This window comes from Rana temporaria, chromosome 11 (genome assembly GCF_905171775.1).
Source record: "Rana temporaria chromosome 11, aRanTem1.1, whole genome shotgun sequence".
NCBI lineage: Eukaryota > Metazoa > Chordata > Amphibia > Anura > Ranidae > Rana > Rana temporaria.
This window is the reverse complement of record NC_053499.1, coordinates 129,071,882-129,132,829: the sequence shown is the minus strand read 5'-3', so window position 1 is coordinate 129,132,829 and position 60,948 is coordinate 129,071,882. Positions and strand designations below refer to the sequence as shown.

Here is a 60,948-nt window from a genome sequence, read left to right as displayed (position 1 = left end):
TGAAAAATAAATACAGTAAAACCTTGGTTTGAGAGTAACTTGGTTTAAGAGCGTTTTGCAAGACAAGCACAATTTTTTAATACATTTTGCCTTGATATACAAGCGATGTCTTGATATAAGAGTAGCATCATGTTACAACTGAGTATAAAAGAGAAGCGAGGAACCTCTAAGTGTAGCAATATGGTTACATTTATCTGCTTCCTCAGGAGGTCAAGGCATAATAAAATGTAAAACCCAAATAGAATGTGATGTAGCCAAGTGGGACCCAAGTGCCAAAAGTTGCAAACATCCCCCCTTGCGGGGACTGCTGAGGGGGACAATAGCAGCAACAGAAAACAGCCCTTAAAGCGGAGTTCCACCCAAAAATGGAACATTGGAAAAACAGTTGAACCTCGGATTACGAGCATAATCCGTTCCAAGAGAATGCTTGGAATCCAAAGAACTTGCATATCAAAGCGAGTTTCCCCATTGAATTCAATGGAAACGAAAATAATTAGTTCTGCATTGACTTCAATGGGATGCAATACCGCATGTGGCCAGAGAACCTTGGAAATGTCCGGAAAGGCTCAAGGAAACGTCAGCTGACCTCGGCAAGGCTCGGAAACTGAGTATTTCCTTGTCTTTCCAAACATTGCCGAACGGCGCCGGTCGGCTGCGATCGTCACTGTTCGGCTCTGGTGCCCCGGCACCTCAGGCCAAATGCGGTACTGCAGGCCCTATTAGGTTGAATTCCGCTCGTCTTGCGAGTCAGAATTAAAAAAAAATTAATTAAAAAAAAGTTGCTCGCAAATTTAAAACGCTCGATAAGCGCGTTACTCTTAAGACACACAGGTCCCAGAAGACAGCAGGAACCACTCGCGCATGTGCAGTAGGGAACCAGCTTGTGCAGCTTTAAGGCTTCACTTCCTGATTCCCTTACTGAAGATTCCGGCGCCGTCACCCAGGAGCCAAGGGACAGGTCAGCTTCAGGTGAGGACATCACGGGCGCCCTGGACAGGTAAGTATGCTTATTTTAAAAGTCAGCAGCTGCAGTATTTGTAGCTGCTGACTTTAAAAAATTGTTACAAATTTGGCGGAACTCTGCTTTAAAGTGGAATCCAGTGTAGAAGACACCTACTTGAGGTTACATAAGAAAATGTATCTTTAATGGCACATTTCACACAGAATTAAGCATTCCTAAAAGTCATTTATGTACACTATGAAGTCTCAAGACTGATAATGAGGTTTAGCTACCAGGTGACATGTGGACCATTTTGAGGTGAATACATGAACATTGTTTCATTTGAAAGCATTTTCCACTGTGTTATCCCTACGTGTAAAAATGTTAGGTATTGGATGAAGAAATAAAGGATGCTTGGTGTTCGTTATGGAGTAAATAATATGAGCTCCAGCAGTCAGAATGAGCGATAAAGCACACTGATTTTAGTTACAACTCACAGAAAGTTTGTATGATAGGAGGTAGGAAACCTAAAAGTATAGCCATCGCAGATGAAAGTTTAGCCATGTATTGGGCTACAGCAATCTGGAGAAGGAGTCATTGGGGGTTATTTACGAAAGGCAAATCCACTTTGCACTAGAAGTGCAAACTACTAGGTAGATTCACACACAATAGCCTAAACTTGCGGCGGCGTAGCTTAGCGTGTTTAGGCTACGCCGCCGTAAGTTAGCTAGGCAAGTACATGATTCACAATCTACTTACCTGCTAAGTTACGGCGGCGTAGCCTAAATCGGCGGGCGTAAGGGCGCCTAATTCAAATGTGTGTTAGGGGGGCATGTCGTATGCTAATTGTGCTTGACCTTATGTTTTTTACGTTTTTTCTTAACTGCGCATGCGCCGGGCGCCTACATTTCCCAGTGTGCATTGCGGCTAAGTACGCCGCACGGACCTATTGATTTTGACATGGACGTAAACTACGTAAATCCCGATTCACGGACGACTTCCGCAAACGACGTACAAAATTTGAATTTCAACGCGGGAACGGCGGCCATACTTGACATTACTATTCCAATAGGGCCTTGCTCTAACTTTACGCGGCCTATCTCTTATGTAAATGGCGTAAAAGTACTGCGTCGGCCGGGCGTACGTTCGTGAATCGGCGTATCTCCTCATTTACATATTCTACGCTGACCGCAATGGAAGCGCCACCTAGCGGCCATCCAAAATATTGCAATCTAAGATTAGACGGCGCAAGCCATCGTATCTTAGATATGTTTAAGCGTATCTCTGTTTGAGCATACGCTTAAACATAAGTCGGCGTAGTTAGGTCAGCTTATCTACTGATAAGTCGGCCTAACTCTTACTGAATCTACCTATACAAGTGCAAAGTGCACTTGAAATTGCACTGAAAGTGCACTTGGAAGTGCAGTCGCTGTAAATCTGAGGGGTAGATATGAAATGAGGGGAAGCTCTGCTGATTTTATCATCCAATAATGTGCAAGCTAAAATTCAGTTTTTTCAATATGTCCCCCTCAGATATACAGCGACTGCACTTACAAGTGCACTTTCAGTGCAATTTCAAGTGTACTTTGCACTTGTAGGGGCAGATCCACAATTGCGTGGGCGCAGCATATGTGAGATACGCTACGCCGCTGTAACTTACTTTGCAAATCTTTGAATCCTGAAAGAATTTGCGCCGTAAGTTACGGCGGCGTAGTGTATCTCTCGCGGCGTAAGGGCGCGGAATTCAAATGCGGCGAGTAGGGGGCATGTTTCATTTAAATAAAGCGCGTCCCCGCGCCGAACGAACTGCGCATGCCCCGTCCGTCAAAACTCCCAGGGTGCATTGCTCCAAATGACGTCACAAGGACGTCATTGTTTTCGACGTGAACGTTAATGGCGTCCAGCCCCATTCACGGACACTTACGCAAACAACGTAAAATTTTCAAAATTATATGCGGGAACAACGGCCATACTTAACATTGAGTACGCCACCAGATAGCAGCTTTAACTATATGCCGGAAAAAGCTGAATGGAAACGACGTAAAAGAATGCGACGGCCGCTCGTACGTTCGTCGGAAATAGCTCATTTGCATACTCGACGCGGATTACAACGTGAACGCCACCCAGCGGCCGCCGGAAAATTGCATCTAAGATCCGACGGTGTACTAAGGTGTACGCCTGTCGGATCTAACACAGATGCCGTCGTATCTTGTTTGGTGGATACCAAAACAAAGATACGACGCGCAAAATTTGAAATTACGCGGCGTATCAACAGATACGCCGGCGTAATTTCTTTGAGGATCTGCCCCGTAGTTTGCACTTTAGAACTAAAGCCAAGCAAGCCCATAGACTTCTCTACAGAGCACTATAAAAGACACCATGAAAAAGATATAGGGTGCGACAGATCACTGAGGTCCAAGGTGTCTTACACCCAATTAAACATATAAACAAATCACATCCAAAACATAATGTAGTTGGTACACATGGTTTCAAATTTAATAATACAATAAATGGACATAATGGAGTCCTGAATACACATGATAGCAAATTTCATACACAAATAATTGACACATTAACATTCCAATAAGCTGATTCATAATAGATTGACATGAAAACATTATAAATTCATATATGATCCTTGTAGTTGTATACATGATATTATTTTGCACATAGAGATACATGATTAAATAGCCTATACAGCATCCAAATTTTCTTAATATCTTAAAACTCTACAAGTTTTTTGGATCCTTGTCCACTTCATCAGGAGTTGATGCAAAAAAAAATATCTGTGGGAGTAAATAGCGGAATGATAGTGTCATAAAAACAGATAAAAAATAAAGGGTTCCAGTAATCCATGTCCTTAGTTTGTTTGTCTTCAGCAAACTGTTTGCAGGCTTTCTTGTGCATCATCTTTAGAAGAGGCTTCCTTCTGGGACGACAGCCATGCAGATCAATTTGATGCAGTGTGCGGTGTATGGTCTGAGCACTGACAGGCTGACTTCCCACTCCTTCAACCTCTACAGCAATGCTGGCAGCACTCATATACGTCCATTTCCCAAAGACAACCTCTGGATATGACGCTGAGTACGTGCACTCAACTTCTTTGGTCGACCATGGCGAGGCCTGTTCTGAGTTAAACCGCTGTATAGTCTTGGCCACCGTTCTGCAGCTCAGTTTATAGGGTCCTGGCAATCTTTTTATAGCCTAGGCCATCTGTATGTAGAGCAACATTTCTTTTATTCAGATCCTCAGAGAGTTCTTTGCCATGAGGTGCCATGTTGAACTCCCAGTGACCAGTATGAGAGAGTGAGGCCCCGTACACACGAGAGGATCGATCCGCTGGAATTGATCCGCGGACCGGTTTCAGCGGATAGATCCCCTGGTGTGTACGATCCAGCGGATTTTTTTCCCCGGGGATGGATTTCCAGCGGATCAAAATTTCTTGACATGCTAAGAAATCGATCCGCTGGAATCCAGTCCAACGGATTGATCCGCTGGTCTGTACAGACTCACCGGATCAATCCGTCCGAATCCATCCCCCGCATGTGTCGTAATGATTCGACGCATGCGTGGAAGTCCTTATATCACAGCGTCGCGCACGTCGCCGCGGCGACGGCGCGACGCGTCACCGCGGACGGAATTTCGCTGGGATTTTGATCTCATGGTTAGTACAACCATGAGATCAAAATCCGCCAGAGGATTTATCCGCGGAAACGGACCTCCGGACCGTTTCCGCGGAAAAATCCTCTCGTGTGTACTAGGCCTGAGAGCGATAAAACCAAAATTAAAGCACCTGTTCCCCATTCACACCTGAGACCTTGTAACACCAACAAGTTACATGACACGGGCAGGAAAATGGCTAATTGGGCCCAATTTGGATATTTTCACTTAGGGGTGTACTCACTTCTGTTGCCAGTGGTTTAGACATCAATGGCTGTGTGTTGAGTTTTTTTGAGGGGACAGCAAATTCACACTGTTATACAAGCTGTACACTCACTACTTTACATTGTAGCAAAGTGTCATTTCTTCAGTGTTGTCACATGAAAAGATATAATAAAATATTTACAAAAATGTAAGGGGTGTACTCACTTTTGTGAGATACTGTATATACACAATAAAATTTACATGGTCATGTGACTTTATATGAAGCAAATCACATCCAAAACTTAATATAATTGATACACATGATTTTAAATGTAATAATAAAATAAATGGATATAATGGAGTCCTGAATACACGTGATAGCAAATTTCATATACAATAAATACATCAACATTCCAATGAGCTGATTCACAATAGATTGACATGATAACAGTATTAATTTCTATATGATCCTGGTTTTCGTATCAATGATGTTATTTTGCAGATAGAGAGACAGAGAAGGCGACCAGAACCCACCCAGGTGTGTTACAACAGCGAAAATTTGCTGTTGAAACACTGATCCTCAATCTGACCAATCAGAAGTGGGTGTAAGACCCTTTTTCCGATTGGTCGAAAAGAGAAGACTCCCAAATGACTGCCGAGACATTGCCCTGATGACCCGTGGAGAACAGGGGTAGCAGCCGATAATGGGGTAAGTGCTACTGACCGAACAAAAAAAAACTCCACCGGTCGGCACTAACACATGGCCAACACTGGTCTATAAAAAATACTAAAATGTGTATATTATATCATTAAAAAATGTCAGTGTTGATGTCCATATGATGTGACAAAGACTTCCAAAGTAGTAAAAAAAGGAAAACAGGAAAGCAGTGATCCCGGTTTCCGAAGAGAGGGGAACTAGTGGGTCCATAGAAAAAGCAAAAACAAAACTAAAATAGGAACAGTGCGGGGCTAAGGCAAATAATAAAGTGTATGGGTGAATACAAAATAGTAATGATAACAACATTTCTTCTCTCCCTTTACTGAGATACTGATGTTATGCTGGAGGGGGAAGCCAAGCAAGCCCACAGACTTATATGTAGAACGCTGAGAATCCTGGGAGTTGTAGTTTGAGACAGTAGCCATATGATGGGACACATTGACTCCTTACACTACAGATCCCAATAGACACTATGCAGTAGGAGAAGTGGAGCAAGGATTTTTATTAAACTGTCTGGAAAAGTGACACTGAGGAAATAAGAGAGAGAGATATTTTCCTGCCACCAGGAGACGATACCAGTGGAGATCCTAGCCTGAAACTTGTTAGTGAGGACACCCGGGGACAGCGTAGCACTGTCCAGATCACAGCATCTGCACCCAGGGCCGCCATCAGGGGGATACAGGCATTACACCTGTAAGGGGCCCATTGTTTGACCCCCCACCTTTATAAACTGGCAGCAGGGGCCCGCCCCCGTTTTGTTTTTTGTGTCTGACCCCCCACCTTTAACTCGCGGCAGGAGAGAGAAGAGAAGACTTGACTTTGTTTTGTTCGTCAGCACAAACCCCTCCCCCCCCCCGTCCCCATATCATCTTGCAGCAGAAGAGAGAGAAGAGATGACACGTTCGTCACCACAAGCCCCCCTGCTTATCATCTCGTGGCAGGAGAGAGGAGGGCCCCCCCGGGCCTCTGCTCCAGGGGGCCCTGCCTAAAGCTGTGTAAGGGGCCCCAAAATTTGTGATGGCTGCCCTGTCTGCACCGCTGCCGCAGGAAGAATGGAGTGTTCACTCATCCTCTGCTTCCACTGCTGATCACCAGGAGTCAGTGGTTATGGCAAGCCGCACTGTGGCTTTGGTGTGTACTCTGTCTCTGTAGATTGAAAGGTAAACACGTCCGCGTATTCAAAGTGAGACTAGAGGAGCATCACAGCATGGCGCCTGGCAATGACATCACACACATGCGACATGTTTCGAAGCTAGCAAGCCATTGATGGAAAAAAGGCCGCACCTCTTTTTCAAGCATCTGATGCGGCAGTGCGGCTTGCCATAACCACTGACTCTTGTCACTCTCCACTACACTTTTTACCTGGAACCCATATTCTTATCAGATGGATTTTTCCTGATAGACTAGGATATGCCCAAGTCTGGATCACTGAAGAAAACCACGCTGTGCTCAGCCATCCCACTCCATCCTGCACGGATCTGATGTGGTGCCAGCTTTACAGGACTTGCTGTGACTTGCAGTCCCACTTCCATCTCTTCAGCCCAGCAACCGGATTTGAATGCAACTTACCTGTTCTCCATGTAAGTGGATGTAGTTGTTTATTAAATTATTCTTGCGATACATACTCAGAGGTGCCCCTCTTCTTGTTTATTTATTTTTTTATAAATATTAAGGGGAACCCGAACCAAAATTAAAAAAAAATTGCGTGGGGATCCCCCCAGAATCCATACCAGCCCCCTAGGCCATTATAACGGTTCGGCCTGAACTTATGCTCAGGCCGAACCATTCGCCCATCCCTACGTCTGAACCACATCTACCTTGCACCCATGCCGAGACTATACCGTACCTATACTGCATGTAGGTTAACTTGTTAAGTGCACTTATGCTCTTAAAGGACCCCAACAAGCAAGCCTCCTTTGTTCCCCTGCCCTTATCCTCCTTTTCTTTTGGACAATGCATAGCCAGTCAGTCTAGGACTAGCATCACCACCATAAATGTGCTCTGGCAGTATAGTCCCAGCACTCAGTAGTTTAAACTTAACTACTGCTTGCTGCTGCACTTGAGGTGGCTTTGCCCTCTGCAAGCACTCACACTGCCAAGCTGCATGAGGAGGAAAGCCGCTTCGGCGGATAAAAGAGGAAATTCCTCAGAAATGCATCCTGACCCTTGGCACCACTTCATCAGCATTTGTTCTTGGTTGGCAGACTTCCACTGACAAGCAGTTTTCTTCCTTGTGCAGCTCGACAGCCTGAGCTTTTTTGCCATCCCTGTGAGGTTTCCTGATCTCTGGTATCTGCAACGCTTGTGTGGTCTATTCTGCCCTAGTGGTTATGTGCCTTGACTGCATTTGTGAGTGCATATTTGTTTTTTTTTTACAATAAATTCTCTGTTTTTAAACATACTTCATTATTAGCCTTTTTGCTGGTTTCTCTCTGTTTCTTTTGCATGTCCTGGATCTCCCTCTCTGGCCACCCAGCAGCATTGGACCTTGTCTGTGTAGCTCAGCTATCAATTGTTTAGTGCCTGGGTATATTGTTTTTTATTCAATTTGTCCTCCTGGGTCCTCTGGTTTCCACCTTTTTTCTGTGTTTGACATGTGCACTCTGGAGTGTTTCTTACTTTAAGTCCCTGCTGTTAATCACTTTGTATGCTAAATTGTTGAGCCATGTTATGCTTGCCTAGTTACCAACCATATTGGGTGACAATAAATTATGTTTGCCTTTACCACCTGGTTTGGTGCCTGTTTACTTTAATATAGCTACTATTGGGTACTAAATATTACTTTCAGTGAATTCCTGTAAAACTGTATGGCCTAGATTCACGTACCCTGGCGTAAGTGTGGGCGGGCGTAGCATATCGTATTTACGCTACACCGCCGCAACTTAGAGAGGCAAGTGCTGTATTCACAAAGCACTTGCGTCCTAAGTTACGGCGGCGTAGCGTAAATGTGCCGGCGTAAGCGCGCCTAATTCAAATTGGGAAGAGGTGGGCGTGAAGCATGACCCCACGTAAATGACGTTTTGAACGTACGGCGCATGCGCCATCCGTGGACGTATCCCAGTGCGCATGCGTCGGATAGAATGCCCAAGATACTTCGAACACTGCCTACGACGTGAACGTAACTTACGCACAGCCCTATTTGCATACGACTTACGCAAACGACATAAAAATATATGCTTGTTCCGACGTCCATACTTTGCATGGGCTATGCCACCTAGAGACCTGCTTTATCTTTACGCTGGCGTATGTCTTACGTAAACGGCGTAACTAATTGCGACGGGCGTACGTACGTTCGTGAATCGGCGTATCTTGCTCATTTGCATATTCAACGCGGAAAACAGCGGAAGCGCCACCTAGTGGCCAGCATAAATATTCACCCTAAAATACGACGGCATAGGAGACTTACGCCGCTCGTATCTTAGCCAAATTTAAGCGTATCTGGTTTCCAGAATACGCTTAAATATACGACGGCGCAGATTCGAACTTACGACAGCGTATCTACTGATACGCCAATGTAAGTCTCTGAGAATCTGGCCCTATGTTTGTACACAACATGGTGTGTCAGAAGTTCTTGAGAAGGTTGATGTAAAGAACAGAAGACCCATCCTATTCAGCAGCTCCAACATGGGTAGCTAACATAAGCCTAGCCAAAATTTGCTGTCGCTTTAATTGTGCTTAGTATGCATCCTATGTTGACGAAACAATGGTTTTTACCTGCATGTACAGGTTCTAAACAATTTGCCATATAAAATAATATAAGGAAATTTAGTTTTTACATTCACAATTTTACTTGCTTGTTGAAATGTTAAATTGTATCAGAAATAGACCCACTAGCCCACATAACCCAACCCATCCTTGTCTATTACGACCTTCCAGCCCAGGTTTCCAGGCTAGGCAAACACAATTTCTCTATGTTCAAGGCTAGACAAACACAATTTTATAACATTTTACTTGACCGCACCTTTCACTTTTTTTCTGTCCAGCCTTTCCTCCTTTAAAACGCCACTCCCAGGCAAGGGCAGGTAAAATATTTAGATGGTATGTAGGCTTTGGTAAGCAAATGATCAATAATTCCCACTTGAAACCCTGAGTCTAGCACCAGCTGTTGAAAAATACTGCATGTGAATCCAGAGGAGTTGCCCGTCAAGTTAAACTGCTTGTACTTGCATTACCTGGAATAACTATGAGTTCAGAACAAAGAACGTACCTCCAGCTTTGACTGCTCGTCACTCTTCTGAAATGCTGTGGACTCTTATGCTTCTTTTATATGGTAAGTTTCATCTAAATTATCCTTCTTCTAACTTTCTACTTTTATTAATAGAAAACAAAGTTAACTGCAGTAGGTTGATGATGAAATACCGGGTAAATCTAACAAAACATACACTGGATGTGCTACTATCATAGAAAACTACTGTCAATCCAAGCCTTTATTCATAGCTTCTGTGTATATCTTTAGGGCACTTTAAGGCAAATGCTTTAAGGTGCATTGCTTTAAGACTGCCCATTCAATTTGAATGGGTTGACAACCCACCAGAACGTAGATTTTAATGGACTGGCATCTTTTTTTCAACACTGCACACCACAATGTACAGGTGGTTCCCATCTACTGTATGTATTACAATATCTTAGGAATAGTTCACTAAAGATTTTGCATCCTGAACACTTTTTGGTGTATATTGTTTATTTTTGGCTGCTAATCACAAAAAGACCTGGGCCCAGATTCACGTAGGGCGGCGTAACTTTGTGTGGGCGTAGCGTATCTTATTTACGCTATGCCGCCGCAACTTAGAGAGGCAAGTGCAGTATTCACAAAGCAGTTGCGTCCTAAGTTACGGCAGGGTATCGTAAATGGGCCGGCGTAAGCGCGCGTATTTCAAAGTAGGCAGGTCGTTGGTGTGTTGTATTTAAATTAAGCGTGACCCCATGTAGATGCATGGCCGAACGAACAGCGCATGCGCAGTATCGCGACGAATTTACACCCTAAGTTACGTCGGCTCAATGCCTGTGACGTGAACGTAACCTACGCACAGCCCCATTCACGTATGACTTTCGAAAATGACGTAAAAAGATACGCTTGTTCCGACGTCCATACCTTGCATGGGCTGCGCCACCTAGAGAGTAGCTTTATCTTTACGCCGGCGTATGTCTTACGTAAATGGCGTAACTAATTGCGACGGGCGTACGTACGTTCGTGAATCGGCGTATCTACGGCATTTGCATATTCCAGGCGTAAATCAACGTACACGCCCCTAGCGGCCAGCGTAAATATCCAGCTAAGATACGATGGCGTAGGAGACTTACGCCGGTTGTATCTTAGCAACAGATAAGCGTATCTCAGATTGAGAATACGCTTATAGATACGACGGCGCCGCATTCGGACTTACGACGGTGTATCTACTGATACGCCGTCGTAAGTCTTTGTGAATCCGGGCCCTGTAATTTAACCGATCAAATACCGTTTTATCGAAATCTTATTTTTTTGCAATTTGCAATGCCTGGTGGCTATTCAACACACATTAAAGGACTATATACAAACAGTTTTTGAAGCATATTCAGTACACCAAGAACAACTGGAATATCTGTGGAAAACAAAATGCAATGGCTCTCTTGCTTGGAATACAGCTCAGATATACCAAGTATTGTGGTTACATATGCATATGGAACAGTCTTACAAGAGAGTTAAAATACATTTAAAAAAATAGCCACTGTGAAAGTATTTGGTTTCAGGGCAGAAAAGCGTGCCTTATGAACCACTTGATGACCTCCCAAAGATATTTTTTCCTCTGCTTACCATAAGAATTTAGAAAAATCTTGTGAAATTGTTGAACAGTGAAGGTGTTTGCTATTTAAACACTTGAAGACCACACACTTCATATGGGAGACGTGCAGACATCCTTGACAGAGGTAATGAAAATAATATAAATATATGGGACATTCTCAGGGCTTAAAATGAACAAATTGGCAAAAATCTGCGTTGATGTTGCTTTGGCGAAGCACGGGGAATGGGCACCAGACCTCATTAAAAATAGTATAAGTATTTAAATATCTAGGAATAAATATCACCTTAGATTCAGCTGAAGCCTTGGAAGCCAATGTACACCCCCTGCTGGATTTTGTTAAGAGTTACATAGTTACATAGTTACATAGTTAGTCAGGTTGAAAAAAGACACAAGTCCATCCAGTTCAACCACAAAAAAACAAACAAACAAAATAAAAAAACACAATACAATCCCATACACCCAACTCCATACCCACAGTTGATCCAGAGGAAGGCAAAAAACCCCAGCAGAGCATGATCCAATTTGCTACAGCAGGGGAAAAAATTCCCTCCTGATCCCCCGAGAGGCAATCGGATTTACCCTGGATCAACTTTACCTACAAATCTTAGTACTCAGTTATTTTATGTACATTTAGGAAATAATCCAGGCCTTTCTTAAAGCAATCTACTGAGCTGGCCAGAACCACCTCTGGAGGGAGTCTGTTCCACATTTTCACAGCTCTTACTGTGAAAAAACCTTTCCGTATTTGGAGGTGAAATCTCTTTTCCTCTAGACGTAAAGAGTGCCCCCTTGTCCTCAGTGTTGACCGTAAAGTGAATAACTCAACACCAAGTACACTGTATGGACCTCTTATATATTTGTACATGTTGATCATATCCCCCCTAATTCTCGTCTTCTCAAGAGTGAATAGATTTAGTTCTTCTAATCTTTCCTCATAGCTGAGCTCCTCCATGCCTCTTATCAGTTTGGTTGCCCTTCTCTGCACTTTCTCCAGTTCTCCGATATCCTTTTTGAGAACTGGTGCCCAAAACTGAACTGCATATTCCAGATGAGGTCTTACTAATGATTTGTACAGGGGCAAAATTATATCTCTGTCTCTGGAGTCCATACCTCTCTTAATACAAGAAAGGACTTTGCTTGCTTTGGAAACCGCAGCTTGGCATTGCATGTTATTATTGAGCTCATGATCTACCAAAACCCCCAGATCCTTCTCCACTACAGAGTAAGCTGGGGATATGGATAAAATTACCCCTATCGATGTCAAGAAGGATACAGCTGATTAAATCAATTATACTTCCTAAGTTTTTATGTGTTCTCACATTCCCCAGTAAGGATACCAAAACAGATATATAAAAAACGAAATTCCCAGATGACTACATTTATATAATGATATTCAGACTAAAAAACATTAAAAATCGATAACTAAAAAATAGAAGTAGCAGCAGTGTCAACAACATGTCAGCAATATCTTTCAATTCTGTTATAGTGTAGGGAAATGAAAACTCTCAGGTTCACTCGTCCACACCTTGGAAGCTATCTTTACCATAAAATGCACAGAGCAAAGCTCATCTCTGTGAATAAAGTTGCCTCTTACCAGAAACAAAGACCCTTTTCCAGGTCTGACCGCACCTTAGTAATACCCTGTTTTGGATGGATGAATTGATGTAATACAGCTTTACTTCAACCCAGACACATCAGAGCAAGCTCAGCAGCCATATACAGTCTTCTGTTATACTTCTTAGATCACCTCCAGTTTTATACACTTGCAGCCATAAGTGAATTCAAACATTGATATGCAGAGAAAAGAGGAGCACTTCATTGTGCAGTATCTCAAAACCACATTTATTTAAAAAAAAATATTTACTTACATAAAGAAGAGTTAAAAAATGCATTAAATGCATAAAAACGTCAGGCAGGCGTGATGAGACCACTGTTGAAACTCCGTCCTACGCATTTCATCCTAATGAACATCATCCCTGGGGCACTGGAGATAGTGATGGATGACAGCAGCTGAACTATATAGGCCCCAATTGATCCAAAACTAGAGGGCACTGCCACCTCTCTTGTATCTGATTAAAAGCACTTGATGATTGCCATATTTCCGGAGACCGAGGCAATCATAGGTGATAGTAATAGCAGCCACCATTTTCCTGGAGACCAAAGCGAACATAAATACTACTAGTGGCAAAGCGGCTGAAAAAAAAAAAGTAGAAAAATGTTTATCGATCTATAAACCTCACATTGTATTTTCTTAATAAAGATATACATACTAAAAATCATTAAAAAAGTATAACTAAAAAAATAGAAGTAGCAGCAGTGTCAACATTTCAGCAATATCTTTGTTAATTCTGTTATAGGGGAAATTAAAACTCTCAGGTTCACTCGTCCACACCTTGGAATCTATCTTTACCATAAAATGCACAGAGCAAAGCTCATTGGGGCAGATCCACAGAGCGAGTACGCCGGCGTACTTTCAAATTACCCGCGTCGTATCTTTGGTTTGAATCCTCAAACCAAGATACGACAGCATCTGGGTTAGATCCGACAGGTATACGTCCTTGTACGCCTTTCGGATCTAAGATGCAATACTTCGGCGTCCGCTGGGTGGTGTTCACGTCGTTTTCCGCGTCGGGTATGCAAATTAGCTATTTCCGTTGATCCACGAACGTTCGGCGCATTTTTTTCCGGCGTCTTTAGTCAGATTTTTCCGGCGTACAGTTAAAGCTGGTATTTTGTCGCGTATAGTTAAACCTGCCATGTTAAGTATGGCCGTCGTTCCTGCGTTTATTTTGAATTTTCTTTTTTTTTGCGTAAGTCGCTCGTGAATCGGGATGGACGTAATTCACGTCTAAGTTAAAAAAAATAACGTTGTTGCAACGTCATTTAGCGCAATGCACGGCATGAAATTTTGAAACGGAGCATGCGCAGTTCATTCGGCGCGGGGACGCACTTCATTTAAATTAAACACGCCCCCTAATGGCCGATTTGAATTCCGCCGCCGGAGATACACTGCGCCGCCGTAACTTATGGCGCAAATTCTTTCTGGATTCGAACCAACAAAAAGTAAGTTACAGCGGCGTAGCGTATCTCCCATGCGCTGTGCCGGTGCAGATCTCTGTGAATTACAAGGAAACTTCAGTCTGTTTTTGTTGTTTTCAAGATATGCATTCCATTTAAAACAGATTGCATAGATGTAAAGATGTTATTAATCAGTGTTCTTTTTTGTATAGTTTATAACTACAAATTAACATTGGGGCAGCCATAAGTGCTCATTGCATACTTAAGCCCTGTACACACGATCGGTCCATCCGATGAGAACGGACCGATGGACCGTTTTCATCGGTTAATCGATGAAGCTGACTGATGGTCCGTCGCGCCTACACACCATCGGTTAAAAAAACGATCGTGTCAGAACGCGGTGACGTAAAACACAACGACGTGCTGAAAAAAAACGAAGTTCAATGCTTCCAAGCATGCGTCGACTTGATTCTGAGCATGCGCGGATTTTTAACCGATGGTTGTGCCTACTATCGGTTAAATTTAAAACAAGTTGGCTTTTTTTTAACTGATGGTTAAATAACCGATGGCGCCCACACACGATCGGTTTGGACCGATGAAAACGGTCCATCAGACCATTCTCATCGGTTTAACCGATCGTGTGTACGCGGCCTGAGGCTGTTTTCTGTTCTGCAAAGCTATACAAAGGTTGTGTTATAGAGACCATTCTCGATTACAAATCTAGGCATCAACCTACTCACCTAAAAAAATGCCTTTCTGCCCGATATAGTATCAGTGTTAATGTATTAACCAAAATGCATGCATGTAAAAATGTGAAAGTTACATCAAGGTAAAGACTCCTATAAAAATAAAAAATACATTTTTTTTTTTTTAAGAATTAACACACATTGATAATATGATAAAAAAAAATGATCTTGTTTACGAAAACTGTATAGCTAGAAAAAAAAGTGAAACAAATGTACAATACACTCCCGTTAAAGCAAACCTGTGCTTTTCCCATGTCGAATGTGGACGGATGCTGATGTTTGATAATTGACCCATCCATTCTGTTCTCTGTTCTTTCCAGCAGCTACATGTTGTGGCCAGAGCACATGTGGATACTATGATGTAGCAGATTTTCTTGGAGTTCTGAATCAGTCTACTCTTCTTATGAATATCCGACCTGTCAGAGACTGGAGAGAACCCACCCTGGTATCCATGGACATGACCTTCCGAGGGGTTCTGGATATGGTACAGTGAATGAGTTGCATTCATTTTCATTAATGTTATCAATATGGAATATTTGTTTCATTTATCTGAAATCCGTTTTATACAGAGATCATACATTCACAAAATGCACCTCCTAGCCAGTGTCAGTTAGCACCAGATTGTCTGCCACACTATCACAGTCACAGATCATACCATTACTAATATTGGGGTTGATTTACTAAAAGTTGAGAGTGTTCAAAATCTGGTGCAGCTGTGCACGGCAGCTGATCTAACTTAAGCTTGTTCAATTAAAGCAGAACACAACTTTTTCTCCATTTCTGCATTGTGCATGTAAATGAATCATAGCCCACTATCATTTTATCTGTATCTTGTCGTATTTAGCTGTAAAATGTAAGTTTCTGTGTCACTCCTCCTCCTGGCTGAATTTCAAAGTTATTTGACTTCCTGTTTCCTTCCCCTACCAGTCCTGATACTACATGTCCCATCATGCTTTGAGCCCCTGTAATTTCAGGGCAGGCTATGGGAGTCAATGGTACCATTGAGTTTATGTGGGTGGGTCCGAATGCAGATCACTCTTCAGTCCGAAAAGCAAGCGTAAATGTTTCATTCCTGTTTTGCAGCATGCAAAAGAATAATGGCTTACAGCGGAAGGGCTATGGGAGGTTATTATGAATGTGTTTTCTTCATATGTAAATTATTCACTTCACCGAGAGCAGGGCTCTAGGAGGCCGGGATCTGAGGGGCGGGACTCCATACCTCCCAACATTACATCTTGTTGAGCGGGGGGGGGGATCGCAGTTGTTGAGCGGGGGGGGCGGTGATTGCCACGATCAAAAATGATGTTGTTCAGCGAGGGGGGGGGGCATGGGTTGCCGCGGTTCACAGTTGTTGAGAGGGGGGATTATTCCCGCGATCGAAGTAAGTTGTTGAGCGGGGGGGGGGGTTGCTGTTGTCTCCTACCTGTGCACACAGCCTGTCGGGTTCCGGTAAGAGCATGTCTCCCCTCTGACCTTCTTCTTCCTGTGCGGGAAAATTAACTGGGGGAAGCTGCAGTCTGTGCGGGAGGTTCCCGCAGAATCCGGGTGGGTTGGGAGGTATGGGACTCTTCCTGTTCACACTGGTCAACATATTTAACTGGGCAGACTTCTAATTGTGATCCATTTAATCCTGTCCAGCAGCAGCACAGCTAGCTATGAGAACAGGCTGTGTATGAAGGGGTTTCCTTTTGAATAATGCTATGATCTTGGAGGTGGGACTCTTCCTATAGGTGTGACTAGGAGGGACTGAATGCTAATTAGGATGTATTCAATCCCACCCACCATCAAAGCTGTGAAGGAAGTTACATCTGAAAGACTACAGAGGGGTGTGTTATAGGCTAGAGATGGAGCAGGGAGTAGCTGTGAGGCCCTTAGTCTACATCCAGACTATACAGAGTGTCACATGGTACAAAGCCTCAACTAAACCCAGAATATCAGAGGATCTGCAGACAACAGAGCAGCATGGTACAGAGGTATGAGAAACAAATTGTTACCCCAGCTTCACTGCTAATATAAAAGCCCACAAACTGTGATCCGGTGCTCTAGCCAGGACGTTCAGGCCCCACAGATATGATACTTAAATCAGGAAGGCTGATTGAATAAAAGTACTTTATTAGTTACATGGGAACATGGGTACAGGCTATAGGCTGAAGCGTTTCGGCTAAGAAGCCTTCATCAAAGCAACAGGGTATGATCTATGCTGGGACTGATCATGCCATTCAGTTCTAGTGAAAAGAAAGTTGGAGTTCCCAAAAACGGATCGTTTTTTATGCAGAGCTGCACCAGATTTTGCACTCTTTTGGGGAGTTGGGCTAAAAGGAACTAAAAAACATTTTTTCTGAACAAGTGGGAAGCACAGCAGAGCCTTGCTAAAACAGAAGATATCTGCATGTCTCACCACCATCCCACACCCCAAGCTATAAGGGGGGAAGGGGTCAGGCAGATCCATGCAAATCATTGTTTTTTCTTTTGTACCCCATGGCCAACTGTACATCCAGAGCAGCTAGTTTAGCAAAGATACAGAATAATATAATACAGCCATTTAAATCCACCCCATGTGAAGTATTGCCCTGGACATCAGAGTGAGTGCAATAATTCTATCACCACACCTTCTGTGTAACTCCAAACTGGTAAAAAAAAAGCTGGTAAAAGTCTGTAAAGGCTTTTAAAGCATTGCCTATGGGTAATTAAATGTACTCACAGTTTATCACCATTCCATGGGTGTGTGCAATTTTAAAGCATGACATGTTGAAAATGTACTTTCTAAATGTTTATTTGGTTTTCAAAAAGCATGACAGAAAAACAATATAATACATTACGGTGTTATAACTTATCCACGAGCTTTACGAACTCAGGACCAAAGTATGAGGGTAGTAACATTCAATGAACCAATGTTCAAATTCTTTACGGTAAATAAACAATGAGCAAAACGAACAAAATGTTCTGGGCAAACAGCCCACAACAAGTAACGTAGATAACTTTTCTATGAGACTATCCTCCTAAATGTCCTGGGGACTGAGTCCCGCCCGCTGCAGGGTCTGACTCGAATATATAGTGGTACCTGGGATATTCTAGGGGGTGCCGGCTGAGCATCCCCGGAAGGGTCCTAGCCCCCCACCCCTTTAGGATCTCTCTGTTGGGATGCCCTGACCCTCCCAAGGCGCTGGGCTCTACCCACCCCCCTTTTCCAGACCATCGCGAAGTGCTGCAAGTATAGTACGGTTTAGTTCAGTGTAAGGTGGTCCCGCCGGGGCCCCCCATTTCCTACCACACAAGGAACTCCACTCAGCTAGTGCAATCAGGCCGGACTCAGCTCCAGTCTCATGGGTTGATGTATGTCTTGCGTAATAAGGTAGAGAGCTGGGAACAAATAGGTAGATTCACAAAGAGTTAGGCCGGCTTATCAGTAGATAAGCCGACCTAACTCAGAATCTACGCCGACTTATGTTTAAGCGTATGCTCAAACAGAAATACGCTTAAACAATCTTAGATTGCAATATTTTGGATGGCCGCTAGGTGGCGCTTCCATTGCGGTCGGCGTAGAATATGTAAATGAGGGGATACGCCGATTCACAAACGTACGCCCCGGCCGGCGCAGTACTTTTACACCGTTTACGTAAGAGATAGGCCGCCTAAAGTTAGAGCTAGGCCCTAGTGGAATAGTAATGTCAAGTATGGCCGCCGTTCCCGCGTCGAAATTCAATTATTTTTACGTCGTTTGCGTAAGTCGTCTGTGAATCGGGATTTACGTCGTTAACGTCCACGTCAAAATCAATAGGCCTGTGCGGCGTACTTAGCCGCAATGCACACTGGGAAATGTAGGCGCCCGGCGCATGCGCAGTTCGCAAAGAACGTAAAAAATGTAAGGTCAAGCACTATTAACATAAAACACGCCCCCCCCAAACACATTTGAATTAGGCACCCTTACGCCCGCCGATTTAGGCTACGCGGCCGTAACTTAGCAGGCAAGTACATTGTGAATCATGTACTTGCCTAGCTAACTTACGGCGGCGTAGCCTAAACACACTAAGCTACGCCGCCGCAAGTTTACACCATTGTGTGTGAATCTACCTAAGAGTGTCCCATAAAGTGGTCAGGGGGAAAGTGTAAGAGGGAGGAGGAGAGGTAAGGAGTGGTGCTCAAAGTAGTTCAGGTTCTACCGTGTATCCGAGGGTAATGCCAGGGTATATAGGAATGTTACAATAGGATGCCCAGGGTTCCCAGATAGCCTTGAATCTATCTGTCTTGTCCTGTAATTTTGCTACAATGTTTTCTTGCATCATAATCCAGGAAACTTTCCTCTTGAACCTCTGGAAAGGAACCGTGGGTGTTTTCCACGCCCTTGCTAGCGTTATCTTAGATCCTTGCAGGATAAAGAAAGTTAGTGTTTGGAGATTTTTATGAAGTCCTGGGAGGGGGTGGTTCAGGAGTGCTAATTGAGGATCGGGAGTTACCGAAGTAACTGTCACCATCCTAATTGTCTGAAATACCTTCCTCCTAAAGGATCTGATCAGGTGACAGGTCCACCAAATGTGGAACGACATGTTGGATATTTATTAACATCATCCTTTATATTTTACCCAAACATTGGGTATTAGATTGTGTCTGTATGTACAAAAATTCATTAAATTCATTAAAGTGTATTTTTTCCTGAAAATGTACAATTGCTAAACCTCTCTGCAAATATTGTACACCATCAAAAATTGCAACAGCAACTATTTTATTTTCGAGGGTCTCTGCTTTAAAATATATAGGGCCGGATTCAGATACAAATGCCTATCTTTAGGCTGGCGTAGCGTATCTCATATACGCTATGCCGCCGTAACTTTGACAGGCAAGTCCCGTATTCAGAAACAATTTACGCCCAAAGTTACGGCGTAGCGTATATGGGCCGGCGTAAGCCCGCCTAATTCAAAACTGGCTGGTAGGGGGCGTGTTGTATGCTAACTAATCGTGACCCCACGTCTTTGCGCCGTCCGTGAAAGTATCCCAGTGCGCATGCTCCAAATTACGCCGCAAATAGTCAATGCTTTCGACGTGAACGTAACTTACACAAAACCCTATTCGCGAACGACTTACGCAAACAACGTAAAACTTAAAAATTTTTACGCTGGCCCGATTTCCATACTTAACATTGCATACGCCTCATATAGCAGGGGTAACTATACGCCGGAAAAAGACTTACGTAAACGACGTAAAAAAATGCGCCGGGTGCACGTACGTTTCTGAATCGGCGTATCTACCTAATTTACATATTCTACGCGTAAATATACGGAAGCGCCACCTACGTAAATAAGAGACTTAAGCCGGTCGGATCTTAGGGAAATCTATGCGTAACTGATTCTAAGAATCAGGCGCATAGATACGACCCCGTACACTCAGAGTTACGATGGCATATCTGGAGATACGCCGTCGTAACTCGTACCTAAATCTGGCCCATAATGTTTGGGGGTTCTAAGTAATTTTCTAGCAATAAAAATTCAGATTTGTACAGGTATGAGAGAAATGTCAGAATTGGACTGGACTAAAGGTGGTTAAACACAATAAGGATGTGAAAAAGGTTAAAAAGGGCAGTAAGAGAGAAATAACATCAGGACATGACCCCCAAGCTAGCAGAATGAAAGTTTAAATTAAAAGTAATAGTTTTTCAAAGTAGTAGTTGAGGTTCATAAATGATTTCTAGTAGAGGTAGTCAATCAACAGTAAGTGGATTTAAACAGGCTTGGTAAAATATCTCATGTTTTTAAGATTGTGCATATGAAAAACAATGATGGATACTAAGCGGAGGTCCAGATTGTCTTTCTGTACAGAGGTCATTGATTAGATCTTCAACAATACTTTTGAAATTGGTAGGGTTAGAGACGTTCTGAGACAAATCTAGAGAAACCAGATTTGTCTGCTGTTTAAAGACTTTTTTCCTTTTGTAATAAAGCACTCTGAGCAGAGGGTGTAACTATTCATTTAACAAAGGTACATTGTGTAAATGAAGAATTTAAGACTATCAACATCCTCAAATTCCAGCTATTTGGTTGTAGGTCAATGTAAAGAACTATAAGATGGTTGGGTTTACCCAAGATGAACAGTACAAACATTTCCCAACAGATAATCAAGCTAGTCAGCCAAAAAATACCTAATTAAACATTTTCAACATTTTAGGTTAAAAACAGTAATTTTTTTGTTGTCTTGTAAAAAGCACTCTAAACAGAGGGTATAACTATTCATTTAACCACTTGCCGACCGGCTAACGCCGATATACGTCGGCAGAATGGCACGGGCAGGCAAAGCAACGTACCTGTACGCTGCTTTGAATCTGACGCCCAGCGGGTGTGCTAGCTCTCTGGGAGCTCCGTGACCGTGCCCGCGGGACCCGTGGACTCGATTTCCGCCGGTGTCCCGCGATCATGTCATGGTGCTGCTGAACGGGAAAATGCCTATGTAAACAAGGCATTTCCCTGTTCTGCCTTGTGACAGGACAGTGATCTACTGCTCCCTGTCATCACTGTCGTGTCACTTGAAGTCCAGCCCCCACACAGGTAGAATAACTCCCTAGGACACACTTAACCCCTTCATCGCCCCATAGTGTTTAACCCCTTCCCTGCCAGTACTACTGCTCCCTGTCATCACTGTCGTGTCACTTGTAGCCCAGCCCCCACACAGGTAGAATCACTCCCTGGGACAATTTGTAGAAATATCAAAAGAGATGGACAGCCGCACTCCAAAAAAACTTCTTAGGTTGTCTTTATTGGTAAAATCAATAGAAATGCATCACAGAATACAGCCAAAAAATCGGGAAAAAGAGCAGCCTACGCGTATCACGCTGGTTCAGTGCTTAGTCATGGCTAGGACACACTTAACCCCTTCATCGCCCCCTAGTGTTTAACCCCTTCCCTGCCAGTTTCATTTACACACTAATAGGTGTATTTTTCCCAAAATAGTGTCAAAAGTGTCCGATGTGTCTGCCATAATGTCGCAGTCACGATAAAAATCGCTGATCGCTGCCATTATTAATAAAAAAAATAATAATAAAAATGCCATAAAACTATCCCCTATTTTGTAGACGCTATAACTTTGCGCAAACCAATCAATATATGCTTCTTGAGTTTTTTTTTTACCAAAAATATGTAGAAGAATACAGATCGGCCTAAACTGACATTTTTTCTTAATATATATTTTTTTGGGGATATTTATTATAGCAAAAATTTAAAAATATTGCATTTTTTTCAAAATTGTCGCTCTTTTTTTGTTTATAGCGCAAAAAAAAAAAAAAACAGAGGTAATCAAGTACCACCAAAAGAAAGCTCTATTTGTGGGAAAAAAAGGACGTCAATTTTGTTTGGGTACCACTCTGCACGGCCGCGCAAATGTCAGTTAAAGCGAAGCAGTGCCGGATCGCAAAAAATGGCCCGGTCATTGGGCAGCCAATTCTTCCGGGGGGTGAAGTGGTTAACAAATCTACATTGTGTAAATGAAGAATTTAGGGCTACTACAGTAACTTCCTCAAATTCCAGCTATTGATTATAGATCAAAGTAAAGCACCACCGCAGGTTGGGTATCCTCAAGATGAACAATAACAAAATTCCCCAATTCCCCAACACATGATGAAACTAGTCAGCCCAAACATAACTCAATAAATAGTTGCAACATTTTAGTTTTAAAACATTTTTGCCAAATACTGAACATTTTTTTATACAATTTTAGTGATGTATTTATTGATTGAGGTTTACTGTATATATATATATATATATATATATATATATATATTTCTCAATCATATATTGTACATATGTTGCAAAGGTGTTAAAGCGTATGTAAACCCTTACATATACCCAGTGAAATCAATGGCCTCAGGTGATGAACCACAGAGATAAAAAAAATTCCTTCTATATATGTTGTGTCTGTTTTTCTGCAGTATTCTCTTCTTTACAGCTGTTCAAAATCCAAAATGTATAAAGTCTGTCTGAGCTTATAGAAAAAAGGGGGAGGAAAGCTGAATTTACACTCTGCAAAGCTCAGTGAGTAGAGCTCTGAGAGCTGATTGAAAGGAAGAGACACACACCCTTCACACAGCCAACAGGAACAGTGCTGAGGCTGTCAATCAGCTGGAGGTTCCTCCCGTGTCATATTTTTTCTCTTTGTGGCAAAAAAACTTATCAGAAGCGATTCATAACATATTTACAAAAATGTGAGGGGTGTACTCACTTTTGTGAGATACTGTAAGTACCTATAATAACAATTATATATTGCAGCTTACCAGTCCAGATGCCACAGCTGCCTTAATTTTCATAATTTTTTCTTTATATTCACCTAGTAGACCTTCCGGGAACACATTTTCTATCCTAGGGTCACTGTACAATATTTATGGAATATAAAAACAAACTAGATAAATGATGATAAGCGCTCCAGGTATGTGATGAATCACAATACAGTGTATAAACAAATGAATAAAACACAATCAAAATAAAAGGGAGTGAGTGACCAAACTCAAAATGTGCTGTGCGTGTCCAAATGAACACTAGAATTAACTGAAAAGAAGTCTGTGTAAGGACACCGTGAAACTCTTTGGGGGTGTCGCGTCCCCTGTGAGTCAAGAGTCACTAAAATGTGCACATATGTATATAAATAATGTGAAAAAAATTATTATATATAATAGTGATAGGTGATCTCTAAATAGATCTAGAACAGGCAGCAATAGTGATGGTGATATGACAGTCTATTGGTGAGGATGATGGGATGTTCACATGTGACAATTCCTGTATATAAGGCAGTGATAGGGGGATCCTTATTGGTGTTGCAGTTCCCTTACCATGAAGGTGCTATATGTGCGCATATAGAGATATCCCTCAGGGTCTCCAATCGCCTATTTCCTGGGATCACTCAGTGCAGATATTTTCAGCTGGTGTGTGCCTTGAAGGTGTTAGTAATGATGGTCCTCCGGGTCTCCAATTTCTTTATCTTGGGTTCACTCGGTTGGCTGTAGCTGCTGCATAGCTCCAAAAGGGTCCAAATAGTGGTGTTCCAATAGGTAAAGCAATGGGATAGGGAGAAAAAAGATTGCCTCCGATTGTGTAGTGGGTTTAGGGATCCAAAAATTATTTATTAGGAACATAAAAAGCAGGTGATACAGAGGATAGCTCAGAAGACGGTTTGTTATGCCAAACAGCGCTGGTGGATACAGTGCAGACGTGGCGTTTGAAATTACCGCCTACGTCCTGTGGCCTCCGGCTTGTGTGAGTGATTTCCTCGGTCTCGGCTTGCGACTCCCTACGGCGTTACGTCACGCACCTCGTGACTTCATCAGGGGATTGCTATTGGTTGTCGGGCCGCCGGTTAAATACGCCCAAACCGGAAGTAAACAGGCTTCCATTTTCTTGTAGTCCATGTAGGTGGACAAATCTTAATTCAATGAGGATGGCTATAGGGACGTATTATCAATAATAATAATAACAATAGGTACCTCGGAGGATAGTAGGCATCCCATTTGATGTGTATAATAAGGTGCAGCTCTGCTGGACTTAGATTACATATATGAGATAAAATTAAGTATAAAATATGTTTAAAAATATGCAATCTCACCGCCATCAGTGAGAGACAGTAAGGATCGGTCATTTATATTGTAAAAGATTACTATTTGAATAGCGACAAACATATAATTAATTTTAACCGGTGAATGGTGCAATACAATAAAAAATGCTGTTACTGTCGGGAGGACAGTAATCAATAATTTAATAAATGGTATAAAATTAAAATTAAAAGTAAATAGGTTAAAATTAACATAGAGGGCAATATATAGCATATGTTGAGGTATATTACTCACATAGTGATGAATGGTTGTTCAAGTATCTCATGCCCAGATGTGCAAATGGAAGAGAATTGCCTCGATGAGGTCATACTTATTTTAATTGATATAAAATGGTAAAGGCGTATATAGGGATGGGAGTGGTAAGTGAGTGGGAGTCATAGGTGATAAGTTATAGTTCTTTCTGGGAAGTTGGCTACTAAACACATAAGGACTTATGTCTCGTCGTGTAAGGGATCCTAGCTCCAGGTTATTGGTGTAATGTTAATGGTGAAAGACCATATGTCTTTCCAACTGGGTAAGAGAGGTGTGGTAAATGTGTGGAATAGGGGGGGGGGGGGGGAAGAGGGAGGGGGGGAAGGGGGGGGGGGGGGAAAGGGGGAGGGCCCCACACCGTCATCCCACATCCATTGACTCCTCATGACCATATGGTACCCATAGGTACACTGATCCCTATAACGTAAGCTCAACCGACACTCCCACAAGCCTAAGTCCATCAGGACCAATTAAGTGACATATAAAAATAGGGTAAAATGAAATCACAATAGACATATATCAGTACATATAGAAAATACTGTATAGTGCTGAAGTGCAGAATGAGGTTAATCTGTAAAATGGTCTAAAAATTGTTTAAAAAGCAATTTAAATCAAAGTCCACATTCATACCTCCTGGGGTAAGTGTGTTTAATGTATGTATCCAGCGTGACTCTTTCTGACTAATGACACGTATTTTATGGCTCCCTCTCCATGATGCTTTATATTTTTCTATGCCCCAAAATTGCAACATAGTGGGGTCCTGGTTGTGTGCCTTTGCAAAATGGCGTGAAACGCTGTGTTTGGGGTAGCCTTTGGTTATATTACGTACATGCTCTTCCATTCTAAATTTTAATTTCCTTTTCGTCCTGCCCACATATTGCAGGTTGCAACTACATTGGAGCACATAGATGACACCCTCTGTGTGACAACCAATGAAGTCTCTGATTTGGTGAGTTTGTCCTGTTTTAGTGCCACTGAATTCTAGTCGTTTGCCTTGAAAAGGCTTTGCATGTCTACAAGCAAAGCAATTTCTGCACGGGTAGAATCCTTTTCCTTCAAAAAATGAGAACATAGGTTTGGGGGGCGAGGCTATTAACGATTTCACCAGTATATCTCTTAAGGTGGGGGCCCGTTTGTAAATGACTTTGGGTTTATTTGGGAGGATTGTCTGAAGGTCTTTATCGCCCAATAAGACATGCCAGTGTCGTTGGATGAGTTTCTTGATTTCTCTATGTTGTACATTATAATCTAATATAAGACATGGTGCCGCATTGTTCGGCAGTTCTTGCTTGGCTGTCTTATTCTCCAGCATATGATTTCTGTCCAGTTTTTGTACATCCCTTACTTGTTCTTTTAGCCAGGATGTGTCATACCCTTTATCTTCAAATCTTTTCCCAATGAATAGGGCCTGCTCACTGAAGTCTTCTTCCTTGGTGCAGTTTCTTTTGAGCCTGACTAGTTGACCTTTCGGGATATTGTAAAGCCATGGTTTGTGATGGCAACTTTCTACCGACAGATAACTGTTGGTGTCAACCGTTTTGAAATAGGTTTTGGTAATAATTTTATTACCCTCCAGTGTTATGTTTAAATCCAAAAAGTCCACTCCTTTGGTGTCTATTTTCCAGACCAGTTTGATGTTCTTCTCATTATTATTCAAACTATCCATGAATTTCTCCAAACTCTCTTTGCTGCCATTCCAAAGAATGATAACGTCATCTATATACCTTTTATATAGTATAAGCTCTACCGGCATGTGTTGGTAGACGGCCGATTCTTCCCATTGGGCCATAAAGGCGTTGGCTATGCTGGGGGCGAACTTGGCGCCCATAGCTATGCCTATGGCCTGCTTATAATAGGTCTGGTTGTGCCAAAAATAGTTAAATTTGAGGCAAAACTCCAGGCATTTAATCAAATACTTGCGTTGTTGGCACATCAAGTTGCTGTGTTTGCGTAGTAGCCACTTGGTGGCATGGCATGCATCATGATGGCCTACAATGGTATAAAGCGACGCAACGTCAGCTGTGGCCAGTATGGTAGTTCCTTCTGCCACAGGGATGGTAGCTAGAAGTTGCAGAATGTGCTTAGTATCTTTTAGGTAAGCACGCGTGTTTTGTACTGGTGTTTGAATAAAAAAGTCAATATATTGGCCCATCCTAGATGTAAGTGATTCGATGCCATTTACTATGGGTCTTCCAGGCGGATTAACTTTGGATTTATGTATTTTTGGCACTGTGTATATTACTGGAGTTCTACAACATTCAGGTACAAGGTATTTGGCCTCTTTTTTGTTCAAGATATTTCTTTTGACACCTAGGTTCACCACCAATTTTAATTCCTTTTTATATGTATTGGTGGGATTGCCTGGTAATTTGATATAGGTCTCTTCATCAGACAATTGGCGGTCTATTTCTCCCAAGTACTGTGCTTTAGTCTGAATGACTATTGCTCCCCCTTTGTCCGCCGGGCGGATAACCACATCTCTCTTTTCTGTAAGTGATTTGATTCCCTTTTTTATGTGTGTCGGGTCATATTTCTTTTTGACTTCCAATTTTTCCAGGTCTGCAAGGACTAGCCTTTTGAAGACCTCTATGTGGTGGTTGTCTGACACCTGTGGATTGAAAGTAGAGTTGTTGCGTAACGTACTATGTGTTACGTCGTTGCTTGGTGGCTGCTGTATGGAATGAGGAAATTTATCGTTAAGGAAATATTTTTTCATGTTGAGCTTTCTAATGTATTTTCGAATGCCAATATACGTGTCGAATTTATTCAGATTTTTGATAGGTGCATGTTTGAGACCACGATCCAGAACTGCTAGTTCTTCAACTGTCAGTTCAGTGGGGGTTAAGTTTACCACGTTCTCTCCTCGTCTTTTCTTTTTCTTTTGTTGTCCCTTTCCTGCTCTGTTTCCCCTCTTATTTCTGGACTTGGTCTTGTTGTGTTTTCTTGTGTCTGTCTCCTGGGGGAGCAGTGGGGATCTTGCATTGATCTCCGTGGAGAGTGATCTCTCCTTTCCCTGTCTAAAAAAGAGGACCGTGGTGCTGTATGTTGGTAATAATCATGACCTAATCGTGGATCTTCATAATGCTGGTCTTGTTGTCCTCTAAGTGGTTCAAATCTATTGTGAACCATAGTAGGGGTTCTGTTGTATCCCCCATAATATTCAGATGACTGTGGAGGTCCTCTGATGGGGTTACCGTAGTAATCATACATTTGTGATGGAGGGGGTCCTCTATAATATCCTCCATATGGTTCCTGCACTGGAGGAGGAGGGCCTCTATTGTCTCTAGGATTTCTTTCATTGTGTTGTCCGTTATTATAAGGTTTTTTGTTATTCGGCTTCTTATACGGTTTTTTCCATTGTTTTTTGGGGGTATGGTATACATATTGCCCACTGTTTTGATTTTCATACTGTGTTCTGGTATTGTCCCTGTATGCTGTTTGTTCCTCCCACCTTGGAGGTGGTCGCATTTGTAATCCTATGGGGTCTTGGATTCTCACTACTTTCACTGGTGTTGATTGTGTGGAATTAGACTGAGCCGATTCTGTTTTCAATTGCCATTTAAAAACACGGTCGGTTTTATAGTCTGCCACGTCTCTTTGGAATTTTTTAATTTTGCGCTGTTGTACCTCCAGATCTTTCGCCACCAAATCCTTGTTTAGTAGTGTGGAAAGTTTCTGGAAGTCACTAGACTCTTTATGGGGGTCTAGTTTGGTTTTGATGTCTTCAATTTGCTGTTGTACTATCCTTAGTTTCTTTTGCTTCCTTTTCAATAAAAACTTAACCCCTTCTACACTCCTATTATTAAAAAATTCGAACCATTCGTCCAGTGATTCTTTATCATCAAGCCCATCGTTGGGTGGCATATCCCATCTGACTCGCCTAGGTGCTATGTTGTCTTTTATATATTGGTCGAAGGTGTGTATATCCCACCACAGGGATACCTTTTTTTCCATCAGATGTCCCAATTTTCTAATGAGACTATCTAGATCTGTGTTCAGTGTCATATTGCGTGTATTAAATACCTCTTCTAAATTTACATTTCTGTTCTCTATGAAAGTAAAAACTTCCATCGTGGCAGCAAAGGATGTGTAAGTGAATAACCAGTGAGTAATAAATAATAAATTCCACTGCGCTACTGTGAGTAAACAGAATAATGAAAAAGTGGTGTACAAATAATACCTGAGGCAGCTATATCTAAAAGTGTTCACATAACACAATGAGAAAAAACAAACTAGATAAATGATGATAAGCGCTCCAGGTATGTGATGAATCACAATACAGTGTATAAACAAATGAATAAAACACAATCAAAATAAAAGGGAGTGAGTGACCAAACTCAAAATGTGCTGTGCGTGTCCAAATGAACACTAGAATTAACTGAAAAGAAGTCTGTGTAAGGACACCGTGAAACTCTTTGGGGGTGTCGCGTCCCCTGTGAGTCAAGAGTCACTAAAATGTGCACATATGTATATAAATAATGTGAAAAAAATTATTATATATAATAGTGATAGGTGATCTCTAAATAGATCTAGAACAGGCAGCAATAGTGATGGTGATATGACAGTCTATTGGTGAGGATGATGGGATGTTCACATGTGACAATTCCTGTATATAAGGCAGTGATAGGGGGATCCTTATTGGTGTTCCTTATGGAATATGTTAGAGAACATCTACCTCTCTAATTATCTTTATAAAATACTTGGAAGAATTCTGTAGTTGTAGTCTCCACAGGGCTGATAACACTGCTTGAGATAGTACTAGAAAGTGCACAGGACACATCATAGCTCTTGATTTCAGGCAGGATCAACAATTTTTGCACTTTTTTAACGCATTGCCACCCATGTAATGGAGGGACTGCAAAGGGTTCTGTGCTGTCAAAATAAATCAGGGCTCAAGTCCTGCGGGAACGCGTGGGAACGGAGTCCCTGCACTTTTTTCACAGCAGGAACGCATTTCCCATTGCAGGACTAGAGCAGCTGAGAGCAGCCGAGCCGCCCGAGCCAATCCTTCACTAAGCGGCGAGTCACTGTCAGGGGCAGGCGAACCTTAGTAATCCTTTGTTACTGGCCGCTTCCTGTATATGGATTCATCAGGTAGTGTGTGGGTATTCCGTCACTTCCTCGATGCCGCAATGTCTCCTGGGAGCTTTTGTCATTGTTCCCAGGAGACAATGCGGAGGTCTGCAGCGAGTTATCGTGGGATTTAGAAAGAACTTGCTTAAAAAAAAAACATGCGGTTTAGTAATTATGCTTATGAGTGTATCATTTTTTTTTTTTTGGTGGGGAGTGGATCTTGGGTGGGAGTTCCCACACTTTTTTCCCCAGGACTTGACCCCTGTGTAAGATGATGTATCTAGTTGATCCTTCCCTTCCTTCTGGAGCACTGTAATAATTGCTTCTAACAGTGAAGGGGGTAGCCTTCCTCCTTCTATCGCCCAGTTCAGCGTTTTTAGTAATTCCGGGAGCAACACCCCTTTTTTGATCTATATAGATCTTTATAGTATACTGCAAACGTGTCTACTATTGCAGAAGTTTCAGATGATATCCCACCTCCTACCGTCCTGACTGCGGGAACACTAGAGGGTGCCATATTAGTTTTCACTAGGAGGGCCAGAGTATGGCCCACACTTTCCCCTTCCGAAAAAGCACTCTGCTCCTGAAATAAACGCTTATTTTCAACTTTCTTATTTAACACCAGCTTATATTCCTGTTGCTTCTCCAACCATAGCCTTTGTTTAGTCAGTGTTGGGTTTTCCACATATTGCTTTTCAGCCTCTAGAACCTGTTCCCTGATTTTCTCCTCCCATTCCCTCAAGTTCCTCTTGATCTTAGCTACCTGCTGAATCAATATACCCCTGAGGAACGCCTTAAGGGCATCCCACACTACTCCCTCTGATGCTGTCCCTGTGTTAAAGTCCAGGAATTCCCTTAATTTGATGCCCATTTCTTCTGACTTCCCTATCACTTCAAGCCAGAAGGGACTTATTTTCCAATTGCTTGGAGGACATTTTTTCCCTGTACACAGTGATAGCACCAGAGGGGAGTGATCAGAAACCTCTCGGATAATAAGATATTTTACTGACTGCTTGTAAACTTGCATAGTTTCCCAGGGCCATATCTATTCTTGACAGTGTGGAATAAGTGCTTGAAAAACAGGAGTACTGCTGCAGATCTGGATGTTTCGCCCTCCAGATGTCCCACCACCCAACCTCCTCCAAAAATTGACTTAGATGCCCTTCTCCTAACCCTGGGCTCTGTGTCCCCGGTGGAAATCTATCCATCGTTCTATTTAGCACGTTGTTTAAATCCCCAACCACTAATACCGGGATATTTATCTTATTTACCACAAATTCTGTTAACTTATACAAAACCTCCATTTTGAAGGGAGGGGGTATATAAATATTAGCCAACACATATGGTACATTATCTATCAAACAGTGCAGAAAAATATAGCGACCCAGTTCATCTATTCTTGACTCTAAACATGCAAATGGTACGCCTGTTTTTACCATTATGCTCACTCCTCTAGAATAGGAAGAGTGGACAGAGTGGTACTGGCTTTGATATTTTTTTTTATTGACCAGTTTTAACTTTGTTTCTTTAGTCAAATGGGTCTCTTGAATACATATCACCTCCACCCCATAGCACTCCAGGGTAGTAAAAATTGCAGCTTTTTTCACTGGGTCCCCCATCCCCCGGACATTCCAGGAGCCTATATTTATAATTTTAGGTCTCATTCCCAGCCTCATAGACAAGATTTATAAGGATGTAAAGCTTCCCGATGGGAGCTTGGGTTTCCCAAGCTATCAAAAAAAATTGATCGCCTAAAGCCATAAATACATTTTGAGATTGTAGCCGAAGAGAAAGCATATCGAACACAAAAAAAAAGCCTCTAAGAAACAAAAAAAAGGACGAAAAAATAAAAAATATATACCATTTTGAATATACCTAAAAAAAAAACTTTAAATGTGCATTCAAGTACATTCCCTTCATTTGTGCTTGATAAATGATACGTGATGCTCGTGCTCTGATACAACTCGTCAGCTGACCGCTGTGCACCAATCGCGTGCTCTCAGATGCAATTCTTTGGCCGCGGGACACCCGCCCACTCTTCACCACCAGGCAGGTACACTGGAGCCGACCAAGGTATTGTTTCTTCCGCGGTGGGATTAGCTGACTTAGTGTCAAACAACAGTAATCTCAGGGCTCAGACCGGGTTGAGGCAGGGAGTTTAGGCTGCATGGTTAAGGAATAGTAGGGGCGAATGAACCGTGGGAGACACACAGCTCTCACCACATCTCACATGTCTCTCTCACACACCGCACACCTGCATCCAGTCACGAACATTAGTCCTTTGTAACTACAGTAATAGGGAGTTTCAAGTAAGTTTAGTTTGCAGGTACAAGTCTTTTAAAAATTGTGTTGAGAAATGCAAGTCCAAATGATATAATTTGATTATTTAGTCATAATTGTACCATTTTTTTCTTCCATAATGGTAAAAGAACAGTCAATTTTTTTTTTTTTGTACAGGATGAAAAGTTACAGATAATGACAACATTGTTGGACATTAAAATGGTAAGAAATTTGTAACTTTTGAAGTACCTTCAATGAATAGGAAAACAGCCTGAAGGAATAATGTGACAATTGTGATAGAAGAGATAAAAAGGATATAATGATGACATTCCACTTCATAGTACAAATTCTAATACTAAGATGAACAGGTTGTTCTGCCTTGTTCCGCATGTAGAAAATTGAGAATTCCCCTTAGTGCTACTCAGAGGCAAAGGGCATGGACTTTGATGATTCTTCAGGAAATAATATTGAGGACCTACCCCAATTAAATGCCTTGCCGGGGGCATATTTACTAGCTGAGCACAGCAAGCAAATGGCCCCAATGCAAAAACTTTCACCTACCTCAGTAAGTTAAGTTTTTAATAACTGTCTTATTATTGTTACTTCTGAAAGCAATTACAGACAGAAATGCAGATGCAAACAGTAAGGCCTCGTACACACGACTATTTTCCTCGACAGAATCTATCAAGAAACTTGGTGGCAGAGCTTTTTTGCCGAGGAAAACGGTCGTGTGTATGTTTTTCAATGAGGAAACTGTGGAGGAACTCGACGAGAAAAAAAGACAACAAGTTCTATTTTTCCTCGACGGGAGTCTCAATTTCCTCGTCGTGTTTCTCGTCGGGCTGGTTTTCGACGAGAAACACGTTCGGGTGTATGCTAAGAAACCCGCGCATGCTCAGAATAAAGTATGAGACGGGAGCGCACCTTCGGTAAAAGTAGCGTTTGTAATTGAGATCGCACATTTGTCACGCTGTAACAGACTGAAAAGTGCAAATTGTCTCTTACCAAACTTTTACTTAACACGCGGTAACATGAGATTAGCAAAAGCAGCCCCAAGGGTTGTGCCAGTGGAATCGAACTTCCCCTTTATAGTGCCGTTGTATGTGTTGTACGTCACCGCATTTGAGAACGAGAAGATTTGGTCTTGACCGTGTGTACGCAAAGAAAGCTTGTCAAGTTTCTCGACAAGCCTGACAAGGAAAACAATGTTTCATTTACGACGAGTTCCTCGGTCGTGTGTACGAGGCCTGAGGCCCCTTTCACATGGTCGGACTGTTCAGGTCCACCTGTCAGTTTTTTCGGCGGACCTGAACGGCTGCTCCATACATCTCTATGGAGCTTCGGATGTGAGCGGTGACGTGTCCGCTGACATCCGATCCACTAAAATCCGACCGATGGCGATACGTCGCCATCCATCCATGGCGGATCGGGTGAAATCTGATGAAAACGGACATGCTGTCCGTTTTCGTCCGATCTCTTCATAGGAGACAGCAGCGCTGGACAAGCCCCTCCCCGCTCAGTGAGCAGAGAGGGACCTGTAATCCGCCGGCTGGGCGGAGATCAGCTTTGAGATCTCCCGCTGAGCTGGCGGACCGCTGCAAGCGGATCTGTCCCCGTGTGGAAGGGGCCTAAAAGAAAAAAAAACATTATTTACCTGATGCTGGGCTATGCACAGTTTAGATGCCCACATAGTGGATGTTTAAACAAACAACCAAACAACAACAAACAACTGAAAACTTTAAAAAACTTTAGAAGAGTAAACGCAAAACATCAAAAAAGCCACTGTTGCAGGCACCAGACAGGGGTGGGTGATGTCCTCACAGGCCCCACCTCGCCCTGACGTACGTTGCATCTCAATAGACATTTTCAAGGGGATCGGTATGCTGTGCCCACATACTAGAAGGGTTTAAATAATCAGAAATTCTGACATGTGAGAGATATCTTCTCATCTAAGCTGATAGTCTAAATAAATGATACATATTGTATCAAAACAAAGTTAAAAGTGAAAATGGTTACAAATGTATTTTTTTTAAAACCTCCTAATTAACACAATTTTCCAATAAACCCCTTTGTAATAGAATGGATCTAAAGATGCTGAGCTCCCCCTAGTGGTTCTACATACACTTTAAATTATCATTGCAGAATAAGGAAAATTAGCTGAATACATTTATAACCACTTTAAATTCCTAATAACTGTTTGCTAAACCTAAATTGTAAAACTTTAAAGAAACAACAATGAATTGAATTTCGAAACATTGACTTTCCTCTATTTTAATAAAAGGTATGGCACAATGAGTTCCTATCCTGGGAACCAAGTAATTTCTGTGACATAAAACGTATCTTCATTCCAGAGGGGTCAGTCTGGATTCCTGACATCACTATATCTGAAATGTAAGTGACTAGAATGTAATATTGATTATTTTAGTAACTTGTGAAAGTGGAAATTAAAATGTACATAAGACTATACATTTATACATAGAATTAAAAACATTTTAAATGATCCAAATAACCCAAATGAATAAAACTATGATATTGTTCTAGCACCATAGGTACAATCAAAGACCAACTTGAGCCAAATACATTTCAATTAGGATTCATATAGTTATGCATTCTGCTAGGGGCTAGCTTGCTAGGAAAGACGTGTATACCAGATCTTTATAGAGTGTTTAGGCAAAACCACATTTTGCCGTCCCCCCTGGCCCCACCCCTGACTCCACCCCCTTTCCCATGCCCATGTATACACCATCTTTTTAATGACGCACCCATCAAATGCAGCCCACCAGTGCCCATCAAATGCAGCCTCACCAGTGCCCATCAAATGCCACCTCACTGTCGTCAATCAAAGGCAATCTCACCAGCGTCCATCAATGCAGCCTCACCAGTGCCCATCAAATGCAGCCTCACCAGCGTCCATCAAATGCAGCCTCACCAACGCCAATCAAATGCAGCCTCACCAGTACCCATCAATGCAGCCTCACCAGTGCCCATCAAATGCAGCCTCACCAGCGCCCATCAAATGCAGCCTCACCAGCGCCCTTCAAATGCAGCCTCACCAGTGCCCATAAAATGTAGTCTCACCACCGCCCATCAAATGTAGCCTCACCAGCGCCCATAAAATGCAGTCTCACCAGCACCCATCAAATGTAGTCTCACCAGCGCCCATAAAATGTAGCCTCAACAGCGCTCATCAAATGCAGCTTCACCAGCGCCCATAAAATGCAGCTTCACCAGCGCCCATAAAATGCAGTCTCACCAGCGCCCATAAAATGTACAGTAGCCTCAACAGCGCCCATCAAATGTAGCCTCACCAGCTCCCATCAAATGTACATAGTTACATAGTTAGTCAGGTTGAAAAAGTCCATCCAGTTCAACTATAAAAATAAATAAATAAAAAATATCGTACAATCCCATATACCCAATTCTATATCCACAGTTGATCCAGAGGAAGGCAAAAAAAAACCAGCAGAGCATGATCCAATTTGCTACAGCAGGGGAAAAAATTCCTTCCTGATCCCCCGAGAGGCAATCAGATTTTCCCTGGATCAACTTTACCTCTAAATGTTAGTACTCAGTTATACTATGTACATTTAGGAAAGCATCCATGCCATTCTTTTTTTTTTTTTCTAAAGTGTATTTTGTGCGTGTACTCGAGAGAGGAGCCGGACTGCAGGAGTTGGGAGTAGGCAGGCCTCCCCCAGAGGCAATCTGCCACCTTTCTCCATGCCCCGGGTGGCAATGGTGGGTGTGTGAGAGGGTCCTCCCACACAGCCCACCCTACCTGCTCCGCTTTGAAGCCCAACGGGGCAGAGGGACTCCCTATAAGGGAGTGAGAGGATTAGCCCGCTCAACCAGCCCCGTTAGTCCTTCACCTCTCTTTAGAGACCGCGTGGTCAAAGTGCGTGTGTTAACCCAATTTGAGTGCGTGTGTAGGTGTGGTGGTTTTTGTGGGAGGGGGGTGGGTGTACTAAGCACAGGCTTACCTTGCATAGCACACCCACCGGGAGCCGGGCTGAGACCACCAAACTCAATTCACATGTAGCCGAGACCAGGATCCGAACCTCTAGCTGCAGAGGTGAATGGCTTGTCAGCGCAGTGCCAATCGCGTTGAGCCACCGCAGCTCTCCTGCCATTCTTAAACCACTTTTTTCAAGTACTCGCCAATACAGAATACCGATACTTTTTTTTTAATGTCATGTGACAGTGGCGTTTTTTTTACCCAATTTTTGGGAGGGGGGGGGGGGAGTGGATTGTTAGTGTGTTTTTTTTTAAATTATTATTATTTATTTTACATTTTATTTTTTAAATTATTTATTGCAATTTTTTTTATTTTTCCTTTTTTTTAATCGTCCCTGTTGGGGGTCTTTGGTGAGATATCAGGGGTCTTAACAGACCTCAGACATCTCCCCTTTGAGACAGAAAAGGACTACGGACACAGATTCCCCAGTCCCTTTCTCTGCAGCCTCATCTGAAATGAATGGAGTTTCCATTCATAAACTAAAATATCGTAAACACAGGTTTACGATGCTCAGTTATGTGAATGGACAGAGTCAGTGATCACTGACTCTGTCCATTCGGAAAAGGTAGGAGCCGGCTCCTACCTCCGCTCTCCATCCTGACAAATTGAGGGGGGAGAGCGGCACAGAGGGGGGAGAAGACTGCACGGGGGAGAGCGGCACGGAGGGGGGAGAAAACTGCACGGGGGAGAACGGCACAGAGGGGGGAGAAGACTGCACGGGGAGACTGGCACGGAGGGGGAGAAGACTGCACGGGGGAGAGCGGCACGGAGGGGGGAGAAGACTGCATGGGGGAGAGTGGCACGGAGGGGGAGAAGACTGCACGGGGGAGAGCGGCACGGAGGGGGGAGAAGACAGCATGGGGGGAGAGCGGCACAGAGGGGGGAGAAGACTGCACGGGGGGAGAGCGGCATGGAGGGGAAGAATACGGCACAGGGGGAGAGCGGCACGGAGGGGGAGAAGACAGCATGGGGGGACAAGACATCACGGGGGGACAAGACATCAGGGGGGGACAAGATATCACGGGAGGGGGGACAAGACAGCACAGGGGGGACAAGACAGCACAGGGGGGACAAGACAGCACGGGGGAGAGCGGCACAGATGGGGAGAAGACGGCACGGGGGAGAAGACAGCACGGAGAAGACTTGTAACTCCTGACTCATGACTGCCCAGGTATCGGGTGAAGCATCGGAGCATTTCCCCCAAGTACAAGTACTCGGGAAATGCTCAGTATCGGTACCAATACCGATACTAGTATCGGGACATCCCTACTTTCGGTCATCTTTTCTGTTGTATGCCCATTCTCCTCTGGCCTCTGATATCAAAAAGGCATTTTTGTCCACAGATATGCCACTCACTGGATATTTTCTCTTTTTCGGACCATTCTCTGTAAACCCTAGAGAGGGTTGTGCGTGAAAATCCCAAATCATGCCACATTCAAAGCCATTTAAATCCCCTTTCTTCCCCATTCTGATGCTCGGTTTAAAATTCAGCAAGTCACCTTCACCACGTCTAGATGACTAAATGAAATCAGTTGCTGCTATGTGATTAGCTGATTTGCAATTTATGTTACCAAGTAATTGAACAGGTGTACTTAATAAAGTGCCCGGTGAGTATATATGTTTGTTTCACCTGCCCTGTAAACATTACTTTTTCACTATATTTTTGCCAGGACAGAGGATGACTCTCTTGATGTCCTATATATGGAGCTCAATTACAATGGCACCATTCTGAGAAGAAAAACACTTAAGGTCGTGACCACATGTCCTCTTGACCTGTACAAGTTTCCATTTGACAAACAGAAATGTAATTTGACCTTTGGCATGAGCATAAATCCAGGTAATCAATTATAATTAGACTTGAATGGGGAATATATGGAGAGGAAATCTTGTATGTCCAGGTGTACCCGTTTTTCCAAATTTTGGTTTTTTTCACAGATTATAAAGTAACAGCCTTAGGAAAAAATGTTTGTTTGAACCATCTTTCTTAGACAAATGTTTTCAAAAAAACGATGTTTATGGAATTTTTTGTTAGACAAGCAATTACATACAACAGATGAATATTTTAGGAACAAGCAATAGACTAATGTATAATTTCTGGAAAAGTTTTTTGCTTAAAATTTGATTTGACTAAGGGGATGTGTGTGGGTAACCCTAAAAATATAATTTTACAGTGTCAAAGAATATCAATCTAGCATGTAATAATGATAAAAATAGAAAATACAAGTGCAAGAAAAGACAATTGTGGTACCATGTGGATATGGGCAGGAGATTGTGGGGGAGATTTACTAAAACGAGAACACTCGTTTGGTGAAGCTGTGCATAACAGCAGTGGCAGCCCATTCATTAGGAGTGCCTGGGCACTGCCGTGATGACCCATGGAGAGCTGGGGAATGGGAGGCCGCCGCCACCGCGATGACCTGTGGAGAGCAGGGGAACAGGAGGCCACTGCCGCTGAGCGGGGGAAGCTGCCGGTTAAGCAATGGGCTAAGTGCTACCGATCGACTGACCGACCATGGGGGATGGGGGTGTCGGTGCATACTGTTTGCCACCGCCCAAAAAGAATTACCACCGGCTGCCACTGCAGGGTAGCCAATCAGCTTCTAACTTCAGCTTGTTCACTTAAAGCGTAACTCCACTTTTGTTGAGAAAAAAAACATTCCCTTCTGGGTGATCTATGTACATTGCAAGGATTATAACAACATTTGTTGCATATTCCTACCTTTTGTTATTCTGAAGAAGTCCCTGTATGTTCCTCTGTGCCTCTGTTCTGAATGGGTCTAATGGGAGTGGTTTCATAATTATCTATCAGGTGTGCACCTGCACAGCACTAATAAGGAAATCTGCTGGGCCTGCATCCCTTTAGACATGCTCCTACATGGAGTATCTCACCAAAAATTTATTTTTTGTTGCAGGGGATGCCTAAAATCTGACTTGTATCTTAGGCAGACTTCTAGGAAGATTGGTGAGCCAATCACACAAGCAGGAAATGATGTTTCTTGGGAGTGGTCAGTGCACATTTTGTGTACAGAACAACTCCAGGTAGCCATATTGCAATGCATTCTCAGAAAACGACATTGGTTGCAGATTGAAAAGGGAAGGTAATCTTTAATAACATTCAATTACAATATGTCGCAATTGAACACGCTATATATTTTTTTCTTTATTTGCTATTTCCCCCCATGAAAGTGGAGTTACCCTTTAAGCTTTGTACACAGGGAAAAGGGAATCAGGGTATCAGATTTTGCACTCTCTAGTTTTAGTAAATCTCCCCGTTTGTCTTTAGTAATGAAAATATTATGTGAGGAAGGCTAGATCGGTTTTGTTTAAAAAAATAGCAACCAGTGGTCGCCAACCAGTGGTCCGTGGACCACTGATAGAACACGAAAACAAAATTGGTGGTCGCCAGGGGTTCTGCTGCAGATCAACATTGTGACCTATATGTTGTTTCCAGTGTTGTTCTCAATGCATGCTGACAGTCAATACTGTCAGTGTGCATTGATACCCGATGCCTCCTCTTTAGTTCTGGCTCCTGTGAACTCAGAGGGAGGCACTGGGAGTAGCGAATAATAAGTAATGCGATATTTAGGGAGAATGTGTCCAGACACCTGAACACTGCATGCAAGATGCTTTTGTGAATGGACCTCACTGCGACTGGTCCGGCTGTGATCGGGGACACTGACTGTGCGCCGGTGATTAGAGATACTGACTGGCAGCACTTGTCTAGTGACATTGTACTGCTGATCAGAGACAATGTTTGGTGGCGCTGACATACCAAGACATCAGAGTAGCCATTATACATGATCACCACAATAATTTCTGTCTGTGTTTGGCATCACAATTTAAGCAATCATTTCATATGTGTTTGTCATAATTCATAATGCCATTGTTTTCTACTGTGATTGGCTACATCTATCACATAGTATAGGGCTGTGGTGATTGCCCCTGTGCCATGTGATTGCTGTGACTAATCACAGAGATCACAGTAGTAAACAATGAGGTCATGAATGACAGCCATTTTTACTATTGCTGACTGTGATTGCTCTGACTGGCCACAGCAATCACATGGTACAGGGCCAATCACAACCATATTGTACCCTGATCTGTGATCTGCTGTGTCCAGTGAACAGAGCAGTCACAGATCCTGCCTCTGGACACTTCTGAGAGCATGCATGAGTGGGCGCTTAGATAGGATGTACTGGTACTGCTTGTGCCTTCCTTATCGAATCACACAAGTAGGAAATGACATTTCTGGAGAAGTTCTGTACACCAATGGTTTACAGAATGCCTAAAGGTTGCCATATTGCATTGAGTTTTATGTAAAATTACAGCACTGGAGATTGAAAAAGAAAGGTCATTTGTAATAAAATCTAATTACAATATGTCTTGTGTAGCAATTACATATACTATATTATTCGATTTTTTTTCATTTTTTCCCCTACAAAAGGGGACATACCACACACACTCAATAAAAAAACGTGTGGAAATGAAAGATCAGAACAAAATGGCAGCCTTGCGCTTAATATGGCATGTAGATGGCGCCGAGCCAAAAGTTTCAGATATATTTATCAGCCTATGTCTATATGGTGCACTTTACATGATCACCTATATTTGGTTGAAAGCATATCATTTATTTTGGTCATATCTTCTCTTCCCCCAGGTATTGATGTGCAGTTGATTCCCATTTCTAATGCTGAAAAAGTAACTCGATTGTCAAAAGAACAATTTTCAAAGTCAGAATGGGATCTCACACAAGTAGATATTATGCATTTAAATGTCTCTAAATATGGGGAGGAATGGAGTAAAGTCATTTATCAGGTAACACCAACCTAACTTATCCTTTGTAAATCTAGCCATTGTTCTCACTTACATTGTCTTACTTGTTATAACTGTAGTTTTATGTTTTTTTCTTAAAAAGCACCATAGCAAATGGCTTTATTTATATATATATATATATATGTAGCGCTACCCCCGAAGGAGCCCCTGATTAGATTTGAGATCATCGTATTAAGTTACCTCTATGTGATGTCTAGGGTGAAGGCAGTGAGTAGAGCAGTAATCGAATGTCCAATCTGTAGATAAAGGTTTTCTGAATGCTTTATTTTCCTGGTCCAACACGACCAACACATCAACTTGAGGTAGACAGAATAGGTTGATGAAATCAGAATAACTTTGCAGTATCAGGCTTTGGATAAGGAAAGCAGTCCTGCCTTCTGTAATTGTGTCAGTACGTCGCACTCTAGCCAGAGTGGGTGAAGTGCCCCTGGACAGACCTCTGCCACAGGCCTGGCAGCCAGAGCGTCACTTGAGGTTTCTCGGAGGAACAAGTCTCTGCCACAGACTTGGCTCTGATTGGATGTTGAGACCTCTGCCACAGGCCTAGTACAGGATTAAGTTGAACGATAGAGCAAATCCTCCCAGTAAATCATGTTATGGTCACCGGTTGACAGCGTAATTGTACCTGTCAATGTCCGGTCACCAGATCCCCGATGGTTCGTTCAAGCCCTTTTGGATCACCTGCCTCCGGGTTCTCCTCAAGCCGATCCCCCACCGAGCGGCATGCAGCCTGGGATCTCCTCAGTAGAAGTGGGGACCCAGTAAGTCACTGGGGCCCCTTGGTAGCATCAGTTGCTCCAGGCCAGAAGGGCCCAGAGTCAGGAACTTTGCGTAGCACGCGCCCCCAGGCCAAGTAGGCCATAGCGGTGGGGCCCGTTATGTGCGCACACCCTAAAGGTGGGTGCCGCACCTGGAACCAGGAACCCTCGAAGAACCCAGAACAACGGCCTCCACCACAGAAATACCCCTCGCAGCATGAGTGAGTGAGTGAAAAACTTATATAGCGCTGCACATGCAAACTGAATCGCCTCTGGGCGCTTGTTTGACCATTTCTCCTTTTACCTCAAAAGAGATGGGTTTTGATCTTTCTCCTAAAGGCCAAGTGGTTCTCCTCCAACCGAATGGAGGTTAGTAAAGTGTTCCAAAGTCGAGGGCCTTGGACAGCAAATCTTCTTTCTCCTTTGGACTTGCATCTGGTTTTGGGGATTTGGAGTAGATTTTGGTTGGAGGATCGCAGAACGCGATTGCGGTTTAGTTTTTCGCATAGATATTTGGGGGCATTTCCCAAAATACATTTATGCGTCAGACAGAGCGCTTTGAAAGTGATTCTGTCTTTCACTGGCAGCCAGTGAAGGCTTCTCAGTGAGGGTGAGATTGATTCCCATGTTTTTTTCCCATTCACAAGTCACGCGGCCGTATTCTGAACGACCTGTAGGCGAGTGATTTGGTACTTTGGGAGTCCGAGGTAAAGGGCATTTGCATAGTCAAGTCTGGAGTTAACAGTTGTTCCCACCACGAACGCAATGTCTTCTTTAGGAATAAATGGAATAAGTCAGCATAGTAGGTGCAGCAGATGGTGCAATCCGCTGACTACTGACCCTATTTGTGCATCCATTGTCATGTAGGTGTTGAAGATGACTCCGAGACTTTTGACTTTGGTGCTAGGGGTGATGATTTTTCCCAGAATGGGCGGAGGTGTCAAGGTTGTTGCAAGTTGATTCTTTCGATTGGCGTGAAACAGGAGAAGTTCTGTTTTTGAACCGTTGAGTTTAAGATAACTCTTTGTCATCCAGTTCTCTATCAAAGAGAGGCAATTCTCTAGACCGAGATGATGATCCTTTTTGTTGCAGATGCGAAAGTACAATTGTGTGTCATCTGCATAAGAGTGGTAGAGCAGCTTTTGGCTGCTGATGATTTCAAAAAGAGGGCGAAGATAGATATTGAACAGCACCGGCGACAGAGGGGATCCTTGAGGGACTACTTGTGATCGGTTTTCCAAAAAGGAGGAGAACCAGGATAAGTCACATTCCACGACTCTGGCTACTTCAGCTAGCCGAGTCAGTAATAGTTTGTGGTCTACCGTGTCAAAAGCTGCGCTAAGGTCCAACAGTACTAGAAGACAAGATTCTCCTTCGTCTGCGGCCTCGAGAGCATCATCCCATATTTTTAGCAATGCTGTTTCCGTCCTGTGCCCTGGACAGAAACCCGATTGAAAAAGATCGAGCAAATTATGGGTGTCTAAATGCTGTTGCAGCTGTTGTACCACTACTTTCTCCATTACCTTGGAGAAGACGTTCAGGCCTGATATGGGACGACAGTGTTTAGGGTCCTTGGGGTCAAGGGTGGGTTTCTTTAAGATGGGTTTGATTATGCCTTGTTTCAACAGGGCGGGCACTATGCCTTCCTTGAAAGACTGGTTTATCAGCTGCTTGATAGGTGGTGCCAGAATATCGGCACATTCCTGCAGCAGTTTGGTAGGGATAATATCATTAGGCGCTGTGCTATTTTGCAGGGCGCTGATGATATTTTTTGTGGCCTCAATGGAGATGGGTTTTAGAGTAAACATTGTTGATTGCGGCTGATTTATGTGGGAATTGGGTGATTGACTAAGGGGGGGATAGAGGGGGGTACTGTTTTGCTGAATGCTTTCACGGATCCTTTCAATTTTGTTCACAAAATGATCCGATAAGGGTCCTTTCACACTAGCGGACCGTTCGTCCGCTCATTACAAGTCCGTTAACGGACTTGTAATGAATCCCTATGGGAACGCGTCCGACTGACGCGCTAGCGTCCGCGTCAGTCGGGATCCGCTTTTCCGAACGGAAGAAACCCTATTTTTCTTCCGTTCGGCGGAGCGGAACTGCTACAGACGGACAGACGGTCAGTCTGCATCAGGTTCCCCATAGGGCAGAGCGGAGCAGAGACAGGGCGGTCCCTGCACTGTGTGCGGGGACCGCCCTATCCGCCGACCAGGGCCGGACTTACCATTGGCCTTGACTGGGCTCAAGCCCAGGGGCCCCACCCAATAGGGGGCCCCCTTTAAAAAAAAAAAAAAAAAATTTTTTTTTTTTTTTTTTTTTTTTTTTAGGGGTCCGGAGGCCCCCAGGGCCCCGGATGGCAACCCCCCTTTTTTTTATTTATTTTTTGTAAAAAAATGTTTTTTTTATATATTTTTTATTTTTATATATATAATATAATATATATATATATATATATATATATATATATATATATATATATATATATATATATATATATATATATATATATATATATATATATATATATATATATATTATTTTTTTTTATTATTATTATTAAAGGGCCCAGGGGTCTCCAGGGCCCCCGGATGGCAACCCACCTTTTTTATTTTTTTATAAAAAAAAATACATTTTTATATATATATATATATATATATATATATATATATATATATATATATATATATATATATATATATATATATATATATATATTTTTTTTTTATTAAAGGGCTCAGAGGTCCCCAGGGCCCCATGTGGCAACCCCCCCTTTTTTTATTTTTTTTATAAATGTTTATTTTTTTATTTTTTTTATAAATGTTTATTTTTTTATTTTTTTTTATTTTTTATTAAAAGGCCCAGAGGTTCCCAGGGGCCCAGAGGTCCCCAGGGCCCCCGGGTTTGGCAACCTCCCTTTTTTTATGTATTTTTTTATAAATGTTTTTTTTTATTATTATTAAAGGGCCCAGAGGTTTATTTTTTCTTTTTATTAAAAGGCCCAGAGGTCCCCAGGGCCCCGGATGGCTACATATATTTATATATATTTGTTTTCTTCTTTATTTCTTCTTTTTTTTGTAAAGGCCCCCACGCTTCTCAATTTCAGGCGGCAGCACCCCCCCCCCCCCAGGTTCTCTGCTTCAGGGGGCCCATGCCTTAAGCTGTGCAAGGGGCCCCAAAGTTCCTGATGGCGCATACCTCCCAACACGCACGGATTCTGTGGGACTTTCCCGCACAGACAGCTTCTTCCCGCAGTCCCGCAAAAGGGTTAATTTTCCCGCACTGCAAGAGGAGGAGGCAGCACGGAAGCAGGAGGAACCGGAGTGGTGTGTGGAGGACTGTGGCTGCTGAAGGGAAGAAAGCCGACAGCCGGGCTAATGACAGTCTGTGGCCCCGGCTGTTGGCACAGGTGAGAGGCACTCCCCCCCTCAACAACTGCAAAATCCCCCCCCGCTCAACAACTTTAATGCGCTCCCCCCCGCTCAACAACTTCAATTCGCCCCCCCCCCCTCAACAACTTCAATTCGCCCCCCCCCCCCCCCGCTCAACAACTTCGATCCCCCCCAATTCTCGGCTCCAGGGGGCCCCTTCAACACTCAAGCCCAGGGGCCCCCACCACCCTAAGTCCTGCCCTGCCGCCGACAGCTGAGCGGGGACCCCCGCTGAGCCGACGGAGACACACGGAGCGGACCCGGAAACGGTCCGCTCCGTGTGAAAGAGCCCTAATTCATTGCAAAATTCTTGGGTATCTGAATTGTGGGCTTCCAGACAGACTGGATTCATGGTCTGAGTGACTAAGTTGAAAAGTTAGCGGGGACGGTTTAGGGCATTGGTGATGATCTTGGAAAAATGATTTTTTTTTGGGCTGGAAAATTTCTTTGTGGTATTTTTTTGTTATTTCCTTGTAGATGGCGTGGTTTTCGTCTGTAGTGCTTCTTTTCCAAGCTGCTTCCGCTCTTCTGCGTTCTTGCTTTAGCAACGACAGCTGGTCGTTAAACCAGCTGGAGTTGTATTTCCGGATGCAGGTTTTGCGTTTGGGCGCTACTAAGTCGGCTGACTGTAGTAGAGCTGTGTTAATAGCATCCAGGGTTTCAGTGGCTGATTGATGTAAATGGTTTGCTTTTACTTTATTCCCTAATGTTGTTTTGAAGAGTTCCGAATTGAGCTTCTTCTGAGATCTGGTCCAGTGCATTGTCACTGGTTTTGGTGTTTTTGTTAAAGGGGCATTTTTGGTAATCATGAATTTGATTACATGATGGTCTGTCCATGGTAATGGTTCATTTTCCAGAATTTTTACTTACAGATCTTGTCTGAAAATAAGATCGAGCGTGTGACCAGAAGTATGTGTGGGCCCACATACTATCTGCTGCAGACCTAGTCCTTCCAAGTGGTCAATGCAAGCGTCGGCCCACGGGATCTTGTAAGGAGTTGGCCCAAAGGTTGAGATCCCCAAGCAGCAAAAGATGTTTGCTGTTTAGTGTATAAGTGGAAATGAACTCTGTCAATGAGTCAATGATGTGAGAAGCTGCCATTTTGGACCCGGTGGTCTATAGCAGAGTAGAATATGGACAGTCTTCTGGGGGTTTGTTTGAAGCTGTAGGGAGAGGGTTTCCATGAATGGAAGTGGGTTTTGAAGGACTGGTTTAGTGATCGAGAGGTAACTCTTGTGGATCACTGCCAGGCCTCCTCCTCTTTGCCCCACTCTGTTTTCTGTTATTATGCGATAGTTCTCTGGTACCAGTTCACCTAGAATGGTGTTACAGTCGGGTGTAAGCCAGCTTTCTGTAATAAAGAGGCAGTCTAAATCGCATTGTAGGATGAGATCATGAATTTCTACTCGGTGTCTTACTGCAGATCTTGTATTGACCAGAGCGCATTATATGCGTTTTGGTTTGGATAAGCAGGTGTAGTGTTTGCCTGTTGATCGTCGATCGATTCTAAACAGTCGTTCAGTCCTTAAGGCTTTTTTGGTGGCGGCTGGTAATATTGAGGCAAATGGCTTTAGTCACCAAATGGTTGCTGCCGAGTATCTCAGTTTAGTCATAGTCGCTGAGGTACTGGGGGGCAGAATGCCAATAAGGGGGGGGGGGTTTCCAGTAATGATGGGAGGGACGATTCACTGAATCCTACCTCCCTGTTTGATCCAGAGGAAGGCGAAAAACCCCTGTCCGTGCTATGCCAATGTGCCGTGGCAGTGGAAAAAATTTCTTCCTGACCCCCTGGGGGCGATCGGACGTGGCCCTGGATTAAATACTGAAAAAAGAGCAGTGGTGGTGACCTCGGGGGGAGAATGGGATGGGGGGGGAGTACCCTACTGTCGGCTGATGACACAGAGCCGGTCCAGGCTGGGGAAATATCGAACAATATGGTCGGAATCCTCCCACAACCCTGAAACGGCACCAGCAAGCCGCTGAGAGTCTAAGCCAGCTGCTCCCACCCCCTCCACAGCCCAGCGCTCCAGTGAGCATGGGGGGGAGGGGCAGAGCAGACAGCTGTGACTGACAGTTATCAGCTCTCTGCTCAAAGAGCTCTGAGAACAGAGCAATCAGGGGTGTTTGATCACTCAATTCTCAGTCTTAGAGCCAGCGGGGGACAGATGCAGCATCAGACCGATTTTGCATCCAGCTAGGTAAGTATGATTCTTAAAAAATAAAAAGTAAACCCCATGCATCTCTTTTAAAGGTTAAGTATTAGGGTCACCCTTAGGCCCCTTTAGTGTTAATCTGTGTCCTCTTGTTCCTACAATACTGACTCCAACCTACCTTTGCATTGGAGAAAATGGGATGCTTATATTTTGAAACTTGCATTTTTAAGGTGTAGTTCCTAAGCAGGCAGCATAGTAGGCAAACTTGCACTGCTTTTGACATGTAACTTTATCATTGTTAATCTTATATTATATTACCTTATATTACCATCAGCTAGTACTCTTTCTTTACATTTAGTGAATATTTGATTTTCTGTTTGCAGGTCCTTATAAGGAGAGCTCCCATTCTCTATGTCATCAATCTTATTATACCGGCCTGTTTGCTTGTGGTGGTAGACGTATCAAGTATGTTTATTCCCATGGAGGGTGGAGAGCGCCTAGGATTTAAGATAACCATTGTGCTTGGCTTCTCTGTGCTTCTATTGATTCTAAATGATTTCCTGCCCAACACAGACAATCCACCTATACTGGGTACGTCTGACAATAAAGACATAAGTAAATGGGCATTTGTATAACACGTCTTCTCATTTTCTTTATGAATTCTCATTACATAATAGACTACTTGTTTACACTCCATCTGTTTTAAAACTAATAAAGACTATATGGATATCTACAGTGGAACCTTGGTTTAGGAGTAACGCGGTTAACAAGCGTTTTAAATGACAAGCAACTTTTTTTTTTTTAAATCCTGACTCGGTTTGCGAGTGTTGTCTCACAAAATGAGCAGAATTCAAGCTAATGAGGTGTGCAGTACCACAGTTGGCTAGAGGTGACACTCGGAACTGTCCCCGAGTATTTCCGAGGCTCTCTAGTGCCCCCCACCTCTGGCCACATGTGGTATTGCATGCCTTAAAAGTCAATGCAGAACAAATTCTCTTCATTTCCATTGACTTCTATGGGGAAACTTGCTTTGATATGCGAGTACTTTGGATTACGAGCATTCTCCTTGAATGGATTATGCTCGTAATCCAAGGTTCCACTGTACCATGTTGGATACAAAAATTGACAAAAACAAGACGACCAGTCTCCCCTTTATGGGATATTGTATAATTTTTCGATTCAGTAATTCTTACTAACAAAATGTTAAACCTACATGTCTATGTCCAACCTCTGCAGTACACACTTTGAGGTGGAGCAAAGACATGTCCAGCCCCCACGGTACACACAACCCTGAGTTGCCTGCATTGCATCCTAGATTGGGGTTGTGTCCATGTTGCAGCTTGGAGCAAAGTTAGACCCCTTTCACACTGATCCGCCCATAGCGTCGGCGGTATTTTTACTGCAGACACTATGGGCGGATTTACGTCGCATTTCGGCCGCTAGCGGGGCTACTTGCTATGGGGGCACTCATTCAGGCTCCCCTTTCCGAGCCATGCTCTGTGTGTCCAGTGACACACACAGTGAGGCTTGGCCCTGCCTCCTATTCCCTCTTGAAGCAGGAGCCAATGGCTACCATTGCTGTGTCTAAGCCAGTGAGGTGAGAGCAGCGATGCCGCTCTCATGCACAGTGCTTGATCGACAGCAGGCTTAAGTAAGTATAAAGGAGGGCTGCAAGGGGGGATGCAGGAGCTGTACACAGAATGGCCCAGATTCAAGTAGAATTGCGCGATATTTGCGGGGGAGCAGGGCAACGATTTTGCCCTGCGCCCCTGCAAATATTTTGCGCTGCCCTCCATTCACGGAGCAGTAGCTCCGTGAATTGCGAGGGCGCGCCGGCAAATTTGCCCGGCGTAAGCGCGCGCAAGTTAAATGATCCCGCCGGGGGCGGGAATCATTTAAATTAGGCATGCTCCCGCGCCGAGCGTACAGCGCATGCTCCGTCGGGAAACTTTCCCGACGTGCATTGCGGCAAATAACGTCGCAAGGACGTCATTTGCTTCTAAGTGAACGTGAATGGCGTCCAGCGCCATTCACGTTTCACTTACGCAAACGCCGTGAAATTCAAATTTCACGGCGCGGGAAGGCCAGCTATACTTTAGCATTGGCTGCCCCTACTATTAGAAGGGGCAGCCTTGCGCTAAAAGTAGCCGTACGGAAACTCTGTACCTGGCTTGCGCGGGGCCCGCGCAAGCTTGTGAATCAGTGGTAGTATGCAATTTGCATACTACACGCTGATACACAATGGGAGTGCCCCCTAGCGGCCCCCGCAAGAATGCAGCCTAAAATCTGCGAGTCATAAGAGCCTTATGCCGCGCAGATTTTAGCCTGCAGTCGGTGTAACGAGGTTCCTGAATCAGGAGCACTTGTTACACCGGAGCAAGTCAGCAATTGCGCCGTATAACCTATGGTTGCGCGGGCGCAAGTGCTTCTTGAATCTGGGCCAATGATTTTTAACCTTAATGCAGACAATGCATTAAAATAAGTCTTCTGCCTTTAGAACTACTTTAAACATTAAAAAAATATAAATATTTTTTTTTCCAGGTGTTTTCTGTATGATATGTCTGCTCATTATGATCATTAGTATTGTTGACTCTATCTTCATATCATACATGTTGCACATTTCTTCTGTGCGGCCAGATGTACCAGAATTTATAAAGCTTTGGGTTCTAAAACGACTGGCGTTTGTCCTTAGAATTAATATAAAGAAGGATTTGGACTCCATAGTTGTCGGGAGCAGTAACAAAGGTAAAGGCATTTCATTTTATTATTGCTTAGGTTATAAAATAACCTTTATGTAGACAGCAGATTTTTCAGGACTTTTAACAAAATCCCCAGAACTGTGTAAAAATGACTGGCAGTAGGCTCAGGTCAAAAAGCTAACACACCAGGATAAGGATACTTATTTTTAAAAAGTAACAATTAGTTTATTTTAGCGGAGTACGAAATAGATTTGAAAATGCCAGTCACATGGCTGAAATGAGGGTCCATATCCTTGTGTTAGAGCTTTGTAAATTAGGAAGAATTGTGATTTGTTTGTAACCACACAATCAATCCTGGGTCACTGTTTAGACTGGTGTAGCGGTGTCTTTGGATCTTTTGAGAGAGGAGGAAAGACATACCTAGTTATGTGATGAATTGATTGGGGTCGTAATGGTTTTATAAGAAATATACCTGGCAATGTCACTATCTGGGGTCATGCTTGGAGGCCAGTGGCAATAGCAGTGGAAAGGCTCACCCAGAAACCAGCATAATAAATAAATAAGCTGATTCCCCTGGTGGGTGATGCAGACTCACCGGAGACATAGGGGTGGATTTACTAAGAACGAATAGACTGTGTACTTTTCAAAAATGCAGTTGCTCTAATGCCGCATACACACGATCATTTTTCGGCATGAAAAAAACGTTGTTTTTAAAAAATGTCATTTAACTGCTTGCCGACTACCCACCGTCATATTACGGCGGCAAGTCGGCTCCCCTGCTCGAGAGCCCGTTGTATAACGTCGGCTCTCGCACAGGCCACTAGGGGCGCACGCACCCCCGTCTCCCGTGTGCGTGCCCGGCGGGTGCGATCGCCGCCAGGGAACCCACGATTGCTCGTTACAGAGCGGGGACCGGGAGCTGTGTGTGTAAACACACAGCTCCCGGTCCTGTCAGGGGGGGAAATGCTGATTTTCTGTTCATACAATGTATGAACAGAAGATCAGTGATTTCCCCTAGTGAGGCCTACAGTTAGAACACACCCAGGAACATACTTAACCCCTTCCCCGCCCCCTAGTGTTAACCCCTTTTATGCCATAAAAATACCCCCTATTTTGTAAACGCTATAACATTTGTGCAAACCAATCAATAAACGCTTATTGCGTTTTTTTTTTTTACGGAAAATATGTAGAAGAATACGTATCGGCCTAAACTGAGGAAAAAAAATGTTTTTTTATATATTTTTGGGGGTATCTACTGATACGCCGGCCTAACTCTTTCTGAATCTAGCTAAGAAAGTGAGTTTGTTCAAGGAATCTGACAGGGAGCTGTCCATCATCTCAGGGAGTTCAGCAAGAGGAGGTGCAGCCATATGCAGACATCTGTTTTGGGTTCAGATCCAGGTCCTGCTAGGCAGGTATCTTTTTATGAATATAAATAATTTATTGTGAGTGGCTGATTAACGCCAACATGTCTTGAGATGTAAAGGCTATGCAATTGCTGGAAGATTTGCATAAAACCTACAATACCCCACTAATATTAACACGTTTTCTTTAGCTTCAGATGAAAATCTGGCACTCACTGAATCAGAGAAAGAAACCAACAAGCATCTCTCAAAAAATGGCAAAGACAGCGCAGAGATTAAACTACTCAAAAGATTGCTATTGGAACTGCTCATGGTTCGAAGACATCTTATCGTCTCAAAAAAAGAGGAGGAGGCAAAATCTGAGTGGAATCTGGTGGCTTTTGTCTTGGACAGGTTCATCCTCATCCTTTACCTCCTCATTGTGGTCATTATTGTCGTCATAGTGGTCCTTGTGTGGGCGATGTAACAATTCCAGCCTAAAAAACCCTGGATGCTGTTCACCGGAATGATAAGATGTGGTAAAGGATAATTCCACATTAGAAGATAACCAGGACCATCCATGAAACTCCCTAGACAGGGGCTCATCCACAAATATGTGTATTTTAAAACTAGCTATTTAAAATGTATCTTTGGCCTAAACCTTTTTTGATCAAAAACTTTTTTTTTTCCGGGTAAACAAGGTTTGGAATCTCAAATTTTTTATTGTTGTGTGTGTTCCTGCTGGAGAGAACTTCCTCATTGCTCATCATCTAATAACATTCCACTGAAACATACGTTAGTATTTTTGGATTTAGTAGTACAGTATCCCATGGTTTTGGGGCTGCACCCGGAAGCTTAAAAAACTTTCTGAAGTTAGAACCACTTTAATTCTGTGCCTAGTGAGAATCAACATTCTGTTTAAATTCAAGTTGGGGATATGTAAAATGTTTATCGATGCATTGATTTATATGTATATATGTATTTATTAGTATTTACACTGTAATAACAACATTATTTAAGCATCACATGAACTTTTATATATTTTTTATGTTGCACACGGTCATTTCCTATATACTTTGGGCCAAATCCTCAAAAGGGATACGCAGGCGGAACTGCTGTTCAGCCTGCGTATCCCTGTGCCTATCTTTGGAACTGATCCTCAGAATCAGTTTTCCAACGATAGGCAGAAGATCCGACATCTGTAAGAGACTTACACTGTCGGATCTTAGGATGCAGTACCGCATCCGCCGCTGGGGGCATTTCGAGTCGAAATGCCGCTTTGCGTATGCAAATGAGGACTTACGGAGATCCACAAAGCTTTTCAGCTTTGTGTTTTCTGCGTAAGTTTACGTTTGCATACGTAAAATTAGTTCTGCTTTTACAAAGTGTAAACTAGTAACACCTTGTAAAAACAGATCTTTTTTTCGATCGCCACGTTTTTTTTAAAATTTTGAATTTTTTTTCCCGGCGCGTAACTTTTTTTTTACCCGATGCAACTTTATTGTCCCGTCGCAATCCACAAAGCCCGACGTAACGTAATTTCGCGCTGCCTGTCGGGAAAATGACGTCACGAGCATGCGCAGTACGGCCGGCGCGGGAGCGCGCCTCATTTAAATTGTCATCGCCCCCTGCAGAAGAGGACCGCCTTGCGCCGGAGACATTTAAGTTACACGGCCTGAAATTTCAAGGTAAGTGCTTTGTGGATCGGGCACTTAGGTAGAAATTTTAAGTCAGTGTAACTTAAATGGGAAAAGTTAAGTTAGGCAGGAATTTTGAGGATTTGGCCCTTTATATCTATCTATCTATCTATCTATCTATCTATCTATCTATCTATATATATATATATATATATATATATATATATATACAGTAAAACCTTGGATTGCGAGCATAATTCGTTCCGGAAACATGCTTGTAATCCAAAGCACCCTTATATCAAAGCAAATTTCCCCATAAGAAATAATGGAAACGCAAATGATTCATTTATTCATAAGCCCTTCAGTTTATAGTCCATATAATCAGATTATAGCAATGTGATAGGTTGTGTAACCATAAAATGTCCATCCACAAATGGAAGCCTCCACAAGGGGTTTTGAAGCAAAATTCAACAGGATTTACAGAGTATAAAAGAGAAGAGTGAGGCCTCTAAGTGTAGCAATATGTTGCTAAATGTTGTGCTTTCATTAAATGTAACCATATTGCTACACTTAGAGGCTCATCTCTTCTCTTTTATACTCAGTTGTGACATGACGCTACTCTTATATCAAGACATCCCTTGTATATCAAGACATCGCTTGTATATCAAGTCCAAAAATTTAGCTTGTCTTGCAAAACGCTCTCAAACCAAGTTACTCTCAAACCAAGGTTTTACTGTATATGTATATATCTATATCTATCTCTATATATACTGTATATATATCTATATCTATCTAGATAGATATATATCTATCTATATAGATATATCTATATATAGATGTATATAGATCGATCGATCTACATATATATATATATATATATATATATATATACATATATATATTTAGCAGAGACCCTAGAGAATAAAAAAAAAATGTTTTTAATCACTTCAGCCCCAGGAGGATTTACCCCCTGAATGAACAGAGCACGTTTTACAATTTGGCACTTTTTAAAAATTTTACAATTTCTGCTTTAACTGGTAATTGTGCGGTCATGCAATGCTTTACCCAAATGAAATCTGCGTCCTTTTTCCCCCCACAAAGAGAGCTTTCCTTTGATGGTATTTGATCACCTCTGGGATTTTTATTGTTTGCAATATAAACAAAAAAAGTGATATTTTCTACTTTTTGTTATAAAAGAAATCCAATAAACTAAATTTTAGTCATACATTTAGGTCAAAAATGTATTCAGCCACATGTCTCGGGTAAAAAGAATTTCAATAAGCGTATATTTATTGGTATGCACAAAAGGTATAGTTGCGTCTACAGACTATGGTAGATTTACTGGAATTTACACAGCTTTTAGTTTATGACTGCCTATCTCATTGCTTGAGGTGCTAAAATGGCAGGGGAGTACAACCCCCCCCCCCCCAATGACCCCATTTTGCAAAGTAGACACCCCAAGGAAATTGCTAAAAGGCACGTTGATTGAATATTTTTATTTGTTTGTCATAAGTGATTGAAAAATTAAATTATTTTTTTTTTTACACAAAGTTGTCACTAACTGATATATTGCTCACACATGCCATGGATATATGTGGAATTACACCCCAAAACACATTCTTCTGCTTCTCCTGAGTACTGGAATACCACATATGTGGGACTTTTCGGGAGCCTAGCCGCGTATGGGACCCCAAAACCAATTACCGCCTTCAGGATTTGTAGGGGCATACATTTTTTTAATTCACTTCCTCACTGCCTATCACAATTTTAGAGGCCATGAAATGCCAAGATATCACAAAACCCCCCAAATGACGCCATTTTGGAAAGTAGACACCCCAAGCTTTTTGCTGAAAGGCATGTTGAGTATTTTTCACATCTTGCTTTTTGTCACAAAGCTGCAAAATATTTACCATGCCTCTTAGCAAATACCTTGGGGTGTCTACTTTTCAAAATGGGGTCATTTTGGGGGCTTTGTGCTATCTTGACATTTCAGGGCCTCCAAAACTGTGATAGGTAGTGAGGAGCAAAATCAGCATTTTACTCTCTTAGAAAGTCTAAAGGCCGTGATTGGTTTTTCTGGGTCCTGTATGTGGCTAGGCTCCCAAAAAGTCTCACACATATGGTATCCCCATACTCAGTAGAAGCAGCAAAAGCGCATTTGTGAGGTCAGGCACTGATGCTAAACAAGAAGGCCTGGGTCACAGTTCCCGCTCATTCATCCCAATGGTGTTCTATCGGGTTGAGTTCAGAACTCTGTGCAGGCCAGTCAAGTTCCTTCACCCCAAACTTGCTCATCTATGTCTTTATGGACCTTGTTTGTGCACCGGTCCTAATTATTTGGTGGAGGGGGGCTTATAGCGTGAGATTGTGTTTCAGGGGTTGGGCTTGGCCTCTTAGTTCCAGTGAAGGCTTCGGCACACCAAGACATTATGGACAATTTCATTCTCCCAACTTTGTGGGAACAGTTTGGGGATGGCTCCTTCCTGTTCCAACATGACTGCGCACCGGTGTACAAAGCAAGGTCCATAAAGACATGGATGAGTGAGTTTTGGGTGGAGGAACTTGACTGGCCTGAACAGAGTCTGAATAGAATATCTTTTTTTTTTTTAAAGATATGTTTTAATTTAGTTTCATAAACCAACAAAAGAAAACTTTGGTTATTCCTATTTGTGCATTTACAAGTAACACATTTGTACCTTCAACAAACAGGTTCCAACTGACACGTCTCCTGTAATTATTAACTACAAAGTTACAGAAGATGACTAATCATGCAATTCTCCGATCACAAGGCAAACTAGCGGGGGGTTAACCCAGTGAGGTGCAACGCACGATTAGGAACAGTATAAAGCAATAATTCTACCCCCGGGTCAAGGGTTAAAGGGCTAGCCAACCATCTGCCCCAGATTTTTTGAAAGGTTTTGATCCTTATTCGAACCTCAAACATGAGTTTGTACAAAGGTAGACAGTCATTGATCAATTTTAACCATAGAGATTTTAGAGGAACCTGTGATCCTTCCCATGTCAATAAAACGGTTTTCTTTGCGTAGAAGTGTAGGATGCATGGAAGTCTTTTGGATTGGATTGGATTGGAATAAATGCTTATATAGCGCCGAATACGAGTTGTGAAACTTGCGTCTAAGCGCTTTTGCATGGGATGAAATGTGGAGATCACCAAAAATGCCCAAGAGGCAGTTTTTGGGATGAAGAATGTTTAGAAGACCTATTGCCGGTGAGATGAAAGACCCTATCTCCATCCAGAATTCCTGGACCACTGGGCAGGTCCAGAAACAGTGTAGAAAATCTGCCACTTGGTCACATCCTCTGAAACAGTCTGCTATGGGAGCCAGTCCCATTTTGTGTAACCTAGCTGGGGTAAGGTGGGAAAGAGAAAATATTTTTATAGTTATAATATGATACCTGGAGGATATTACTGATGTCTTGTATGTGTCACTGAATTCTGGCCAGTCACCATCTGTAAAAGTGATGTCCATGGAGGCCCATTTGGTCTGTGCCACTCGGAAATCTAGGTTTACAGTCATGTAAGGGCAGCATAGTATGTGGAGATTAGTTTAGTAGGGTCAGGATGTCTTAGTATTTTTTCTAGCGGGGGTAGATTTAACAGGTTTTCCAGAGAGCTGAACTGGGCCCGGATAGCATGAAGAAGTGGTGTATACAGCCAAAAAGATTAGAATTGTGTCGATGTCCCAATATTTATGGACCTTACTGTATTCCAAAACCAGACTGCACCTATACCATATGCTGCATTATACTAATCCTTTACTATGACTAAGGCCCACAAAGGTCTGAAACATGTAAGCAAGTGTAGCACCCTCTAGTGTGCTAGGATAGTGCATGTTTTTTTGTAATAGTAGGTAAATTTCCAGGCTCGGCTGGCAGCCAAGCCTGGGTGTGTTTTGATCTGGGTTGGGAGTGACTCAAAGCAGAGCTGGGTAACTCACAGGCAGCATCACCTAGACCTCCCACTTATTTCCAGAATGGTCTAGTATTTTCTAGAAGGAAAGGAAGAGAGGGGAGGTGGTGCTGTCTGTCGTGTTCTAAGAAACCCTGACCAATCCCCAATCTGGATTGGCAGGGGACAGGCCTCCTAGATACCTAGGGTCAGCCCAGCTGGGGTGTAGTTTTTCAAGTGGAAGCTAGAGAGGGAGTGTTAGGCTGTCAGTGCCTTTAAGGGAGCTTCCCAGTCTGGGGGAGCATGACCTTGGGCCTGGGGCTTGGGTGTGGACAGGACCCTTCTCACGACACACAGAGGTGTCCTGGACAGGTGGCATAGGAGCAAGAGAGGACGGTGGAAAGAGCACTGCCTGACAACAGGTTGCAGCCAAGAGGGCTGATGAGTGACACACAGTCAGGAGAGAGGACTGGGGAGGCATGCCTGAAAGGACTGGGAGAGTGCAGTCTGAGATGGGTGCAGAGAAAGTGGAGTGGACTGGGGTGTCACGGGCAGTGGAGAGAGGCAGCTGCAGCTATGAGGGCTGGCAGTGCCTAAAGATGTGGTACTGGGCTCAGTAGGCATGTGGACAGCTAGCACTAATGACTACTAAAATGTTGCTACACTAAAGGGGCCCACGGTCCTTGCCTGCAAAGGGCATTCACCCTAGGCCTGGATGAGCCAGTGTCAGGCCTAAAAATCTGTGCTAGTTGGTCTGGGAAATGCAAGTAAGTGATGTGCTGAAGGTGTTGAGGAGAGATAGTCTCCAAGCAAGTGATGTGCTGGAGTTGAAGGTTGGAGTTGTATATACAGTGGAACCTTGGATTACGAGCATAATCCGTTCCAAAGTAATCCGTGATCCAAAGTACTCGCATAGCAAAGCGAGTTTCCACATTGAAGTCAATAGAAACGAAAATAATTAGTTCTGCATTGACTTCAATGGCATGCAATACCGCATGCGGCCAGAGGCGGGAGGCGCCGGAGAGCCTCCAAAACGGTCGAAAAGGCCGAATGGCACCAATGGCCAAACGTGGTACTGCACACCGATTTGGCCTGAATCCTGTTCATTTTGCGAGACAACACTGAGTTAGGATTTTGGGAAATACAGTGCTCGTATTGCAAAATGCTCGTTAACCGCGTTACTCGCAATCCGAGGTTCCACTGTACTGGAGGTGTATATAGTCGGTCCCATATATATTAAATCTGCAAATCAGTTTGGGCATCTCATGAACATCCCATTCAGTCAAAGTTTATTCCCCTCAATAAAAATAAAAACAGAGTTCAAGGACTGGTTTTCTGTGTGCCTGGCTGGGCCGGGTGACAGATGGACTACAACACTCAGCAGCCCTCAAGAGTGTACCGCTACATAAGAAAAGACACTTATTTTTTCACCTTGTGCTAAATATAGGAGTATCGTGATTCCACCAGAGTTTGAGTATGAAAACGGACTGAAGGACCTTTTTATCGGTCCAAACAGATCGTGTGTGGGCCCCATCGGTCAGTTAACCTTCGGTCAAAAAATGTAGAACTTGCTTTAAAATTGAACCGATGGACGCCTAACCGATAGGTCAAAACCGATGGTTAGTATGCAAAAGCATCGGTTTAAAAATCCACGCATGCTCAGAATCAAGTCGACGCATGCTTGGAAGCATTGAACTTCGTTTTTTTCCAGCACGTCGTTGTGTTTTACGTCACCGCGTTCTGACACGATCGGTTTTTAACCTATGGTGTGTAGGCACATCAGACCATCAGTCAGCTTCATCGGTTAACCGATGACAACGGTCCTTCGGACCGTTGTCATCGGATGGACTGATCGTGTGTACGCGGCCTAAGGGACAAGGACCTCTGGACTCACACCCTTCCCAGCAGCAGGCCATGAAGGCATAGTTTTGAGCAACCCTTCTAGAAGCTCTCTCCATTGCCTGGCCAGGGCGGAATAAATATTCATAACCCTATACATTATCTCCTAGGGTTTAGGAAATACGTAACAATCCCAGTCATTCAAAGCTCAGGCTGCATACAGACTAGTTGCAAACATTTTTCATTCTCTCCATTAAGGTAAAAAACCTTCTGCACGCAACTCCCCCCAAATACTTACATGAACCTGACCCAGTGAAGTGTATGAGAGCAGAGGCTCTCCCAACTCCCTCTCTCGTCATTGGCTCAGACACATCAGCAGGAGCCATTGGCATTGGATTTTGACCCTGTCTATTCTGAAACTTGCCTGACTGCCAACCGCAAGTACATGTTTGCTTTGCTGAGTTCACATATACCCAGGCGTGGTAGTCAGGCACTATAGCATTGCGTACAGGTCCCAGGGGCAACCGAGTACTGGTAGGCTTGCTTGCCTTATGGGAAAGGGGAGCGGCTATAGGTGAAGAACACGGAAGCCAACTATAATGTCTGACCACCTGCATTAGAGGTAAGCGTAACAGGATCTTTACACACAATTTATGGACCTAAATATTTGTATTCTTGTGGCTATTTGGTTGTGCTAGCACCATTTTTCTTTTTTATACACATATTGAAGGTGACATTTTTCACTTTATAGAAGGCAACTTCAAAAGGGTCACTATATAAGCGTAGGTACCTATAATTATACTATCAAAAAATAATTATGCTCTTCATTTGTATATATCTCAGACAATGTCCTGCCTCCTAGCGCTACAACAAATTAACAATTATACACCACGGACTTCCATCCACCTGTGACCTCTTGCCACTACCAGGTACTTTTCAGCACTAAAAAGTCCTTATCTTCCAAGCAAAGTCTCGGAGTCCTTAAGATTCTTTACTGTGTGTCTAGATCAACTTGCAGCTTTACACACTTTATTAGGCCCCTTTCACATTAGTGCGTTTTTCGTGCTTTATTTGAGCGTTTTTCGAGCGTTATTCGAGCGTTATTCGAGCGAAGTCTCATCTGCCATCCCAATGTGCTGGTAAAGCACCGCTAATGCCGCGTACACACGGTAGTTTTTTGGCATGAAATAAAATTACATTTTTAAAAAACATCATTTAAAATGATCGTGTGTGGGCTTCACATCGTTTTCTGTCTTCTGAAAAACGACAAAAAAAAATTCGAACATGCTTCAATTTTTTATGTCGTTTTTGTGTTGTCAAAAATGATCGTGTGTGGGCTAAAATGACGTTTTAAATCCGCGCATGCTCAGAAGCAAGTTATGAGACGGGAGCGCTCGTTCTGGTAAAACTACCGTTCAGAATGGAGTAAGCACATTCATCACGCTGTAACAGACTGAAAAGCGCAAATCGTCTCTCACCGAACTTTTACTAACACGCAGCAACACGATATCAGCAAAAGAGGCCGTCTTCTGCATGGAAATGGCCCTTTATAGTGCCGTCGTACGTGCTGGACGTAACCACGCTTTGCTAGAGCATTTTGAAAAAACAACGGTGTGTGGGCAATGTCGTTTTTTATGATGAAGCTGGAAAAACTTTGTTTTTTTTCATGATGAAAAACGTTGTTTTCTTTCATGACAAAAAGTGATCGTGTGTACGGGGCATAAGACCCTAACGTTTTAGGGCATTTTTGCAGTACCTCAGTGTGAAAGGGTAAGGCGTTTTTACAGCGCTTTCAATTCATTTCAATTGAGAGGGGCGTTTTTGGAGCGTTTTTTTCAGCGCCCAAAAGCCGCTTGCTTTTGGGGGTCCATTTAGATGCATGGAGAGCGTTTTAATAGCACCATTTTTAACGCTAAAACGCTGTAAAAACGCTTCAATGTGAAAGGGGTCTAATGTTAAAGAAAAAAAAATTAAACAATTAGTAGTCACAGATTTAGACTCCTTTCACACTGAGGAGTTTTTCAGGCGGTACAGCGCTAAAAATAGCGCTGCTTTACCGCCTGAAAAACTCCTGCACTT

General features: G+C 43.0%; 1 protein-coding gene across 1 annotated transcript; it reads left to right on the top strand.

Annotated features, from left to right (window-relative positions):
- Positions 1-9,521: 9,521 nt before the first annotated feature.
- On the top strand, positions 9,522-52,508 carry LOC120917671 (5-hydroxytryptamine receptor 3A-like). The gene is made up of 9 exons (XM_040329125.1): positions 9,522-9,792; positions 15,387-15,550; positions 32,429-32,473; positions 34,533-34,642; positions 37,937-38,103; positions 40,924-41,081; positions 47,825-48,032; positions 49,983-50,186; positions 51,696-52,508. Exons 1-9 carry the CDS (start codon positions 9,762-9,764, stop codon positions 51,968-51,970), a joined length of 1,362 nt encoding a protein of 453 aa, XP_040185059.1. The 5' UTR covers positions 9,522-9,761; the 3' UTR covers positions 51,971-52,508.
- Positions 52,509-60,948: the final 8,440 nt, after the last annotated feature.

What these genes read in the sequence shown, in the direction of transcription:
- LOC120917671 (XM_040329125.1), top strand. Translation starts at nt 9,762, where the DNA reads ATGCTGTGGACTCTTATGCTTCTTTTATATG. An exon ending in TCCGAGGGGTTCTGGATATG is followed by an intron (nt 15,551 to 32,428) that starts GTACAGTGAATG and finishes TTTTTTGTACAG; the next exon opens with GATGAAAAGTTACAGATAAT. An exon ending in CATTGTTGGACATTAAAATG is followed by an intron (nt 32,474 to 34,532) that starts GTAAGAAATTTG and finishes TTTTAATAAAAG; the next exon opens with GTATGGCACAATGAGTTCCT.